The sequence below is a fragment of the Panicum hallii genome, chromosome 6 (genome assembly GCF_002211085.1).
Source record: "Panicum hallii strain FIL2 chromosome 6, PHallii_v3.1, whole genome shotgun sequence".
Lineage (NCBI taxonomy): Eukaryota > Viridiplantae > Streptophyta > Magnoliopsida > Poales > Poaceae > Panicum > Panicum hallii.
In genome coordinates this window covers 34,700,946-34,771,542 of record NC_038047.1, presented here as the reverse complement: position 1 = coordinate 34,771,542, position 70,597 = coordinate 34,700,946, and the positions used below count along the sequence as shown (strand labels likewise).

The following is a 70,597-nucleotide window of genomic DNA, read 5'->3' as shown; positions in this document are numbered from 1 at the left end:
TTTGGGGCCTCGAGCTTCACGGGCAAGTACATCATACACGAGGCCCTCAAGTTCCTCTCCAGGTCGTGCTTTCCTTCACGGGGCCCTTCGGCCTCCACGGCCACGCCGTCGCGGCAGCCTAAGCGGCGCGAGTGCTGACTGCCTCGACATCTCCGGGGAGCCTGAGTTCATGGAGCGCGTCGAGGCCGAGCAGGGGCGGGGGCGGTGGCGGGGTGGACGCGCTCGGCCGGGGCGGGGGGATGGATGGGGTCTGCAGAGGGGAGAGGAACCAGATCCTCTCTTGAAGTACACCAGAGGGACGTCGAGCTCGCTGGAACGTCGGATTGTAAATCAACGACGCGCATGTTCAACAGATCAAATCCATGATCCCACGGTCCACTGAACAGCCCAGGATGCCTGCACACGAGCGGACAGAGGGGAAGGCGCGCGTTCGCAGAAACGGCGTGGGGCCAACGGAAAAGGGTGAGAGAACTAGAAAAAGGGCGTGAAAGACTTGATCGCCGGAGGGGACGAGCTGCTCTTCAATCTTGTAAGTCTTTGTTTGTCTTTCTCATACCATCATCAGCATGAATATCTCCCGAAATTTATAGAACTCTATCATCAGATTGTTCTGAACTTGATCAAGTTGTTCCTTTGACAGCATGCTGGAATTTCAGATTGACAAAAAAAAAACAATTGACAAGAACAATCATCATATTCTCCACATATCAAGCTCAAATTGACACACACACATTCAGTATTGAGCCACAATTTCAGTCCTCGATTCAACATTGTCACAACATTGTATGCTACTATCTGAAGCTCGGCTTCTCAACTAGCTTGTGCTGCCGGCTTCTTAACTTGCTTTTGCTCATCTGTTGTCCTCCACCAAAAGGTTGTACGCAGTAACTGTCCTTCCTCATACGACGGTGTGAGCTTGACAGCACCGGCCGTGGCGATGCTGCACCTGGTGGCGAACCTCAGCCGCAGCCGTCCCCAGCCCCCCGGCGGAGGGGACTCATCTGAACAACTCCACCATGGCGGATGGCTGGACAGGGCCGAGGCAATGGAGACGACCAAGGTAGGAAGAGCGAGGTGCTGCATTTGAATGGCGACGAGCGAGCCGCGATAGCCGGTGGCGCGGTGGGCGGCGGCGAGATAGCCGACGGCTGCGGCATCTTTTTTTTTTTCCCGCTAAACGAAAGCGTCTGCTCGTGCGCGGGCAACCTGGGTTGTTTAATAGCTGATGTTGGGCTGTTTATTGGGCCTAGGATCATGGATTTGGTCGGTTGAACATGCGCGCCGTCGATTTACAATCTGACGTTCTAGCGAGCTCGACGTCCCTCTTGTATACTTCAAGGTATGTTAGAGGATCCGGTTCCGAGGGGAGGGGATTGGGACGCGTGCGACGGGGAAGGGAAAGTGGGAGGCGTGATTGACGGGCGGGATCGAGCGGGTAAGGAAAATATCGGGTGAACAAAAAGCGCTAAAATGGCAGAATTATTTTGCTGCATACAGTTTTTTCATGTACCAGAAAACTTTCTAACAGTTTGGAACTGGTCAGGTGGGATTCATGTGAGGAGTATATGGATATTTTTTTAGAAGTGTTTTTATATTTTTAGTTATTTTGGTTCTCTATAGTATATAGAAAATAGAAGATAGATAGAATAGATAGATAAAATACATGTAACAGGTGAAGATGGATCACCATCCAATTTTAACCAAGCTGGATGGTAAATACACACAGTACCAATTAAGGACGGAAATGGATCGGAAACGAATGGAATCGGATTCGGATAGCATTTTTTACCATATTTTAACTCGAATACGGATACTAATTCGGATATTCTCAAATACAAATGCAAAACGGATACCCCGAATTCGGATATTTACTCGATATATAGAATAATATTTAGCTATTTTCTTTATTGATAGTTTTAGAATATAAAATTATTATATATGTACAAACTAAAGTATGATAATATAACAAAGATAGCCAGCTAAAAATAGCTTATTTATCAACAAAAATATTTTAATAAATGAATATATAAAAAATAAAACTAGAAATAAAAATATATTATTAATAAATATATAAATATTTTTAATTAATATATAATAGAAAAATATAAAAGTAATTTCACCCATAAATAGATAAAACAAGAATATGTACGGGTAAACTTAATCTTCTTATAATTTTATTTAAAAATTAATAACATTGGTTAAAAAAATAAATACAATTTTTTAAATAGTTCTACTGAAAACGGATACGGATAGTGGATAGTGCTGGATATTGTCGAATACGGATGTGAAATTGGATAGAGAAAAATAATAAAAATCGGATTAGAATGTATCCACCTTATTACCACATTAAATTCGAATACGAATACGGATATCTATATTAATATTTAAACGGATACGAATATTAGATATTTTAAATATCGGTATTCAAATCTGCATCCCTGCCAATTGCACGCCACCCGGAAATCGAGAGCACCGTCCAGACTCGAGATCTACCCTGCCGTACAACTGCAACACGCGCCACAAAGTCAACCCATCAACCCAGAAAAGAAACGATTTTAAAAAACAGAAAAGAAACGGCAAATTTTTACGGAAGCGTCGAAAAAGAAAAAGTTCAGGGGAAAACTTGTCCTCGTCCCTAACCCCGCGTTGGCGTCGCGTGGCCTCCTTCCGTTACTCCCCGTCGGCCCGTCCCACTCCTACCACCTCTCTCAGATCTCCCCCCTCCCTCCCCTCCCGCCACCGCCCCCAAACCCTACCCCTCGGCCCCGCCGGATCCGCCCCGACCCGGGACCCCGCGGCACGAGGGAGGAGGAGGAGGAGCGGTGGCGCCCGCGGTGGTGGCGATGCGGAACTCCATCGCGACCTACCGGGAGAGCCTCTCCCGGCTCGCCGTCGAGGTCGACGACGCCGCGGCCGACGAGGTCCCCGCGCCGTCGCCCCCCGCGGCGATGGGAGGGGACCTCTCCGCCACGCCGCCGTCGTCGGGGAGGCGCCGCCGGTACTCCCGCCCCGGGCCTGGCACCGGCCCCGGCTCCGACCCCGCCGACCCCGACGAGGTAACCCCCTTTCCACGTGGCAAAATTTCCCTTGCGAATTGGTTGGAGCGGAGGCTCCGGTGCGCCGTGCCTCTTAGCGGGATCCGAAGCTCTACCTTTGGCAGTCGATGCTTTGAATCCGTAGCCCACACGCGTAGCTGGGATATCGGAGAACTTGCATTATTATACTTACTACTCTTCTTGAAGAACAAATGAGTACTGCATTTGAGTGCTCATGTCTGGGTTTAATGGGGCTGGTCGTTAGTAGAGAGTAGGACTTGGATTGGTGAAGGTTAAATTAGCCTTTGTGTAAGGTAATATTGATTGATCGGGCAATTGATATGGTTCGGGTCAGGGTGCATAAGTATACGGCTATAGCTACCAATACCTTCTCTCTAAGTTGGTGCAATGCAGATATCTTAGTTTTCTAGGGTTACTTAGCGCAGAAATGTCGCGAATCATGTTAAGCCAGGTGGTTGTTCTAGTAGATTGTTAAAACCAGTGTGATTTAAACGCCTTGCTAGGATAATGTGCTGTAAAAAATGGGGTGGTTAGTGGTGATCATTTCACAGGACATATTGCACAGAATCCATCCCTGGGGACTGGCGTACTATGTATGTGCTGATAGCCATTTTTGTTTATTGGCTGTCGTTACTACTGAGTATCCAGTTCTTTCCAAATATTGAAGTGCAAAGCAAGCTTTTGTTTGGAATGTTACATGAGGTTCTACTATACATGAAAGCAGATCGTCTGGTTCCACTTCTGCATGATACATTCGAAAACAGTGTAATAGTTACAGTTTGAAACTTCAAATCCATGTAATTTCATTTCCATTGCAGATTTCTAAACTCAGGGAGGAGATACAAAAGCTTCAAGCTTCAGAGGCTGAAATAAAGGCATTATCATTCAATTATGCTGCAATGTTGAAGGAAAAAGAGGTATACCTATTTAAAGGTCTATCTGTTTTTCCCTTTTCTGCATATCTGCTTGCCAGACTATTTTTAATAGGCACATTGTTTTTCAAAATCAAAATCATTTTTAACTAGTTTAACACATCATAAAAAGGTAATGTATCATTATCTGATGTCATTAGAAACATAAGCAACTTTATTGATTTTATGGGGCTTACAAGCTTTCTCACATCTGGTGTGTATGTTTTTGTAGGAACAACTGGGAAAACTTCGTGAAGAAAATGGGTCTCTTAAAAGAAATTTGGAGAGCTGTAAGGCAGTTTCAGCCAATTCTAATGTAATTCAGTGTTTTATTCACTTTTATAGAGTTACTATTTATCATTCATTATGCTATATGCCACTATGATGCATTCTTCAAATCTCACAGGGTACTTTGGAAAGATCACCCAGAGCTCAAAGGAATGCAGTTCAGGAAAATTCATTGAACGTCACCAAGCAGAATGGATATGGTGGTGGTTCTTCACATGGTATCCAGCCAAATGGGCTGCATTCGGTGACAGGGAATCATAAGGTAGTTATAAGTTATAAGCAGTTTCATTGCACTTTATGTTATTTTGTAACTTAATAGATTGTGTTGTCTTCACACCCTGATCCTATTTGGAAGTTGTTGACAATATTCCTTTTCTCCTACATATATGTGTTAAAAAGAACAACTTTCATCTTAAAGATGTTGCTTATTACATTGAGACGAACCCTGTTTTTAATGTTGAATAACTGCTACTGCACTTAATTGACATCAAATAATGCTACAGGGAAATGTGTTGGAGGAAGAGAGAGCATCCTTTGCTATCAAGCAGGCTAGTCTAGAAAATGAAATCAAACAATTGAAACAACAACTCAGCAATAAGTCCAAGAAAGAAACTGAAATAGAAAGGAGGCTAGAAGGTATGTTTGAACAAGGTCCAATTTGTTCTATTTTTAAACAGTCAGTAGCCAATATTAAAATTTACATAGCTTTATTCACATAAATCTTCTGTTTCTGCATTTTAGATGAAAACAAGCTGAATGGATTTCTCCAGCAAGAACTAAATGAACTCAAGATCAACAAAGAGAGGGTAAGTTTGTTTTCTTTGCAAGTAGATGCATATGTATCTTGATCCACAGTCAGCAGTATACAAGTTTAGTCTCCATGGATATGATCCTTCTTTTATATACTTTTATAGATATCGACTAGCATGGAGGAGCTGCATAAGGAACTTAATGAGAAGAAATCAGAGTTGAGACGCGTGCAAGATGAGTTGAGCAGAAGGGACAAGGAGCATGTATCAGATGCATCTCTTCAGAGCCTAAGGAATATGTTAATGGCTCTTCAGAAGGAGAATTCCGATCTAAAGGTCTTAATAGTTTGTACATCGGCTTCAGACCTCTGATGTTGCTATACTAATTCTGCAAATGCAATGATCCTATGGCAAAGATTTTGACAACAAAGAAGTTTCCTTCTGCAGATAGAGAGAGCCAGGCTTGAGGCAGATCTCAAGAGTATGAAGAGTACCTCACAAAAAACAGCCGGCAGTACATCTGATAACAAAATTCCTGACTCGGAAAAGGTACACTCTTGCTCTGAAGCTGTGCCTCGTATAAATTTGTATGGTAACAATATCTCTGGAAGATGCATGGGCCTCCTTTTATGTTCAAAGGCAACACTTTGTTATTTTGATTTTTTGGAAGTTGATGTCAATTGTGGAATCAAGGCCTTGATGCATATAAGCTTCTTGATTTCCTGAAATGAAATGTACTACAGATTTTGCTACTAAGAGTATTCCTAAAACTATCATTATCTTTTAGTTTGTACAATTCACAATGGATTACTTTTTAACTAAAGAGTTATGGACCAACAAACAATGTTTGTAGTGCATTGTACCTGTTATCCCACTAAATGTTGAAGAGAATGAAAGCACATTTCACTATGGATTACCTGTTCACTAATAGTTATTAGGCCAACACTACAGTGCTCTGTAGTGCACGGTACTGGCTATCCCACTAAATGATGAAGAGAATAAAAGTACTGATGTGCTTGTAGTTCTACTGTGAAGGTTAAGGAAGAAATGGATTTGTTGAAAAGAGAGTTACAGGATGCTTCTCGTGAGAGAGACAAAGCAGTGCAAGATTTGGCTCGGCTGAAGCAGCATTTGTTAGATAAGGTAACCACACATTCTTATCTTATAATTTGTTGAATTGTTTTTCCCTACTTGTGATGTAAGAGTGGTCCTTGCGTCATTCTACTTTCTAAACACAAGTTATATGCAATATCTTATGCAAATGTGATAAGCTATTTAGAGGAGCAAAATGATGTGCAAACTGAGGGACAAATCCTTATTCTTCATTAGGACCTTGAGGACCAAGAAAAGATGGATGAAGATAGTAAACTCATTGAAGAATTGCGGGTAATCTGTGAGCAGCAAAGGCTTCATATAGTGCAGTTAGAGAGGGCTTTAAAGGCTGAGATAGCAAAGCAGGAGGAGAACAAAAGGATCGTAAATGAAGAGCACCAGAGGTCAAATGAGCAGCTGGAAGAATTGAAGTATAAGCTTGCTACCTGTATGAGTGCACTCGAATCAAAAAATGTGGAGCTGCTAAATCTTCAGACTGCCCTTGGACAGTACTATGCTGAGAGTGAAGCCAAGGTGATTGAATTCTTAGAGTATTCGTTGTTTGGAAATTAATAATTTGCAAAGTTTCAGATTGGTTATGGTCTTTAATATGTATGTAGGAACGGCTTGGAGGTGATTTAGCTGTTGCGAGGGAAGAATTGTCTAAACTATCTGAGTCATTAAAGGTAAAAGCAGCGCATACTTTATAAATGCCTGGGCAAGCATTTATCAACTTCAGTACTTTGATTTTCCCTCTTATTTTATACTTCCTCCTTCCAAATTGTATGTCATTTTGGCTTTTCTAGATATATAGTATTTGTCGTGCACTTAGACATACACTATGTCTAGTTACGTAGTAAAAACTATGAATCTAGAAAAGCCAAAACGACCTATAATTTGGAACGGAGGGAGTATTAGATTCATGAATGACTAAATTTGGTGTGCCCACATACTTTGATGGTGCCTAATTGACATTGCTATGCCATATTCTTTTTATGCAGGTGGCAAATCAAACGATTGAGATTGCAAGAAGGGAGAAGGAAGATATGGCTACCAAACTTTCACAAGCAGAGAGGATGTTAGCAGATGGGAAGCGCTCCATGCAGAAGCTTGAGGATGACAACTCAAGATTGCGACGTGCGCTAGAACAAAGCATGACAACAGTGAATAGGATGTCATTAGATTCAGATAACTCCGTTGACAGGTTGGTAATGATTGCATTGTCTTCTTTAATGATTCTAGTGAATCCATATATGGATGACTGCTCGTTTGTAGCTATGTATATGCGTTCTTTGGGGTAGACAATTTTTCTCCGATACATGCTAAACTGTAAAGTTCAATACTTTTCTAAATGAGCATGGACAAACATTGGTACCCAAACCTTTATAAGAAAATTAGATATCTGAAGTGGAAAAATTGGGCTAACAAAGTTTTCTTTTTCTCCCCCCCATCTTTTCTCCTTTTTCAAAAAATAATTGATGGATGTAACCAGAGTAATTGACTGCTGGTTAATCTATGACCATACTATGCCATCTGCAATTGTACATTCCAATTTTTAATCTTCCTCTCCTGTACCGTAGTTCTCTGATTAGCAAGATATTCTGTGGACATAGATTTTTTTTTTCTTCCTGCACTTTCATTGGACATCATTAAACGCTATGTGTTATATGCAACAGATACAGTTAACAAAATTTTGCTTGCAGGCGCATTGTGATTAAACTGCTAGTCACCTACTTCCAGCGGAATCACAGCAAAGAGGTGCATGGCTTATCCAAATCAATTAGTGTCTTGTACTTTCAATTAAAGTACATTATCGAATAATATCCTAATGTTGGATATTGGCAGGTTCTGGACCTCATGGTTCGCATGCTTGGCTTCTCTGAGGAAGACAAGCAAAGGATTGGCTTTGCACAAAATAGTGCCGGTAAGGGTGTTGTCCGTGGTGTTTTGGGTCTCCCAGGACGCCTGGTTGGAGGAATTGTTGGTGGTGGTTCATCTGGCAAATCTGCTCAAGCATCTCAGGATAGCCAGGTGGGATCTATATGTCCAATGCCTTGGTTTGTTCTTTCATAATACCATGTGTTTCACTTCCGAAGCTCAGCAGATATTGAGAACCAATAAGCTGGATCTTTGCATTATGTTACCATCCGTTGGTTGATATTGGTATCCTCGTGCCATTATGTGCAGTCATTCGCAGACCTATGGGTGGACTTCCTGCTCAAGGAGACAGAAGAAAGGGAGAAACGGGAAGCCTCAGAAGCTGCAAAGCAGTTGCAGGACGAGAGCCAAACTGCAACTAGTACAAGTAGTTCGTCAGGCGGCCAACAAGGATCACAGCACCCCTCAAACGTGGCACCTGGCCCTTCCACAACCACAAGGCCACATGTGTTTGGTCGTCCAGACTCTGAATTCTCAACAGTTCCACTCGCATCATCGTCATACTCATCTGTGCCGACTCAATTTTCAAGACCACCTCAAAGATGATTGCAATCAAGTGTACACTGTACAGTATGGGATTCCTTTTTGTTCTGGGGTGGTCCTGCATCCAAAGGTTAAGCTATTCGTTTCATTCGTTGACAATGCGAAGATGATAATAGTTGATTGAAAAGTTACTTTTTTTTTTCCCTCCTTGGGCATGTAGAAAAGGCAATATGTAAATGGAATCCTAGACTCGCACCCTACACTAGGGATGGAGATAAAATTAGAATTGTCCATTATACCATGTACGATCTGAGAATTGGAACCCTGTGTACCGGTGTTGTACTGCTATGAATATGAGAAAAAGTTTTGCATCCCAACTGATTGATTGGTATTGGACTTGTGCAGTGCAGTATTGTGATGCGTTATGTTGAAGCGAAAGGGAGCCGTGCCTGAAACCCTGGTTAGTGGTTACCCTTTTCCCGGACGATTAGGGTTGTAAATTCTGCAGAAAGATCGAAAATCCGAGCACAAAACATCCTAAGGGGAAAAACGGGGAAAAGACGAACATGGCTTCATATAACAATAAGTTAAGAAACCTTGACGTTGCAAACAAACCTAGTCGTTGTAGTATAGTGGTGAGTATTCCCGCCTGTCACGCGGGCGACCCGGGTTCGATCCCCGGCAACGGCGGCATATTTTGTTTTTTTTACTCTTTTTCATGCTGTGCTTGCCATTCGTGTTGCTTCAAATCCTGGATCTCTAATGTCAAGTTCCTGCCTTCTTTCTATTGCAGAAATCATCCTCCGCTGGCTGCTGCCATTATCTGGCAATTCTCACATTTACGAGCAGCCCTATAATCGCGTACAGCTCCATACCCTGGATCCGACTTGTAACTTGTTTAAGAATTGGCATCCCAATCTGAATTTGTTGCATGGTTTGTTTCAATTGCTTCACTGTCATGCAGAAGTACGGAGCTGCAGCTGACTTGGGTGTAGTAGTGCAGCCAACGGCCGTGCATGCCCCATAACCTTTTCCTTAATCTTGCGTTGTATTTTCTTTTTGAAATTTGTTTTGTCTCTCGTTGAGCTTTCATACACAGTGGTATGCACCGATGTACGTCTCCTCTTATGATCTTGTTTGTGACTGCAGCTCCTCAATATATTCTAGTTCAGTAAGCTCTGGAATTTTGCAGAGACAAGGAAACCGGAACAGTACTTCAACCATTGCTTTCTGATGGCAGCCTGTGCTAGATCATCTTGAGTGGTCCAACCAGTTGCTGTTTGCTCTAACACAAGCAAAATCACAATTAGTCACAAATTCTTGAGTAAGTTCCTGCTACTCAAATAATTGAACTTAGCAACAAACAAAATCACTACTACAGAATCGGCCATTGTAAACACCCAATCATAGCCGGTTTGAACCGAACCGGTAGTGACAAACTTTTATCGCCGGTTCCAAAGTAGGTGGTCGGTTCGTAATAGGATCCGGCGATGATAGGTTCGTAATACAAAATTAATGCTTCCGAAACAGATGCTCATGTTTGTTGAAATGCTGCAACAAAGAAAATATATACAGTAATTACTGAAGTTGATCGACAATATGCCCTAGTAGCATTATAATCTCTATCTCTCTATAACTTGTAGATTTTAAATAGTTGTAAAATGGAAGCAAACGCCAATGCCATATGCCTGTGCGGCTGTGCAGATCGATCTGCTATCCGATGCCGTCATCAGTTGTGCCCTCTGCGTTCAGTTGTTTCAGTATGTTGGGCAGGCTACCTTTCCAATTACACCAATGAATGCCTACGTTAACTATAGAGCAGAGTTATTATAAACCTTAATTAGGATTTATGATCTGCATGTGTTACAAGATGACTTCTCTATATATGCATGTAGCAACAAAGCATATCACGAACAGCTAGCTGGCTCTAAAGAGCCATCCTTTGGTATCATGTTGACTTTATACATTCTGCGAAGAGCATAATGTGATGAGCCACCCACCACCATGTGTACGCAAGATGCAGAGATTGGCCAAATCTGGCATATTGAAACATGCTTTTCTGTATTCTTCAATTAATATTAAGTGATTGTTCAGAGGAATTGTGCAGTTACACTACATCATGCTATACAATTACAGAAAGATATCGTCTATGATGTATTAATCTATGACTTATTATATGAAATTGCAAAGGCCAGGAAATAGATTATCAAACAGTAATCTCCGGATTGCTCGGGAAAAAAGAAGAGTAACCTCTGGTAAATTGAAAATTATCCTCGTCACCCCCTCATGATTTGGAAGGAGTTTTTACTGTGTTCATCTATATTTTATTTAGATCCGGTGTTCCGTTTCATTTTTTTATAGAAAAAACTCAATTTGTGTCGAAAATAAAAGCAAATTCACGTACAAACTTAATTCTATGCTCACGGATAAGTCAATGCTGTTACTGTCGGTACATACATACAAGGGTACCTCCTACTAGTGTGTTCAGCCCGAGGGGCACGAGGTTATCCGTAACCTCGCACTAAGCTTTTGGGTGACAGAGTGTACGGCCCGAGCCTGATAACTGGGGGCATGGTCTCTGGACCTCCCCCTACGCATTAGCAGGTCCGGCGCCTCCACGTGCCCGCAAGGACGAAGTGCTCAGGAACAGCTACCACGGGCCCGGACCACCGCAGGATGGTCTTGGGCCCCCACGTGCGGAAGCCGGACCTCCTAGGGGGGCCTGAGCGCCTGGGCCAGCCAGGGGGCCCGGACCTCCCATCCCACCGGGGAGGAAGTCAGGTGCCGCCACGTGCCCCTGAGGAAGCGGCCGCTAAACCAGTACCACCACGTGTCCGGTGGATTCCAGCCTTCTGCGAGAAGCTAGCCCAACTATCGCATTAAATGCGGGTGGTTGGAGTGCGTGTGCCTGAGACAGGGCATGGGCTGCCCTCTGACACGTTGGGCAGGTATGGATGACATCACGGTAAGCCCGCCAGTTACTGAGGCAGCGCATCGCGTCACAGCGCCGCTTGCGTGGGCGAGGGACGTATGGTCGCATCACAGCACCGCGCGCGTGGGCGAAGGGTTATTATGACCTACTATAGGAAGGCCACAGCGTGCGCTGCTACAGTGCGCAATTGCTACAGCATGGCGGGTCAGTATAGCCCCTTCGCCTGTCAGTGGGAGTTGACTCTACAGCGACAGCACGACTCCCTCTACGCATATCAGTGGCAGCAGACCCTATGCTAGCAAGACGGCACAAGACCATATCCAGATGGAGGATACGCACGGAGGCTGATGAGGAAGATCTCTGGATCTGAGGCATTTAAGGCTCCAATATGTACATTATTTAATATGTCGCCGGGTCCATCTGTCGGGACCCCGCTCAGTGTACACTCTCCCCTTGAGCCTATAAAAGGGAGAGCGCGCACGTTGGAACACACAAGTTCACAACCACACAAGTCTTCACAAACTCTTAAGCAATACAACACATAGTGAACGTAGGGTTTTATGTTCCGGCGGCCTGAACCACTCTAAACCCTCATGTGCTTCTCGTGTTCGTACGCCTCTAGATCAAGCATTCCTTGACTTGCCCCAAACTCATCCTAAACTAGGATTAGGTAGGTGCACTCTGCCACCTGGCTATAGAAATCCTCCAACATTTGGCGTGCCAGGTAGGGGGAGGTTTGGTTAGCGCTTGATCAAGGCTCAAGACCACAATGCCACGGGTAGTCGAGCACCATGACCACCCGATGTGGGAGGAAGTGGCGTCATCTGTGCCGTATGCCTCTCACTGTCCACCATCGAGGGTTGTGGCGCGCGTTGCCCTAACACAGCCCACACCAAACGGGCCGTTGGTGGCGGCCAGGGAGCTGCTCCACAACCTGCCGGATGCGGCGGCCTCGCCTGACGTGCTGAGGTAATGGCATGACGACGTCGACCGCCTCCTCAACTTGGCGCAGGTCACCCCAAGCTCAGCGGGGGGTCTGCATCCAGGCAGCGTCGCCGAACTGGGCGAAGGGGGTCAGTCTAGCACCTCGAAGCTAGCGGTCCCAGCGGCACTCCATCCGTGGGGTCCGCCAAGGATTGTGTGCACCATTGAGGGTCCCAAAGACCTCGAGGAGCCGCATCCAAATTCTCAATGGGGTCCCGATGCATGGATCTCCGAGATTCGGGACTACCTGAAAGACAACAACCTTCCTGAAGACCATGTATCCGCTGAGCGCATAGTGCGATTGGCTAAGCGATACGCGGTGGTAGAAGGGGATCTCTACCGCCATGGCGCCAATGGCATCCTCATGCGGTGCATCACCCAGGAAGAGGGCTGCGACTTGCTCGCAGAGATCCATGGAGGTGAGTGCGGAAGTCATTCTTCATCCCACACGCTGGTCGATAAGGCCTTCCGGCATGGCTTTTACTGGCCGACAGTGCTCCAGGATGCAGCTGAGCTGGTAAAGTCCTGCAAAGCATGCCAGTTCCATGCAAAGTAGATACACACTCCGGCTCAGGCTCTGCAAATGATTCCACCCTCTTGGCCTTTCGCTGTATGGGGGTTGGATATCTTGGGACCTTCCCCAGGGCTGTCGGTGGATACCGGTATCTGTACGTTGCCATTGACAAGTTCACCAAGTGGCCGGAAGCTACCCCTATGGTCAACATCACCTAGGCATCTGCTATTGCGTTCCTCAAGTCAATCGTGTGCCGGTTCGGAGTCCTGAACTGAATCATCACCGATAATGGGACCCAGTTCAAGAGCTGGCACTTTCAAGAATATTGTGAGGACATCGACATCCAGCTCTGCTTCGCTTCTGTGGCACACCCCAGAAGCAATGGCCAAGTAGAGCGGGCTAATGTTGAGATACTCAGGGGGCTCAAGGTTCGCACCTACAACGATCTTGAAAAGCATGGTGCAAAATGGGTTGACCAGCTTCCGAGTGTACTATGGGGGAACCGGACCACACCCAGCCGAGCAACCGGGGAGACCCCTTTCTTCCTGGTCTACGTGGCCGAAGCATGCCTTCCCCCGGAGATCACTATGGGCTCGCTACGAGTCCAAGCCTTCGATGAGGAATTGCAGGAGCGGTAGCGCCGTCAAGATGTAGACCTCATCGACGAGCGAAGATGGCGAGCAGCGGTTTGAAATGCATGGTATAACCAAGCGCTCCAGCGTTACCATCAACGGTTCGTGCATAGTAGGGAGCTCTAGGTCGGGGACCTAGTCCTGCGGCGAATCCTAAACCGAGAGGGGCTCCACAAGCTCTCCCCCAGCTGGGAGGGCCCCTTCAAGGTGTCAAAGGTGTGCCGACCCGGTTCAGTTCGCTTAGCTACGGAGGAGGGTGTGCAAATACCCAACCCATGGAACATTAAGCACCTCCGTAAGTTTTATCCTTAGGGGCTTAGTTGAGAATAAATTTTTTCTCTTATAATAAGGTAGCACCTCCGTGCGGACCAGGGCGGTGGAGGTCCACCCTTGTAAACCCGGCCCCTGGCATTCATCACACATTCTATTTGTACCAATTTACCAAGAAAAAATTTATTCTCAGTCTATCTTTGAGGTTAATGCAATTCAGTTCTTTTTCTTGCCTCCCGCTTACCCTAACCCCCATGTGGTCCCTTATTCCTGTGCCGTGCTTGAGGCCCGAATTGAGTTGCTGGGTTGTGTATCCGCCCAGGATCCCTCCCTCACAGGAAGGAGGGGTCCGGTCTTCTGGGGACCAGCTTCAGGGAAGCGTACTATCCTCGGGGGAGGCCCGGAGTCGTGTAGCCGCTTAGGCTGGTTCTGTACCCTAAGTCTACACACTCTACCTCCCTAGGATAAGTGCCGTAGTACCTAGAACTGCGGATCCGGAAGTCCGGATCCCTTCAATCCTAAAGGCTGGGTCCTGGCACTTTGATTCACTAAGCCTAGTTTTACATCTCAAAGGACTCTTGCCAGTGAGATCCAAGACCCCGTGTGAATGTTGCTAAGTGCCGATCCTAAATCATGTGCAGGTCTAAACCTCATTTTCGGGGTAGCTAGCCCCAATACCTTGCGACTATCTCCCAGGGGGCCAAGGGACCTCGGGGCTAGGGGGCACATGACAGAAGGAGAACAAGCAAATGAAAAACAGCCAAGTTTTTATATTGTATATCATACATAGAATATTACATTACTTATAATGTGTACAAAAACAATTTGTATTACATATCGTACACAAAATTTTACATAACTTACAATATGTACAAAAACAACAAAAACTACTCTAGTCCTTCGGCAGTCCGGAGGGGCCTTCTCCTTCTATAGGTCCGGCTCCACGTTGCGCTCGAAGCGGGAGGCCATGATCTCCACTGCCTCTTGTACTCCCTCCCGGGTGGCGGCCTCCACTTCCTGTACGGGGCCCTCCAGGATTGGAGTTAAGGAGATGGCGGAGTCGTGGCTCCGGAAGCAGGTCAGGAAGTGGTCTACCACCATCCGCACAAGCTCCCGCCCTTCGGTCTCGAGGCGCGCAACTAGAGTGGATTCCAGCTGTTGCAAACGCTCGACGGCGGAGTCCAGTGCCGGAAGAACGGAGCCGATCGAAGAAGGGGCCTCTGCAACCTGGATGAGACTTAGCCCAAGGGGTTCCAGGGCGGTGCTTGCTTCACTGATCCACTTCGTGATCTGCTCGACCCCAGTGCGCTGCTCTGCCAGGAGCCCCTAAACCTCAGCCTCGCGGCGCTTGAGGGCCTCGAGCCGTTGGGAGAGGGATCGGCTCTCCTCCTCCTGGCGCAGGCGTCGGTCCTCGAGGGCTTGGGTCCGGGGCTGCAGGTCTGACCGGAGGGCAGAGACGCGGGCCTCCTTTTCCTTGACGGCTGCCTCCCGGAGGGACATGTCTTGCTCCCAGTGGTTGAGGGCGGCCTGCTCATCATCGATCGTCTTTGCCATAGCCTTGGCAGTGTCGATGGTACGATGAGCCACCCACTCCTTCAGCTCCACCTCCTTCTCCTTCCGGGCCGCCGCCTTGTCCCGAGAGACGACCGCAATCTCCTGGTCAATGACCCTGCCCATCTTCTTGCGGAAGACCTCGCGCTCTTGCTCGAGCCGGGCTCGCTCCTCGGCTGCGCGGGAGGACACCGCCTAGATGCGGTTCCTCAGATGGCGCTCCCAGTCTGAGAGCCGGAGACTCTTCGCCTTGAGCTTCTCCCACTCACGCCGGAAGCCCGCTTCCACCTCCTCCATCGCCCGCTGGGCCTTGACCAGGAGGCGAGGAAGAGGGACCTCCACCGGGCTCACAAGGAGGCGCCTCCCATGCACCACCTCCGGCTCATCCCCCTGCGCGGGCTGGGGCTCGGAGCTGGGGGCGCCTGCAACTTCTGCTGCAGCTGCCCCCACAGTTGCCGCCTCCACTGGCGTCTCCACCGTGACCTCCTCCGCAGCCGGCTTTGCAGAGGGTGCCCCTGCCGTGGCTCCCGCTGCGGCCGCCGGTGCAGCCTCTCCGGTCATCGTGGCTGGAGGGGTCGCCTCCATTTGTGGTGCGGCCTCAGCCACCGGAGCTCCGGCCCAGACCTCCGCGGCCGTGGGCAGGGCTGGAGGTGCAGTCGGCGATGCTGCCAGCCCCCCAGCGGTGGTGTAAGAAGCCTGCTGGGGGCCGGACCTCCCGACCGAGGAGTCGCCGGAGGAAGCAGAAGTTGAGGCAGGGCAAATAGTCCTGGCAAGCATCATCAAATTTAGGATTCAATAAATAAAAAATAAATAAAGAGAGAGGACAAGGGGAGTTAACCACTCACGTGGAGCTCCGCACCACCCATCCTGCCTAGAAGACTGGGATTGCCTCCTGCCTGAGGCTGGCGCCCCGGGCGACCGGCGGGGCTGCTCCACCGTAGGCATCTCCGGTGGCGGTGGGGCTTGCTCCTGCCGCAGGGGCGGTGGCGGTGGTGGTGCCTGGCGCTACTATGGAGGCTGAGGCGGCAGCGGCGATGGTCGCTGCTGTGGTGGAAACTGTCGCGGCTCCTCAGGCCTCCCCTACGGCTGCTGCTGGCGATGGGGCGGCGGCAGCGGAGCCCGGGAGCCACTCTGCCCCCCCGACTCCGATGTCCTCTGGTGTGGTCCAACCCAAGAGGCGGCGCACCAAGTCGAGCTACTTCTGACGCTGGAAGCAGCGAGGATGGTTAAGAGGAGACATGGTGGAGATTGCTGCAAATCCGAGGGCAAGGATCGTGCGGAAGCAGGAAAGGAAGAAAGCACCGGGCAAAGAGAGCAAATCGCAAAAGTGCGAGAGAAGACGAAAGGGCGCTGCAGCGTCTGGAGAAGGCAAGTGCTAAAAGGAAGCTAATCCCTGCGGCACATGCCTTTAAATAAGGTTGTTCCCCCTTTGAACTCCATGGCGACCAAGGGGAATCCGAAGAGTCGTTCGCACCAAGCGCCCGTCTCTCACCCCCTATGACGGGTGAGCCCGAGCCCGCCAGTCAAAGGCGTGGTCGCTGGAGGCGGGAGGAAAAGGTGGAATCTGAACCGCTGGTACAGCGGGACGTGCGCGAATAAGACGGAAGCTGAACCGTCAGGCGCGCTGAACGCGGGTAGTGGATGACGCCTCGGAGATCTCGCCGGAAGGGGAAAGTCCTTCTTGCCCCTTCGCAATAGGAGCAAGTAGTCCATCCAGCGCAACACAAGATTATGGCCCCACCTGCGGGTTCGTACCTCACCCGAGGTGGGCTCGGGGGCCTCTGTCGGTACATACAGATAGGGTACCTCCTACTAGTGTGTCCAGCTCGAGAGGCGTGAGGTTATCCGTAACCTCGCACTAAGCTTCTGGGCGGCAGGGCGTACGGCCTGGGCCTGATAACTGGGGGCACGGTCTCTGGACCTCCCCCCACGCACTAGCAGGTCCGGTGCCTCCACATGCCCGTAAGGACGAAGTGCTCAAAAACAGCTACCACGGGCCCGGACCACCGCGGGATGGTCTTGGCCCCCACGTGCGGAAGCCGGACCCCCCAGGGGGGCCTGAGTGCCTGGGCCAGCCAGGGGGTCCGAACCTCCCATCCCACCGGGGAGGAGGTCCGGTGCCGCCACCTGCCCCTGAGGAAGCGGCCGCTAAACCAGCACCGCCACGTGTCCGGTGGATTCTAGCCTTCTGCGAGAAGCCATCCCAACTACCACATTAAATGCGGGTGGTTGGGGTGCGCGTGCCTGGGACAGGGCATGGGCTGCCTTCTGACATGTTGGGCAGGTATGGGTGACATCACGGTAAGCCCGCCAGTTACCAAGGTGGCGCGTCACGTCATAGCGCCGCGTGCATGGGCGAGGGAGGTATGGTCACATCACAGCGCCGCGCGTGTGGGTGAAGGGTTATTATGACCTGCTACAGGAAGGCCACAGCGTGCGCTGCTACAGTGCGCAAAGGCTACAGCACGGCGGGTCAGTATAGCCCCTTCGCCTGTTAGCGGGAGCTGACTCTACAACGACAGCATGACTCCCTCTACGTATGTCAGTGGCAGCAGACCCTATGCTAGCAAGACGACACAAGACCATATCCAGATAGAGGATATGCATGGAGGCTGATGAGGAAGATCTCCGAATCTGAGGCATTTAAGGCTCCAATGTGTATGTTATTTAATATGTCGCCGGATCCACCTGTCGGGACCCAGCTCAGTGTACGCGCTCCCCTTGAGCCTATAAAAGGGAGAGCGCGCACGTTGGAACACACAAGTTTCACTAACACACAAGTTCACAAACACACAAGTCTTCACAAACTCTTAAGCAATACAACACACAATGGACGTAGGATTTTACGCTTCGGCAGCCTGAATCACTCTAAACCCTCGTGTGCTTCTCGTGTTCATACGCCTCTAGATCAAGCATTCCTTGACTTGCCCCAAACTCATCCTAAACTAGGATTAGGCGGGTGCACTCCGCCACCCGGCTCGAGAAATCCTCCGATAGTTACAATTTGTTATCACCAATCTGTTGGTGATATGCCCAAGAGGCAATCATGCATGGGCCGGATATTGATCCGAGGAGGATTAGAATTCTAATGGGCTTCCAGCATGAAGATCCATTAAATGGGGTCTATATAATGAGGGGTGGGGCCTTGGGTGGCGAACACTCTTGCACCACAAACCCAACTGCAGTCGCCCCTCTTCTCCATGCAACCCTAGCCGAGCACGCGGTGCTAGTACACCAGTAACCGCGTTCCCGCCCCTTACGTGTGGACTTCGAGGAGGCGCTGCTGCGTTGCTGTGGTGCTAATTGGCGGTATAAGGAGGAGGAGCTGCGAGCCGTGATTTGCTTCCTATTCACTGACGCGTGACTACGTTGGGGTGAGTTACCCCAACTCTACTTTTGTTGCACTGCATGTCTAGTGATAATGATCCATGATCATCCGCTTACATGAGATCCTTGTTGAACGCGGTAGCTAGCGTAGCATCCCCGTTTAGGGTGAACACATAGCTAGCGTATCAGAGCGATCATATTTAGCCTTTGGTCTGGATGCGCATATACAGATACGTTTTGTTTAGGGTTTTGCAATATGTTCATATTTGCTGTATAGATTGATGCATGGTGTGAGATCGGTACGAGTTGATAGCATCACGATGACTGTAGATTGGTTTGTGTTCTTTCTCTACTGTGTGCACGACATACCCGTACCAGCTGAAATAACCATCTAGGCTAACTGTGCAAACAAGAAGAGATTGAACCAACGTATCTAAGTCATGTGTTGCGGTCTTCTTCGATGTACCTGTCGCGATGGTCAATGTGATTGATCTAGTGGAAAATAAGGGACATTATGAATGACCCTGAATCGGCTTGATTGGATCAATCCAATAAGATTTTCATAGAGATTCTATAGATATGATCTATGATTTCCCGAAGAGCTTTCAGGGCGCTTCATACCCCTACGGTATAATACATTATGGGCCTAACTCGTTTTTTCATGGTATGATGTGAATGGTATGACCTCAATATCATGTGATGATATGTGTGTAACAAGTTGTGTGACCTGCGAGTCACAAGTTGAAACAACCAGGTTGAGATTGTCCCATTATTGTATAACGGCCTGCGTGTCGACATGTGATGCGTGATCCCCTCATGTAATTTACTTTAGTGCTATTAGATGTAATAGCTTAGTATTTGTCCTTGGAGGCTTCAAGCATGATGGCGAGGATGATCACCACAAGACAGGAAGGATGGCAATGAAGGTCACCATGGAGCCACAGCGATGGAGCCCATTGTGATGCAAAAGGCCATACTATTCATAATATAATATGATTATATGCCTGTGATGTTTATTTACCTGTCATACCTGTCATACTATTCTCTCATATCTTTCATATGGTCGATATGGTTTTAATCATGATAGAATAGCTTCCCTTATTAAATTTGAGAACTTTGATATCCTTTTTCAATAGCTGCACCTATTAAAATTTTAATCGTTGTGTGGTAGGTTTACCAAAGTAGAGTACCATCAGCTATCATCATGAATAGGGTGGGTGTCGGACATTCACTAGCAATAGTATTGGTTTACTCAATAAAGCTATCAAAATGGTTTTGGGCTTTAGGATATGGAGTTGGAGCCGGGGCATTGGATGCTACCCAACAAACAAGAGTCATGTAGAGATATGATTAGCAATTTGTTGTTTACCTATATCACTAACTTTCTAGCAATGAAGCCAAAGCTCACTAGGATTTTAGTGAATATGGATCTTGGTCCCCTATATGTCGTTAGAGGGAAGATAATGTTAATATAGTGGGAGTCTTTTATTAAATTTGTTAATAGAAGCATTGCATAAAACTTACTGCTAAAATCTTGCCCTTATTTTAATGTTGTAGATCATGTCTGCCAGTAACACTTCCACTTTCAATTTGCGAACTATTCTAGTGAAAGAAAAGTTAAATGGAATGAACTTTATTGATTGGTACCGCAACCTGAGAAGTATTCTAAGGCAAGACAAAAAGGAGTATGTTCTTGAGCAACAATACCCTGATGACCTCCTCGATGGTGCAACTGTAGTCCCCATAGCTTATGAGAAGCACTGCAATGATTCACTCAATGTCAGCTGTCTCATGCTTGCCACCATGTCCCCTGATCTGCAAAAGCAGTATCAGCATGCCGATGCTCACTCCATGATTGAGAGGCTGCATGGAATGTTTGAGAACCAAGCTAGGACTGGGAGGTACAACATCTCAAAGTCATTGTTTGCATGCAAGCTGGCAGAGGGTAGCCCGGTCAGTCCTCATGTGATCAAAATGATTGGTTACATTGAGACTTTGGAGAAACTTGGTTTTGAACTCAAGCCTGACCTGGCTATTGATGCCATTCTCCAATCGCTCCCAGCAAGCTATGAGCCTTTTATCATAAACTTTCAGATGAATGGTATGGAGGAAACATTGGCTGAATTGCATGGGATACTAAAAATAGCAGAGGAGAGCATTAAGAAAAACCTCATTCATGTGATGGTGGTTCAGAAGAAGAACAAAACGAGGAAGCATGGGACGCCTCCTAAAGGCAAAGCTAAAGGAAAGATTCTTAATGAGCCCTCAAGCTCTAAGCAAAAGCCAAAGGTCAAATCTAGCCCTACTCCTAATGATGAATGCTTCCATTGCTATGCCAAGAGGCATTGGTCAAGAAACCGCAAGAAATACTTTAAGGATCTGAAGAAGAAGAAGGGAAGTGAGACTTCCGCCTTAGGTATTAATGTTATAAATATTATAGAAATTAATATTGCTATATCTTCTAGTGAATCATTGGTATTTGATACTGGGTCGGTGATTCACATTTGCAAATCGTTGCAGGGACTTCAAAGGACTAGAAAATTTGCAAGGGGCGAGTTGGATGTTCATGTCGGCAATGGAGCAAAGGTTGCGGTCATGGCGGTCGGCACTTATCACTTGTCGTTATCCTCTGGATTAGTTTTGGAATTAAATAATTATTATTGCATTCCTGCTTTGAGTAAGAACATTATTTCTTCTTCATGTTTCGAAGAAGTTGATGGTTATGAGATTGTAATAAAGAACAAGCGTTGTTCAATTTATTATAATGATATACTTTATGCTCATTGTCCATTGGTGAATGGATTGTACATTCTTGATCTTGAGGTAAGCCTGTTTATAACATTAATGCAAAAAAGGCTTCGACCGAATGATTTGAATCCCACTATTATTTGGCATTGTCGCTTAGGTCATATAAATGAGAAGTGCATAGAAAAACTCCATAATGATGGTTTATTGAGCTCATTTGATTTTGAATCATTTGATACATGCGAGTCTTGTTTACTTGGGAAGATGACTAAAATGCCCTTCACTGGTCAAAGTGAGAGGGTAAGTGACTTGTTGGGACTTGTACATACCGATGTATGTGGACCAATGAGCTCAGTAGCCAGAGGTGGTTTTTAGTACTTCATCGCTTTTACTGGTGACTTTAGTAGATACGGATACATCTACTTAATGAGGCACAAGTTTGAATTGTTTGAAAAGTTCAAAGAATTTCAGAATGAAGTACAAAATCAATTGGGCAAGACAATTAAATTTCTGCGATCTGATCGTGGGGGTGAATATCTGACCCACGAATTCGGTGATCATCTGAAACAATGTGGAATTGTTCCACAATTGACTCCACCTGGAACGCCTCAATGGAATGGGGTCTCAGAATGGAGGAACCAAACCTTGTTAGACATGGTTAGGTCGATGATGAGCCAAACTGATCTTCCATTGTGGTGTTGGGGTTATGCTCTACAACTGCTGCGTTTACACTAAACAGGGTTCCAACTAAGTCTATGGAAAAGACTCCATATGAGATCTGGACTGAGGAACATCCCGGATTATCTTTCCTCAAAGTTTGGAGATGTGAGGCTTATGTCAAACGTTTGATGTCTGATAAGCTCACCCCAAAATCAGACAAGTGTTTCTTTGTGGGGTATCCGAGGGAAGCCAAAGGATACTATTTTTACAATCAAGCGGAAGGCAAAGTGTTTGTGGCCCGCAATGGTGTCTTCTTGGAGAAAGAGTTTCTCTCAAAGTTTGGGGATGTGAGGCTTATGTCAAATGTTTGATGTCCGATAAGCTTACCCCAAAACCAGACAAGTGTTTCTTTGTGGGGTATCCGAGGGAAACCAAAGGATATTATTTTTACAATCAAGCGGAAGGCAAAGTGTTTGTGGCCCGCAATGGTGTCTTCTTGGAGAAAGAGTTTCTCTCAAAAGGAGTTAGTGGGAGCAAGGTGCAACTTGAAGAAATTCAGGAAGTACTTGAAACGGTTTTAGCCCCCAATGAACCTTCACGGGATGAACAAGGAGTTGTAGAACCCATTGTCGAAGAACCAGCCTCTCGAAGGTCTATAAGGGCACGTCGCGCACCTGAAAAGTTCACGCTCCTAACCACAGGGTAGCGCGACGTATTGTTATTGGATAATGATGAGCCTAAGACCTATACGTAAGCAATAATGGGACCAGACTCTGAGAAATAGCTTGGAGCCATGAAATCCAAAATAAAATCCATGCACAGAAATCAAGTTTGGAACTTGGTTGATCCCATTGTCGGTGTGAGACTGGTGGAGTGCAAGTGGATTTTTAAGAAAAAGATAGATATGGATGGAAATGTTCATATCCATAAAGCGCGATTGGTGGTGAAAGGGTTTAAACAAATTCAAGGTGTTGACTATGATGAAACATTTTTTCCTATCGCAACGCTAAAGTCTATTCGGATTCTTCTAGCTATTGCCACATTTTATGACTATGAGATATGGCAAATGGATGTCAAAACGGCTTTCTTGAACGGAAACCTTAGTGAGGATGTATATATGATACAGTCTAAAGGTTTTGTCGATCCTAAAAATGCTAGAAAAATGTGCAAGTTTCAAAAGTCCATTTATGGGTTAAAGCAAGCATCTCGGAGTTGGAATATTCATTTTGATAAAGTAGTCAAAGGGTTTGACTTCATCAAGAATGAGGAAGAGCCTTGTGTTTATAAACAGGCTAATGGGAGCGCGATTGTATTTCTGATCCTTTATGTGGATAACATATTATTGATCAAAAATGACATTCCAATGTTGGAAGCCACTAAATCTTTACTAGAAAAAAAGTTTCTCAAGGAAGAATTTAGTTGAGGCTGCATATATTTTGGGCATTAAGATCTATAGAGATAGATCAAAAGGCTAATTGGATTAAGCCAATATACATATATTGACAAGGTATTAAAAAGGTTCAATACGCAGGATTCAAAGAAGGGTTTTCTGCCAATGTCACATGGTGTCAGTCTCTGCAAGAGTCAGTGTCCCTCAACACCTAGCAAGTGAAGATGAGTGCGATTCCATATGCTTCAGCTATTGGGTCCATCACGTATGTCATGCTTTGTACATATCCTGATATAGCCTCTGCTCTAAGTGTTGCAAGTAGATACCAGTCAAACCCAGGAGAGGCTCACTGGGTCGCAGCCAAGAATATCCCAAAGTACTTTAGAAGAACAAGGATAAGTTCCTAGTCTATGGAGGTGAGGAGGAGCTCGTTGTAAATGGTTACACCGATGCTAGCTTCCAAAGTGACAAGGACAACTTTAGATCTCAATCTGGTTTTGTGTTCTGCCTCAATGGAGGGGCAGTGAGCTGGAAAAGTTCCAAACAAGAAACTGTAGCAGATTCCACGACGGAGGCCGAGTACATAGCAGCTTCAGAAGCTGCGAAGGAGGCTGTTTGGATCAGAAAGTTTGTTCCTGAGTTGGGTATTGTTCCTAGTGCGTCCAATCCAATGGACCTGTGTTGTGATAGTAGCGGTGCCATTGTACAAGCTAAGGAGCCTAGATCATACCAAAAGTTCAAATACGTACTGCGGCGCTATCACCTTATCCGTGAGATAATCGATAAAGGTGTGAAGATTTGCAAGGTGCACACGGATTTAAACATTGCTGATCCGTTGACGAAGACCCTCTCACAACAGAAGAATGAGGCGCATATGAGTTCCATGGGTATTAGATGTTTGCATGGTTGACTCTAGTGTGAGTGGGAGATTATTGTAATCATTTCTAAGTTTATTTTTTATTCAATAAAGTGTTATTTGTTCTTTGAGTGACAATTATTTACATTGATTAACAAGTGCATGACTTGTTTGTGAAACTCTCTTATTATTATATTTTTGTTCTAAATGATCCCTAGTTTTGCCGTTATGAGGAATAATAATGGTTTATAAACTAGCATATGTATTGATTGATAATCATGTTTCACAGATCATAGATACGGAGATATTAAATCAATAATGTGGACACGTGCTAGGGAACATGGTGTTGGATTGACCCCACCTCGGGATACTGTGGAGGTAGTTGTCTTAAAATATACCATCAGTTGGTCTCGAGTGGTATACCTGCTGAATCCTTTGACCTGAGATCACCATTATTTCTCACTGTGCATAGTACTTTGGGTCTACCAAACACCACTTCGTAACTGGGTGGCTATAAAAGTAGTCTTTGAGTGTATTATGAAACATGGAATGGGATGTGAACGGATCAAGATGGAATTTTCCCTTCCTAAACAACAGGAGAGATATCTTTGGGCCCCTCGATGCGGTTGGATTAAGAAAGTGTGTGGCCGTGCCGAAGTGATTAAAGAGATAATCACAAAGTGACTAAAGAGTTAGTCATAAATTGTAATCCACTGCAAGATGGAGTTAAATGGTCGAGCTATGGTTGAGCTATCACAAGGGTGGCACGACACTCGCCTTGAGCTTGACTGGTATTTTAAGACAAAGAGATTAGTGAATGTGTATATTCAAAGGTTTTTGCCGATGTGATGTTTATGTGTGCGTGGGAGTTAGCATGCCCTGCTAGGTGCCTCTGCTGATTAGTGGTGCAAGAATGGTTCTTGCAGTACAACTACTCATATATAAACTTTACGGGTCACACACTTAACAAGTTGGAATGAAAACTTGCCTTTATGATTGTCTCTAGTGCGAGTGGGAGATTGTTGGTGATATGCCCAAGAGGCAATCATGTGTGGACCGAATATTGATTCGAGGAGGATTAGAACCCTAATGGGCTTCTAGCGTAAAGGACCATTAAGTGGGGTCTATAAATGAGGGGCGGGGCCGTGGGCGGCGAACACTCTTGCGCCACAAACCCTAGCTGCAGTCGCCCCTCTTCTCCACGTAACCCTAGCTGAGCGCGCGGTGCTAGCACACCGGTGATCGGCATTCTTGCCCTATATGTGTGGACTTCAAGGAGGCACTGCTGCATTGCTGTGGTGTTGATCGGCGGGACAAGAAGGAGGAGCTGCGAATTTGCTTCCTCTTCACCGACGCGCGACTATGTTGGGGCGAGCTACCCCAACTCTCTTTCTGCTGCGTTGCGCATCTAATAGTAATGATCCATAATCATCCGCTTACACGAGATTCTTGTTAAGCGCGGTAGCTAGCGTTCCCGTTTCCTATCACAAACATCACCGACGACGCCATACGCTGCATCCTATACGCCATCGTATGTCCTTTCCCAAAACCTGCAAGCCCATCTCTTTCTCCACCAAGCCAATGCTACACATGTTGGGAAAGAAAGGAAACGATGGTGTCATGCGAAATCTGCATGAGCAGAGCTAGCCCACCGATGCCTTGTTAGCTTCACATGCAGATGCATGGAAGATGAAGTGATCAAGCTCGCCCAGCACCAGGGAATATGCAGTGACGTAATCTCGCCACCATCATTTTCTTACACATGCTAATAAACTTAAAACTTTTAGTAGCATGCATATCAAAAGGATCCATTGCTTGGCCTAACTTCCATTGGCAGATCGGTGCAAGTGCAAGAGCATGGGCCTAGCCTAACTGTGTGAGAACGAGGATCGGATCAGCCGTTCAGCTAGGCAAAATCAATGGTGGACACGTGCTACACTCTTTGCTTTGCTATAGCTCTTGCAGAAGCAGAACACACGGCTTGTTAGTATCGATCTCTTCTCACAGTATAAATACGCTGCCCTGGCCATAGCAATTCGCAACACACGTCTGAAGAAGAACTCAGAGAGCTAGGACACGTACACACATACAATCGGTGGCAGGATCATCAAGCTTGTACACATGGCAAGCATGGCGGTGAAGATGTGGGTGTTAATGGCACTGATGATGATGTGCGCTGGTGTAGGGCTTGGTGCTCCTGATGGTGGGGCTGCCGCCGGCGATGGCCTCGGCAGCCTGAGCTCGCCAAACTACAACGACGCGTTGGCCAAGGCCATCATGTTCTTCGAGGGGCAGCGGTCGGGGCGGCTGCCGGCGAACCAGAGGGTCAAGTGGCGCGGGGACTCGGCGCTCAACGACGGCCAAGCCGAAAACGTATGACGAGTTTACTTCTGATCATACGTATAATAAGTTGGAACATTTTGGAAGGAACACTGCATTTCTGAATGCACGCACAACACGATAAAACTAACCTGTTTACGTGCAGCATTGTTTCCCATAATTAAACTAAGCTCATCGTTTTTAATTTGCTGCTTGTTTGTTCAGGTGAACTTGACGGGCGGCTACTACGACGCCGGCGACAACGTCAAGTTCGGCTTCCCGATGGCGTTCAGCGTCACCCTGCTGAGCTGGAGCGCCATCGAGTACCGCGACGAGGTGGCGGCGGCGGGTCAGCTCCGCTACCTCCGGTCGGCGATTCAGTGGGGCGCCGACTTCCTCCTCCGTGCCCACACCTCTCCGACCACCCTCTACACTCAGGTTGGCGACGGCAACGCCGACCACCAGTGCTGGGAGCGGCCGGAGGACATGGACACGCCGAGGACGCTGTACAAGATCACCAGGAGCTCGCCCGGGTCCGAGGCCGCCGGCGAGGCCGCGGCGGCGCTCGCCGCCGCGTACCTGGTGTTCAGGGACGACAGGGACAAGACCTTCGCCACGCAGCTCCTCGCCGCGTCCAGATCCGTACGTCGCGTCTCCTCTTCTCCATGCATGCACGATATCATCCGTCGTAGCATCGAAGCATCTGGATTTTTGCTGCACGATTTATTGTTTCGTCTGATTTTGCCATACACATAACATAACGAAAGTAAAAAAAAGTTTTGCACAGCCGATCGAGCAAAATTTTAGATGTCATAATCCAAAAGTCCATGCAGAAAATTCTTCAAAATTCGACCAAATCCAGTAACCCTGCAAGGCTGCAGTCCAGTAAAAATAATCGACCATTTCTTTTTTTCATTTGGTCTGTGTTTTTCCCGATTCAGCTCACTTTGAAACTGATAAACCTTCTTCTCTATTTCTACGATTTCAAAATCTAGTTCATGTTATAAAAAATGGTTCAATCTTAAAAAGCTCAAGTTTCTTTTATTTTTTTCTGTGGATATTAACTGTTTTAACTCTTGTATGAACACCAACGTATCAGCTCTTCGACTTCGCCAACAACTACAGGGGATCCTTCCAGTCCTCCTGCCCGTTCTACTGCTCCTACTCTGGTTTTCAGGTGATTGACCATCTGATTATTAATTACTATTATGTACACTGTGAATTATGAACACACATCATCTATATGAACAGCAGTAGATGTTCGTTCTACCTACTGATCAACGGTGAAATTTTTGTCACATGCCAGGATGAGCTCCTCTGGGCCTCGGCATGGCTCTACCGGGCGACAAGGGACAGGAAATACCTCGACTTCCTGCAGAACAACCAGGGCGGCAGTTCAAACATGTTCAGCTGGGACAACAAGTATTCTGGAGCTCAGATGCTTGCAACACAGGTCAGTCATCACATTCCCAAACCCCAATCGATCATCCAGTAGCTTCAAATGTCGAGCTGACAGGCGCACCAAGTCAACGTCTCTTTTCAGGAGTACTTGGCTGGAAGGACAGAGCTGGTAGGCTACAAGAGGGGCCTGGACTCCTTTGTCTGCGCCGTGATGCCCAACAGCGGCAACACACAAATACGCACAACTCCTGGTATGGGTCAAGTTTTTTGATCTGATAGGCTGAAACTCTCATTCTTAACAGGTGATCGCAAGCATTTGTTCCAGAAAAGATTTTCTCACCCTGTTTGTGACCGCAGGAGGGCTTCTGTTTACAAGCGATTCAGTCAATATGCAGTACACTGCGACAGCAACCCTGCTGTTGTTCATCTACTCGAAGACGCTGAGTTCTTCGGGCTCCGGCACAGTCCAGTGCAGCGGAGCAAGTTTCTCTCCAGATCAGATCAGTTCATTTGCAGCATCACAGGTAGCAACACTAGTAGTTCCCACATGTTTTCACGATTTTGCCGGATTGTACTGTACAACATCTGACACGCTTGCGGTATTCAGGTGGATTACATCCTGGGGGATAATCCAATGGGCATGTCCTACATGGTTGGCTTCAGCTCTAAGTTCCCAAAGCGCATTCATCACCGCGGCTCATCGATCCCGTCGATCAAGGTTCTGCCAAGGAAGGTAACTTGCAATGAGGGGTTCTCATCATGGCTCCCGACAAGCGACCCGAACCCGAACGTCCATGTCGGTGCCATTGTTGGCGGACCTGATGGGAATGACCAGTTCCCTGATAACAGGGGGGATTCCACACACTCCGAGCCAGCAACATACATCAACGCAGCATTTGTGGGTGCCTGTGCTGCTGCTCTGGGGCAGAACTATGTGCAGGGGCATGTGGACGACATCGCGTCAGTGATATCATCTAACTAGAGCAGAAAGATACACAACACATGTAAGGACAGGTTCTGGTAAAGATCCAAGCATGAAATCCTCTTGTAACATCTACACTACTTACAGTCTACCCCTGCTCATTATCACCCTGTATGGCATGATAGGAAGTACGAAATGAATACAATGATAACTTTACAGTACTAAACTGTATGTATCTGCTGATTCAAATATCATTCAGAAAAATCCACAATGAAAATCAGAGAAAGTATACCACCTTTACCACCAATCTTGTTTCAATTTGATGGAAAACTGTTTTATCTACAATGGTGTGCTATAGTATTCCAGCAAGCAATGACAAAATGAAACAAAAACAAATTCTATTGTCTTTACACTGCCATTTGTATAGTAGCGTGTCGCTAGGTTTCTGTTTCTCCCCCTTCCCAATTGTTGGTCAAAATGGGCCATTAAGCTTGTCGATCCAGGAACCAGCCAAAGATGCCCAATTCACAGCAGTACCAACGAGGAGCTCCCAGAACCAAAGATCCACAGCGAGAACTGAAGAAAAGATGAGCAGAGCAAGTGTCTCGTATCTATTCAAAGGCCAGCCTGAAGCCTCAGCCATTGTCTTCAAGAATGGGAGGGATTTGCTGTCTAGCTCTCGGCTCCTTATTGACCATGCTGTAACCCACTGCACGTCTGCTGGGACCATATTGAGCTCTTCTCGAAGACGTCTTCCCAGGTCTGGCATATGCCCACCACCATAAAGAACTGCTATTCTCTTGTACCCACGGTTTATTGCTTCCTTTATCTTCTCAGTGGCAACTCTGTTCCTCTCCCCAATGATAACGGATTTTTCCTCAACAGGTGACGTCACAGCTGTGAATCTTTAATAAAACCAAAAAAAAATTAGTTCATACTCCACTTACACTTTATTTGCCTGACTAGTTTCAGAGTACTCACTCAGATGTCAGTTGTTTTGCCAAGAAAATCTTCAGTGCGGCTCCAACATCTAGCCTAGACAATGCCTCCAGCTCAGGAAATCCATCTTGGTTCTCCACCGGCAAACAAAGCCCAGTGATGACTAGTAGTCCAACAAGTGGCATTGGTAGCACACGTGAGGCCCAGAGTAATTTTGATCTCCAAAAGTCAAGACCATCTGGCATGTTAGTTGGCTGCACCAAGGCTTTGGTCGATTTCAGTGTCATGTCTACTGCAAATGTGAGAATACTTTCACCTCTTTCACTCTGAAAGACAGAAAGAAATGCAATTATAATATTCTCTAATGAAAATGGCCAGTGAAATACAAGTAGAAAACTGTACACATAAGTTTGCAAATCAGGGGAACATGCATGCTGAACGATTCTTATTCCATACTTAGTATGATGAGCGAAACAGTAATGAGCTAGTTACCATGCAACAATAGTTTTGTAACTAGTTTGGTGAGCAAACATTTCAAGCAGCAAAACAATAATGACATGACTAGATAAAACTGTTACCTGAAGCTGCTTGAATGTTTCATAGTCAAGGTCAGCATGTTGCCATTTCTCATTGCCATAATCAAGACAGTCTAGTTGATAATCCAGTGAAAGGATCCGAGCCATTTGCTTCTGTATGAAGCCAAGAATACTGAATCCTCTACGTGAAGATTTCATCTTCTTAGCAGCCATTGGACCCTTCGGATGGTTCAAATTATCCCGACTCGTGACCATTTCATACAGGACACAATCATAACCTTCAAGCTCTTGCTGCAGCCTATCAAAGTATCTGAAGAAAAAAAAGGATATCAGCAAATTCAATTGGTTGCTAGATGCTGATGTATGGAAACAGATGCAGGGACATTTGATTAAATGAATGTCAACATGACAGTAAAAATAATGCTTAACATGAAACAGAGCCAAAGAGCATACTCTTTGTCGGCAATGTGAACTGTAGAAACCAAATCAACCTGCGGAATAAGAGTTCACAATTGATCAGAAACCAGGGAACGCTCATAAAATATTTCAGCACATCTTGTCAACTCACAATGTTTTGCATCTACCGTATTCTTTTGGAGCCAGAATTCTTGTATAGGAAAATGGGAATAAACAAACTTACAGAAATGCTGGACTAATAGCACCCATTTCATTTCACCTAATTGCAATTCAGTTGAATTAAGAGGGAAAACATAGTAAATGTATGTTTTTAGTAAACTATACTACTTTAGACGGTGAAGTTGATCAAGCTGAAACTTTGAGTGAGAAAAGTATAATTCAGATGCAAAAGAAGAAAACACCAGCAGGGCATTCTGTGCAGTTTGGTTTATTTCGTATCGACATATCCAATTCCCCTCACCCCTCCACGCAAGCAAGCAGGCAGAAAGAGCATGACAGCAGACTCACGTGCAGGAAGGGGTGGAGGAGCGACCACGGGAACCGCTTCTCGAAGCGCACAACGGCCGTCTGCAGCTCCCCGCCGGCCACTCCTGCCCTTCCCCCGGTACCGCCGCCGCCAAGCTCGGGGCGGCGGTATCGTAGGTAGTCGGTGATGGAGCCGCTGGTGGCGAACCGCTCCGTCCCTCCTTCCCGCGCCCCCGCGCCCGGCCTTGAAGCCGCCGCCGCGGCGACGATGACGACGCGGGAGCGCCGGCGGCGCGCGCGGGAGGAGGGGAGCGCGGCTGCGAGCGAGGTGGAGGGCGCCGCCGCCGTGGAGAGCATCGCCGGCGAGGGTTAGCGTTTCTTGGGGGCGTGAGAGAGGGAGGGGGGGGGGGGGTCAGGGAGGGGTGAAGCGGCGGTGGAGAGGAAGCGAGAGTGAAGCCTCGACGGTGGCTCGGGCTCCTCCGGGAAGATGGGGTGGGTTCCCTTCCCCACGCAGCCGGCGGGTGGGTGGAGTCACTGACACGTGGGCCCGGCGGCGCTCTGGCATCTCTCCGTTCGTTGGATCTTTTTCCCTCTGAGAGCAGGGTGTGGTTGGTTGGCGCGAGGCCACGACTGACGGAGAAGAGGAGAGGGGACGGTGGTTTTGTGCTGCTGACGGTGATCGGGCAGCGTGGCAGTGCATAAATCAGACATGAACAAAATTTTACTGCGTCAGACTTTGCACGGGCAATGACGACAGATACTCTGATGATGTCTATCTGTCAACTGCACGTAATGAATTCATATTCCTAATACCAAAGATATTTTCCATTAATGATCCTAATACTAAAAGCTCTGAAGAGTGGATTTATGGTGCATCCTAGTCCTATGAGGCATGGTGATACGCACTTCGATTTAAGAACCACTTACTGGAAATTTGCCACATTAAAACAAGTAAACATCTTCATCTCCGATAGCCATGATTAAAAGTTTGTTGTCCGGTGTCAGGAGAAATGTAATTGATAGATTCAGGTTTGTTCCTAGTAGTATACATCGCTCGGTCGTAGTTGCCATCTTGGATGACAACAGGGTGGGTGCTATGTTTGCAGTTTTTGCAAAGGGATACCACTTCTGCTGTTATCTACTAAGATAATATTATTTAAAAATAATTGTACCATTTTATGTTACTTATCTCTTCTCCTTTAAAGCAAGTTAATTACCTAAGATTCTATGGTCTGTTGGGTGGAGAGTGTTTTTTTTTTCGGCCTAATTGGTTGGAAAAGCTCCTGCTTTTTTCTAGAGTAATAGATAATTCAAGTTTCTAAAAATTGTACACCTACTTGTCCTTTAAGTAAAGACAGAAAAACTGCACAAGTTAACTTGGTTGTAGGTCCTGATTAAATACAAATACATTTTCAATCACTTACAAAAATTACGGTGAGTTTTTTCAGTTATTGTAGTATCACACATATATACACATGTGCCATCTTTTTCTCTGTAATCAAATGCAAAAAATAATAGCCAAGTAAGCATATGCATATATACACATTCTGCACACTCTTACAGATGAATACACTCTTGCACAAGTATGTCGTATGGATCCTATTGACAGATGAATACACCCAATGCAGACAGATCCAGGACCAGCAGGAACAGAGCACCCGGACATTGATCATCAATCAAGCTGTAGGACCCACCAAGTCTGAATGAACAGCACCCTAGATTGCCGCAGGAAAAACTCAGCAGAACCCAATCTCTAGTCTGCACGCACAAAATCTGCCAATTCAGACTTCATAATACTCTACTTGCATGTACATGTTTCTATCCTTCACAAGGAGGCAGTACAGTCTAATTCACCACACCTCTTATTTGCAAGCTGCAAACATACACAATAGGCTGCACATTTTTGCAGAAATCAAAGTGTCTTTGGCAGATCATATGCTTTCTTGAGGAACTTTGTAGCTGCCTCTTCATTTCGATAGCATAATACACGCAATATCGTGTTGGGGTTATCTGGGCTCCAATGGGGAGGCACCGGAGGCATGGGGAACCTAGATTTCGTTGTACATTCATATGATTCAGAAATTGTCTTCTTGAATCGCGCAATGAGGGTCTCAGTATCTGTCCGTAGGAGTGGCAGAATGCTCTTCACCTCTGAGGAAGCCTTGGCAACTAATTCCTCTGGCAGGCCATCACTGTATGTTAAATACAAGCCTCGGAGGGCTCTGAAGTCGTCCTCTATTATCTGATAGTCCTGACAACAGAAAGCACGTGTCGGTCCACCAGCTAGAAGCACCAACAAAAAGGCATCAAAAGAGGCTTTCATCAATGCAGTTATCAGACGGTTTCGCACTTTGCTATGCACTGTGGAAGATACAAGCCTAAGGATAGGACCTAGCTCTTTTAACAAAGGCAGTATCCTGTTTGATGCAGGGCTACCAACATAGAGAGTATCCATAAGAACATGACTCAGATCGTTGAATATCACCATATATGCAGTTGTCTCACACAGCTGTCGGATTCCTTCTTGACAAGCTGCCTGGGATAACTCAAAGTTGATGTTCAGCCCACCAGCGACATCAGGCTGAGCAGCATTTCGCAAGCATGCTTTTGTCTTCATATGCAGGTTTTCTAACTCATTTTGGATGAAATGGAGGGTATTTATTCGAAAACATAGACCAGGAAGACTAGAGGCTTCATTTCCAGTTGTTGATCCAACTTGTGATCCTTGCTTCACAGGAAACTGTTGTTTTTCATTTTTCTTGAATAATTTGGAACCAACATCACACCTTGTTAGATGAGGTAGCTGAGGAAATACTGTGCTCTGTGTTCCTGTAAATTAATTCAAAATGAAGTCACCAACATTATTATGCGCTAGAACTGTCTTCACAATATACTTACCACAGCCATATTTCACTTTAGAGACATAATAATGAAGACATTTATCAAGTCCAGCTGTCAGATCAGAAAGCAGAGTAGTGTGCATTGGTATAGACAACTCAAAAAATGCATCAAAAGTCTCCTCAATTAATTGCAGCATCTCCACAGAAGAGGGAGCAAAACTGTCCCTGTTATTATCCTTTGGGTTCCAAGTCTGCATAGCAATTCACAAAATTAATAAGACATTCTATAAATTTCTGAAGTTTCTATCTAAAATGTTACATAAATATTTTGAAATATCGCAGGCTCTTTTAATATGTTTTTCATCAGTCTTTGAGGGGCTTGCTGAGAATGGATGAAGCATGAATGCCCAAAATAGCAGATCACTTGAGTCAGGAATCAAGGGCTCATGTATTAAACTTCAAATGTGTAGTAACTAGTGCCTCATATTCATCATTAGACTTGGAGTTATTGTTGATAAAAATCAATGCAACAAATCAACATGCCGAAGCATGCAACAGTAACAACAATGTAAAATGCAGTTTCTACTTTCCATATACAGTGAAGTCTTAGAATTAAATAGAATATCGTCACCTCCTGCTCTAACTTCTGGTCAGTGCATCCTTTAAGTTTGTCTACTTGTTCTTTTATCCATGCTTTCACCAGATTAGCCATTACAGTTCCAGCTTCATAAGGTGGCATTTGTTTTACCAATGACTTGCCTCCATCAGCAATGTCCATAGAATCTTCAATAGCAATATGAATTAGATCCTTTTCTAACTTGTCAGCTGCCTTAAGCACTTGAGCTGCATCTGGTGTGAGCTCGGTAAGCCCAGCAGTAAATTGTTTCAGCTCATTTTCGAAGCAAGCATGAAGGGTTGCAACCGCAACACCAGCAGGAAGGGGGTGCCATTTCTTCAATATTGGACTGTATACATTCTTCTCCTTAATAGCAAGGTCACTTGTTTTCTTTGCCAGAATTGACAGGGCAGGCCTACGGTTCCTTGATGACAGCTTTGAAGCTCCCTCTTCCATTGTCTGTATGAATCAACACTACACAAAGAATAAGCACTGGTACAAGTGTTGAAAGTTAATTATATTAATCAAGCAGTTCATAATACTGTCATAAATAGGTGCACGTAAGTTGAAAGAAGCAATTTTCAGACAGTTTTCAGCAGTACTCGGTGTCTAAGGTTGCAGCCATGCTTTACAGAATCTGGCAACATTTTGTGGCATATGACAGAAATTTGTCAAAATGGAAAAAAATAGGAAAGATGTTTGAACTTCAAATTATCCATACTTAAATAGTGAAACAACTGAGCAAAAACAGTTCATCCTGTTTGAAACTTACTTGAGCAAAAGCAGAGCGAAGTGATGAGCGTATATAAGTTTCAATCCTGCTGCGCACAACATCAATATCTCCCTTCACTCCACCATGGTATTCATAAGATATATCTTGAGTTTCAACAAGAATCTTTGCAGTTGAGATTCCTATTGAAACAATATATTGCAGGGAATAAATATTACCAGTATTGAAAGTTTCATGGTACACAAGCAGCCTTTTCTCTGTCCAGCCCATTATCGAGCTTAAAGAGGAGCCCAATACATCACAATAATCTGGGTCTTTTGTTATTTTAGCATCTTTTGCAACTTCAACTAATAGATTCTCCGTAGCACAAAGCAAATCATTATTTGCTTGGCCCAACATGACAAAATGGTTGAACAATGCCCAGGTAAAGTAAAGGTTGTGGAGCATTTGATTGACTCCAAAAATAGGCCAAGTTTTCTTTAACAGCTCCATTGTTTCATCAATCTCTTGTACTACAGAGCCTTCCTGAACATCAAAGCAAGCTTCTAGCAGCATCTTGTAGATATGAAGATTCAGTGGGAAGCCATCTGCCCAGTGACACTCATCAGAAGTTTCATCAAGGGATCTACATGCAAGGGACATGACAGCAGTGCGCAGCCTTATCATGGACTCAGAGTTCCTCCCAGTTTCAAGTTTCCCATCATATGCTTCATGTAGTATTTGCCGCATTCTTTTTGCAGAAATGCTTGATTTCTTTAAAGGAACAATAGGGTGGACAAGCAAACCAGCCTCGAGAAGCTTGAAATTCCTAGTTTGCCAAGCCTCATACTCGAGAGGGTCCAGGAAATCTGATGCTTTACACTTCTGCAGGAACTCTAAGGGCCAAACCATAGATTCTGCATGTCTGCCAAGCTGTTTCAAGGGAGAAAAAGGGTGAAAATGAACTTAAACTGTACCTCTATGTATACACAACAGAAATATGGTTCAGTAAATTCTAGATAATTAAGTGCAGGACTCTGAAAGCAATAGTGACCCATCAATGACGACTCTCAGGTAATTTACTTTCCTAGAATGGTTGCTGAAGCTTGGCGATTTCTAGAAATATCCATAATCTAAAATGAGAGAAAAGGAAAAAGGAAGGATGCAGTACAAATTTGGCATGTCTAAAAGGAAACCTATATTCCACACCTGTCATCTAAAGATAGTGCTAAAATCCACAACCAAAATAGAAGCTCAGGTTAACAAACAAAACTTGGAAGCGCAACTAGTGCACATATAACAACATATTAACCCAAAGTCATCATCACACATTGCCTAACAATTCAAGAATTGCAGAGCAAGCAACTACTATTACTAGAATGCTTGGTAATACAAGCCAGGAAGACCACCCAAAGGACTACTTGGGCACCTAAGTACACAATAACTGGACTTACTCACTGACTAGGAGTAACATAATAAGAAAATCTACGCATCGAGGTGCAATAGATCACCAAGAAAAGAGAGACTACGATTATTTCCAATATTTATAAGCTGAATGGACACCCCTGGCTGGCATGGTATATTTGTATACTATATCTTTCTTTGCCAACTTAGCTCTGCATTGCTGAATCACACATGCCCTAATATGATGATTGATAGGACAAACATATACTTCTCACTATTGAATCACACAAGTTCAAGTACAGAAAGGACAGATCAAGATAATTAAGCAAACGTTCAAGGACAGCATATAACGCAAGTACAAATTAACTATGTAATGGAGGCCAGGGCGGCATTACAAAAGTCGCACAGAGTCATCAGAAAAAAAATACAGACACGCCATTACAGGCTACAGCAGACAAATGCTGAACAGTGAACAGAATCTCCCCCCTTTTCCAGTTCCAGGAAGGGGATTAGGGGAAAACAGAGCATTTGCCTCGATTGAGGTTGCAACCTCAAGCACAAACAAAATAATCAAATATCCAAGCCAAGAACCAGTGATCCCAACTTCCCAAGAACACCAAATCGGTACTTGAAACCACTGGCCTGACACACTACCAACCGCACGGAACTACCCCGAACCAGCCGACACGGCAACAACCAAGAAAAAAAAATGCAACATTTGATGAAGCAACTAAGCTGCATTGTCGCTTTCAAGAAGCCGAGATCCTAACCTGTCCGGCGGCGACGCGGAGCAGCGCCCGGCGGATCCTCGCGTCGGTCGGCTCCGTGACACCCATCCGCGCCCGCACCAGCTCCAGCACCGCCGCCGTCCCGCCGTTGGAGGACGGCGAGGACCCGAGCCCGAAGGCCCCCTTCATCTTGGCAGCCGCCGTCACGGACTGAGGAATGTAGGTGAGGGGCTTGGCGCCGGTGGCCCGGGAGGCGGCGACGAGCAGCTCGTAGGCGGTGGCGCGGAGGTCGGCGGCGGAGAGGGCCACGCCGAGGTCGGGGAGCGGTGACGGCAGCGGCGGAGCTGTGGTGGCGGCCGCGGGATCCCTGGAACGGGAGGAATCGCGGAAGAGGCGCGCCATTGCTGCTGCTTTTTTCTGCGATTTCTTTCCTTCTTCTCAGAGCAGTTTTGGCGCGAGTTTCATTTAGCGCGGCTTTGCTTTGTTTGGGGATGATAACCTCTTTTGATTTGTCAGCTTAACTGACAAAAGCAACACCAGCTCACCTAACAAATTTTCTTATTCTTTTCTTTTCTGTTTCATGCAATTGTCATCATCTTAAGTTATTATGAACATTTTATGATTTCTGATTGGGACTCAAGCCATTTTTTTGGGTGGAAAGTATAGTTTGGTGAAATATTATGGGTGAGCTGTGAGCAGAAGGGGCCAGACGGAAAGGTGGTTGCCGGCGGTTTTTGATGGACCAAGCCGACATATCACACACACATGATGCTCCTCTCAAGTTTCAGTGCAAGCGACAGAAACATGATGCCATTTCGTTTCAGAACTCAGCTCCGCAGATTCATCTGCAAAGCTTCACGTCTTTGTTGTCCGGAAGGTGGATGGAGCTAGTGACTCAAATTGGATCTGCATGTAGAAATAGATTATGTACAATCGGTCATGTACTGACCCATATATAAGAAAGTGCATCGGCAGCATTTGAGGTCAAGCCGTTTAACAATTTTTACATGGTATTAGAGCCTACTTCTCCATAGATCATCTAGTCGCTAAACTAGTTATTTTTTCTCGCTGACGCCAATGGGCAATGGCTTCATCGAGTTCGGCTTCAATTTCGTGTTCCATCCTGGTTGCAGAAAAGCTTACTCGGGAGAATTTTCTGGTGTGGCGAGCCCAGGTATTACCTGGTGTCCGTGGTGCTCGACTCGTTGGTCTTCTAGATGGAACCTTCGTCGTGCCTGCGCTGACAATTGAAGTTCAGAAAGCTGACTGTACAAAAGAAGAGGTTGAAAATCCGGCATATGTTCAATGGATTTCGCTGGATCAACAAGTGTTGTCCTATCTTCTTTCATCCATGACCAAGAAAATCCTGGTTCAAGCTGACTCCCTGGAGCATGCTTCGGAGGTGTGGAAGGCTGTAACAGAGATGTTTTCGTCGCAATCGAAGTCTTGCATCTTGCAGCTTCGGTCTCAGCTTTCAAGGGAAAAGAAGGGTGACAGTTCTGCAGCCGCATAATACTCCAGGATGAAGAGTATTGCAGATGAGATGGCTGCCGCCAGCGAGAACTTGACGATGATATATCATCAGTCATATTCTCAATTGTAAAACCCTATAAAAAAATAAAAAATATAAAAGTAAGAAAACTATCCCGGCCCACCCCTCCTTTCTCTCCCTTCCTCTCCCCTTTCTGGCCCAGCCCAATCCATCTCCCGCCTCCCTCCCTCTTTTCTCCCTCCTTCACTCGGCCCAATCCCGTCGCTCGGCCCAGCATCAATTCCGGCCTACCTCGGCCCGATCCGCTCCCACTCTCCTCTCTCCCTCTCGCTGACAGGCGGGTCCCACCCGTCAAACACTCCTTCCACCTCCCGCTGGTCCGCCTCCCCCCTCCCCACCTCACGCTAGTCCCCTCCCCACCTCTCGCCTTCACTCCTCCTCTTTCACTGCACCCGCCCCCTTCAATGCTCGTGATGAGCCCCACCATCGCTCCCCACCTTGCGCCTCCTCCTCTCCCGCCGGTAACCGCCACCGCCATCATGGCCATGATGGCTGGCCACCACCAACGCCGCCCCTTCCCCTGCCGGCCGCTCCGCTCCCTCCCTCAGCCTATAAAAGCAGCTGAGCCTCGCCGTGCCTCCACACCTCCCCCCTCTCGCTCTCTCGCTCTCGCTCTCCCTCACGCTCGCCCGCGCCATCGTCATTCTGGAGCGCCACCGCCGCCGTCGATCTTCTCCACCACCGCTTGATGAGGACATCTCTCCTTTGCATACAATGCAAGGACCGATCACTAGGGCACGTGCGCGACAGTTGGATCTCCAGGTACGTTCTAACATTTTCAATTGTTTTTCAGAACTTACGCTTGGTTCCATGCATGTTTTAATAATTAGGAACAACGGAGAGGACCAGCAAGGACTTGGAGAAGGCTAAGGAGTCAAGAAGGAGGAGCTAGGACGTCCACACTAAGGAGGAGTCCAGGTCCAACTCAACTTCGACTCCACCTTGGATTCTAGAACCTAACTTCACCAAAATTTACACCCAGGCCATATACGGAGTCGGATTTGGACGTTCTATATATGGTTGGAACGAGAATTTCATAAGGCTTCCAATGGCACTGGTCACACCTCAAAATTCCTTCTGAGTCGACGGGAATCATTGAAACAAATGGACGTCCACAGTCTGCCAGGGTGCTGCGTCACCATCTTTTGGGTTGCTGGCCCGTGTATCGTGTTGGAGCCCGTTAGGGTTGCGTCCAGGTGGACTTGCATGCCCCTAACTCCTTTTTATTCAATAGCCATCGCCACTTTAGGGTTTGGGTTTTGTCTAGATTCAATCTGTCATCAAACAGTGTCGCCGTTCATCGGTTTGTGAGACCCCATCTCAAAATCCAGTTTGTTAGATTGCATCTCCTGTTCTTGCTTGTGTTCTTGATTGCGCTTGCAAGGATAAGCCTTCATGGCGAGGTCATCCGTGTGACATGGGTGATAGCCAACGGAGCAATGGTGTAATGATTGTGAGATTCTGTTCGTTCGGAGCCTTGGATGATCAACGTCGAGTTCTCCACCAATCAAGTTTACCGTACATCTCGGAAGATCGGGACTCATCCTCCTATCACTGCTCTCCCTCGACGACAATCTGCCGCCAGAGCTTCGCGTGGTGGTGGGTGTCGCCAACCCTTCCTCCCTTTCTCTCATGCCATTCTGCCGCCACAATTGCTCGCCAGAACAACCGAGCCGCGTGCCGCCGTGGCACGCACCTCTCGGTTTCTACACAGCCGTCCCAAGCCCCTCATCGACTTCGCCATGCTCCCCACTCTCTTTTCAGCTTTTCCCTGTGCAAAACCGAGTCCCGGAGCACTGGTTTCGGTGAACTCCGGCGACTTCACCGCCGCCCACAACTGCGAGCCTTGCCATCGGCTGCATAGTGCCGTCGCTAACCCCCCCTGCCACCGTCGGATCAGAATCCAACGGTCCAGATCCAATCCAACTTGGGACAACCGAGTCAGCCCTGGTGCTTTTGCAAAAGAGACCCTGCAGTTTTCAAAAATCAAGCCGCAGTCCACCCTAGTTCAAAAGTATTTACAAAACAGTCCTTTCTTTTCTAGTTTTGTACCCGCCATCCTATCCTTTCTGTTTTTCTAGTCTAGCCCTTGTGTTTTAAATTTTATTAGGTTTTAGCCCCTGGTTTCTTCAGACCTAGCCCCTGGAAGTTCAAATTTCTCACAAATAAGTCCCTGGAACCTTGTTTTAGCCATATCTTCTTCGTTTCAACTCTGTTTTAAGTGATTCTTGCGCTCACGCGATCCTTGCAGCATGCTCTATATCTCTATCACCTTATCTTTCAATGTTTGTACTGTTTGTTGTTCTATCTCTTATTTTGTGTGTGTTTTTGCTTGCGTGATCGTGTAGACGACGTGAGGTTCGACGAAGAGAACTAGCAGTTTGATGAGGAAGGCAAGTGGATTTTCCCTCTACATATTCTTTTTTATCCCAATAATAGCATGATAATACACTTCGCTTTATTTGTCAAATTGCACAAACTTGATGAGATACCTATTAAGGATTGACCTATTCTTTCACCTGAAGCTTCCCCTCATCAGAGGTGACTAAATGTGATACAAATATCAGTCCCAGGAGGCTGATAACACATTTATTACATCGGATGGTTCATTACCATACAAAATGTCTATCGGATGGTGCATTACCATACATTACTTGTGGATAAAGCGACACCATGCCGTAACTCGTCCAATACCATGGACACAGCTATTCGAATAGATTTTTCACTCTGCAGAGGTTGTACACTTTATCCACAAGTAGGGTACCGCACTACGAACACCTTAGTGTCGCTACGGATCCTAACAAAGCCATTACCCACCTTAGCTGAACCTAACTAGCCAACACGGAAGCAACCATGGGGTTAATAACCTATCAACAAAGTCATAACCGGGACATAACTCACATAGACCGTATTCCCTCTCATGATCTCCCGTTGCTCACCAGCTCTCCTTTTGGCTAGCAGAACAACTAGTGGGGTTTAAGCTAAGCCGTTGCCCACACAAAGGTTGAGTAGTTGTACGATAAGTGGGTTAGGCAAGATGACGCCTCAGTTCATCCTTACATTGACAAGACAGACATCTCCCAACCATGCTCAACCACAAAGGTACAAGCTCACCAGTGGCATTTCACACAGGAAACACCATCCATCTCATCAGGTTATATCTTTTTTTTATTTTCCCGAAATCCCATTTTATCTTTTAAAACACTCTCACATTTATTTTTGATAAAGCGCGTTGTGGTCATGATTAAAATATAATAAAGGGAATAAAAGGTCCTAAGCATCTCTAGCAGTAGTTAACGTCCAACAGAGCAAATCCTATATAGACATTAACCTAGGTCATCAAGGAATAGTCATAGCAATCAAGGGGTGGCTATCCAACCATGTCTTGCAATAAAACAAAGCATTTTATAAAACGAGCCAATAGGTTATGTTTATAAAACTGGGATAGATATGTATCAAAGGATGGGATTGGACTTGCCATCCTCAAAGCCTTCCGGAAGCTCCTCCTCGAGGTACGGGTCTTTGGGTTCTGGCTCATGGTACTGCTCCTCCTCGGTCACACCGTCGGCTACGACACACAAACAATCACACAATAAAAACAAAGTTCGCCAATGAGCATAAAAAAAGAGAGAGAAATAGAGAGCTTCGATTAAAAAAATAGAGAAGACTATTATATTTGTCGGATGTGAATCCTAAGACTTGGAGAAAATATTTGGAGATGATGTGTGGTGGAGTTTGGAGTCGATTCGGGACAAAGTTTCACATGAACTGATGAGTTAAAGGTCATTTAGAGAGTAGTTTAAAAGGATGAGGACCTATTTGTAACGAAATAAAAAGATAGAAGGAGCTCTGATTAAATATTTGAGAGAGGGAGGTGGAGGGCTGCGGACTGCATGAGAAGGAAAAGTGGAGGGGGTTATGCACAAGTCTGCCTTTCTGCCTTTCTTCTTCCTCGAGACAGAACAGGAGGGGGGAGGGGAATGGTAGGATGGGGGGGGGGGCAGCCAGGCCATGGGCGCCGGCCCCCTGGGAGGAGGGGAAAACGGAGAGGAGGCCGAGGGGGTCCGATTCCGGCCCTCACTTGGTGCAAAGACGGTCTATGAAGGGCCGTCCATGGAGATGGGTGGTGGCCGGCAATGGTGAGCGGCGGCGGCGAGCTGCAGCGCGAGGTAGAGGAGGGGAGGTGCTGAGGTGGCGTGGGCGGAGTGAGGGGCGGCTCGGGGGCTGATTTATAGGCCGAGAGGGAGAGGGGAGATGGCTGGCATGGGAGGGTTACGGGCAGTATATGAACCTCGCCATTAATGGCGGCCGGGATGCTCGGGGACAAGGCGCAAGCCACGAGGGCGAGGGGATGGGACGGAGACGGACTGGTGCAGCAGCGAGTCGCACGCCGGCTTGGCTTGGCGTGATGCGGGCGGCGCGATGCGAGCACGCGTGCACAGCTAGCAACGGGGGCAGCGGCGAGTCGTGAGCTGGCCCACGCGTGCGCGCAAGGAGCGGGGTACAGCTCGAGCAGGCAGCACGCATGTGCTCATTTAAATAATAAAATAAAATTTTCACTCAGTAGCTCAACAATTTAAATAAGCAAGCGGGAGAATTAGAAGAGAGAAATAAAATGGATTTGAACAAAATATGAGAAAAGAAAAGAGGGGACACGCGTGCAGCACCGACGATCATGGACGGGCAGGCGCACGCGGCTGACCGTGACACGATGGTGATGCGACGGGACGGCGGGGCCGGTGGAAAAGGAAAAGGGACGGGCGGCTCTGCGGAAAAAGAGGAAGAGACTGCGCAGAAAATCGGGAGGTGGGCTTCGGAAGCTCGAGGGGCGGAAAAGGTTTAAAAGATTTTTAAGTGAGTGATTGGTAATGCAATTTAAATAAAATAAAAACACGGGCGTTACAAACCTACCCCACTTAAAATGAATCTCGTCCTCGAGATTTGGCTAGCTCCTAAATAGATGAGGAAACTCTTTCTTCAGGGCATCTTCACGTTCCCATGTAGCTTCTTCCACTCCTTGTCTGCTCCACTAAACTCTGCAAATCCGTACTTCGAAGTTTCTTGTCCTTTTTGTGACAGTGTCCAAAATCTTGACAGGTGCTTCCTAGTACCGCAGATCTGTCTGTAAAGCTATTTCTTCTTCCAGCACACGCTCTTTCTCGGGTTCTCTCATACATCTTCTCAGTTGGGATACATGGAACACTGGGTGTATGTTAGCCATTCCTTCTGGTAGCTCTAGACGGTATGCTACGGCTCCAATTTTCTTCTGTACTCAGTACGGTCCAATGTACCGAGGGGCTAGTTTCCTATGTACCTGAAATCTTCGAGTCCCTCGAATAGGTGAAACCTTGAGATAGACGAAGTCTCCTGGATTGAAGCTTACTTCTTGTCTCTTCTTGTCTGAGTAACTCTTCTATCGAGATTGGGCGGCCTTCAGTTTTTCTCTAATTTTGGCCACTCTTTCTTCCGCTTCCTTTATGAGTGTGGATCCAACTAGGGCACGCTCTCCGACTTTTGACCACATCAGGGGTGTTCTGCACTTTCTCCCATAGAGAGCTTCAAATGGTGACATTCCCAAACTTGCTTGATAACCGTTGTTGTACGAAAACTCAGCATAGGGTAAACTTGTTCCCAATCCTTGCCATAAGTAAGGAAACATACTCTTAGCATATCTTCTATAATCTGGTTCACCCTTTCTGTTTGATCATCAATCTGCGGGTTAAAAGCCGAACTGAAATCCAACTTGGTGCCCATGGCCTTATGCAAACTTTTCCAAAATCTAGAGGTGAATTGGGTTCCTCTATCCGAAACAATTCTGCTAGGCACACCATGCAGCTTCACTATGTTGTCCACATAGAGCCGGGCTAGCTTTTTGTGGCAGAACCAACCTGAACTATACCGGCTCAAGTACGCGAGTCCTCTCCCGAGGGCTCCAACATGCTTCAAACGGTATAATCCCTTGGCCTGTCGGGTAACGTCCCGATAAACCACCGATACACAGGATCAAATAAGGTTACCTCATACGAAGGTGAGTCCAGAGATACAGTCACCATCATATTTTACATCACAGGAAATTACAACACATGAGTTTCTTAAAGCAGTACTAAGTTCTAAACTTAGAAAAGTTGTTACAAACTGTTAAGGCTATGGTTGTTGGCAGCGAAAAACATACGCGATGATTTAGAGCACGTCGTCAAGACGGATGTCATGCTAAGCCCTGGCACGACATCACTTGAGATCACCAATGTTGGCCGGGGACGGATCCCATTCTGCGGACCAACCATCAGGAAGAGCACCGGGCCATGACAGGGAAAGAGAAGGGTCTTCAAAGACTTTACCTGAAAAAATGTAACTAGCAAGACTGAGTATACTAATACTCAGCAAGGCTTACCCGTTTCATGGTATACTTAGCCATGTAACTAGACTTATGAAGGCTCATAAAGGTTCTGGGTTGAATTTCAGCTGAAAAGCAATAAAGAGTAGATCCTTAATTTCAACTTTTAGCTTTCAGGTTCTAGTTGGTTATCCATTCTAAATATGCACCTATGAGTACTCAAGCATGGTAAAACCTTTAACCACACATCATCTTTGATAACCATAATATTACTCTTGTTACTCTATGTGGTAAAGGGATCAAGCAGTCTCAATCTTCGTGAGAAGCGGACGATTCTGAATCGAATTCAACCTTGCAAGGTAAACCTAACTCACACGCTTGGAACACCAAAGGGTCGTTCCGAAGCAACCGTTGCCTTTCATTCCGACTCGTGGATCAGAGCCACCCCAAGCGACTGCAGGACCATACGCACTTCCAAAGTGCAGGACGTACGTCTGTAGCGCGACTACAAAACCCGTACTCCTGGTTGCCCTTGCAACACGTATTCCCACACGTCGAACTTAAGTAACCAGAAGAAGCAAGACGAGTGGTGGGAGGTATGTCCACTCCTCGGGCCGATTGGTTACTAGGCTTACCGCTTACCATATTTCGCGGCATGTGGTTAGTACTTTCAAACGCTTAACCACCGCTACCACACACTACGACCTTATCAAAGTTCAACAACACAGACGGGGTATCATCTCAACTATGATACCTCACAAAACTCCCGTCCGTCATCCTTATAGTGATAACAGGAATGTAAACATTACAACTCCTATATCGCGCGAGTGACAGGGAATCACCCGACTTCTACCGGTCCTATTAGCATAGCAGCTAGTCGGACTCAAGTGCTAACATTCAATACATTGGTTCCTAGGGAAATGCAACTAGGATTTCAAGCAATTCCTAAGAACTTAATGCATAGAATATGTAAATAGATATAGATTGCAGCGTAAATAAAATAGTGGGTTATGTCCGGGGCTTGCCTTTACTGGTGGGGCTGAAGTCAGAAATGTCAATATCTTCCGAACTTTGGTTCGGGGCTTCAGTTAATCCCTTGGTGACATTAACTCGGTCTTCAGGAACATCCTCTGCAGACTCCTAGGAGATCTTGTAGGTACTATTTGCAGAAGTAGTCGTATCTACATGCAATGCAACATTACATTCAAGGTGTGCACATAAAACTATCTTACTTCACAATACAGTTGCAATTCAACAATCATGTAACATACTACTCACATATCAACCAGAAAGATTTGAACTAAACTTAGATAGAGCTTTAAGAGGACATCTAATTAGGATCAGCTACTTGTTGAGGGTTACAACAGAGCCGATTGGAAACAACGAGGGTTTAGCTGATTGATGAGCTTTGGTCGTGCCCAACAGAGGCAAGTCTATTGTGCTACCTTACTGATCTAGGGTTATGTACTTTGGTCTGGGTAGCCGATTGATAGGTACACCAGTTTGGATCGGCCGATAGCAAGAACCCTAAGATTGTGTGTGCACCTCAGATTGCTCGGCTATGGGGCAGCCGATGTAGGACAGAACAACAGAATTGTATCAGCAGCAGCCGATACTAGAAAGGTAACAACCGTATCAGCTAACCAGCCAATGGTAGAAGCATCGACTGACAGCTGTTACACAGGAACATCATACACTCAAGGAAACGGATGCTTAACGACTGAATTGATAGCCGACACTGAAGCATAGCTGTAGAGATGTATGAGCTAAGCAGCAGATACACACGAACTAACAGGGATCCTTATACGAAAAGGACCTTAAAGAAACGGCAATCAAGACAAGGACAATGTCTTAAGGGCAGAGATACGAGCACTCGGGTGATAGGATTAACTAACTGTCACACATCTCTATTTAAAACATACATCCTATGATTACTTTTCAGCTATATCACATGCATATAACACAAGGTACAATAAAGCACTCATTCCCTAATATTTAACCTAGACCACAAATCAAAGACTTCAATTCAAGATCACAACATAAACTTCTAGATTTTGACCTAAAGGTTCAAACAAAACTGATTTTGTATTTTTATGAACTTCTTACGAAAATCTATGAGATGTAGAAGTTCACTGATTTGAAATAAAGAAAGTTCTGGAAATCTTACAGAAAACACCCTAGAACTTTTTAAATTAAAGTAATTAAGTCCCTGGTCGGGGAAAACAGAGAACGGAAAGATAACGACGATATTCCGGCAAAGGAGTCACCGGCATTAAGAAGATTCAGTGAATCAGGGCAAACCTTGGGGTAGCCTTGGTTGTGGAGAAGAATGGATGGAAAGTGAAGTCTCATGGTGAATAGGATTGGCGACGAGAAGTACTCGACGGTGATGAGATTCCGTGGGTGACGAAGAAGTTTGCCAGGAAGGTTTGCCGTGGGTGGAAGATGGCCGAGGGAGTAGTCTCCGTGGTGATTCGTGGTGATAGCGGTTGAGCAATCCACAAGGGGTAAGAACTGTTGGATGTCGTGGACCATGGGACGAGACGATAGAGCCGGATTGGTTCGCTATGCCCACTTCTCTGCGAACCTCAGGGTTTTCTTGCTTACGGTTTGAACTTCCTCTGCTCACGCATGTGTGCCACTGAAACACGGCCGGCACACCCGCGCAGCTGCTCCTTCCGAATTCGCCGCGCTATAACCGCCGCCTTCGCTTCGCCGCTTCTCCTTCCGGCTCGCCTCGCCAAAAGCGTAGCCGCATCACTATCTGTGGCCTCCGCCGCCCCACGCCGAGCACTCGACGTGGTCAAACCCTGGAAGGAAACCCTGGACGCCATGCTGTTTGCAGGCAAGCTGTTGCCGAACCCGCCTCTGTTGTTCCTCTGCTCCCTTGCGTGTGCTTCTGCTGTACGCACGTCTGCTCCTCTCTACTCCTCTTCCTCCTCATCTGCTGGACCCGCGTTCGCCTCGGCCTTGTCGCGCCGCACCTGCGCACCGTTGCTCTGCACACCGTCGCAACATCCGCCCGACGGCGTCTTGCACCCTTGATGCCTCGCCCAGTAGCAGGACCCTCGCGTTCTTCAGCACCGCGCGCATCGGCATTTCGTCGAACACCTGAGCTGCATCCTCGATACGGTCATCGCGTTCCCGCATCTTGCGCAACAGCTTTCCACTGCAACTCCTCCTGCACGTGCCGTTGCTCGGCACGTCGCACTCCAGCACTGCCTGCTCGTGCCCATGGGCCCGCTCTGCTCCGGCCGCCCAACACCTGCCCACACCGCCAACTCCCGCGTGCCACCGCGCGCACGCTCGCACCACCCGCTCGGCGCCGCCCACGTTCCGCTCCTGCACCGCCCGCGAACCGCTCCAGTCCTGCGCTTGCCCGCTCACGCGTGCCGCCTCGGCGCTCCGTTCCACCCCGCGCGCGCCTGTGCCTGCCACCAGCCCAGCGCCTGCGCTCACGCGCCTGCTCCCGCTTTCGCCCGGCTCACGCACGCCATCAGCCGCGAGTCGCAGCTGCCCCAGCGCGCCTGCTCAACGCTGTTGGTCCTGGGCGCCCGCACCGCGCCTGCTGCTCGGGCCGCTCGCCTGCGCCAGTGCCTGCTGCCGGGTGCCCACGCTAGTGCCTGCGAGCCGCAGCCCTGAGCCGCGCGCGCTCGCACGCCGGCCAGCGCCGAGCCGCCGCGCTCCACCTGCGCCCGGCCCGCACTGCCGCACCCGCGTTCACCTCCACGCCGCGCGCCTCCTCCCCCGCTTGCGCTGCCGCCTGGAGCCGGCCCGAACGCCCTGTACCAGTGGAGGGAAGAGAGAGGGAGGGAAAAAGAGGGATTTTGATAGAGCTGCTGGCGGTGGGGGAAAGAAAAAGAAGGGAGACGCCAGGATAAGGAAGAGGAGAGAAGAAGGACATATGACTTTCCCAAGGGCTTATACGCAATTTCAGAAAACTGCAGAGACTTGTTTGTAAAGCAAAATTTTCCATTGATTTAAAACCCTAATGAAGAAATGCCCAAAACGAAAGTTGGAGAGTTTTTCAAACTCTACAACATTGCTTCAGGCTCGTCATAATGGTTGGATAGACATGTCATGATGACTTGCACTTTTTACACTTTAGCCCTAAGTAATTTTGAAAGTTACTTTTGTAAATCAAATACTTGCATAAAAGGACTTGTACTTTTATAAAATTACATAAACACCCTTATTTTTACCATTTTACCCAAACTTTTACACAATTCAACACATGCATTTCTAATGCAACTTTTTGGATAAAGATATATTTTTAGAAGATATAAAATAAGAAAAACATATTTGCAAAACTATCCTCCACTCATTTTGAGATTACCTCCCATCCAAATACATTTTGCAAAAATAACCCTAGGTTTTTCTGTAATTACAAAATACCCTTTTTACTTGCACTTTAAATTTTCAAAAGCTTCACATAAACACACATGAGATTTATACTAACAAACACATATTTCACACTAAAAAAATATATGTCTAGCATTGCAAGTACACGAACTGTCACACTTTTCTCCACCATAATTGGTCCGTACGGGTAGGAAGTGAGCGACTTTTGTGAGCCGATCCACTATCACCCATATGGAGTCATGTCCTTTCTGTGTCTTGGGTAAACCCACTACAAAATCCGTCCCTACCTCATCCCATTTCCAAACCGGGATGGGTAAAGGTTGCAGCAATCCTGCTGGCTTCTAATGTTCGGCCTTGATTCTTTGACAAGTATCACAATGAGCGATGAACCGTGCAATGTCCACTTTCATTCCACTCCACCAATACTTTTGTCTTATATCCACATACATCTTGGTGGATCCTGGGTGGATGGAATATGCCGAGTTGTGGGCCTCATCCATAATAGTCTGCCGGAAGTCTCCTTCCTTGGGTACGCAAATTCTATCTTTGTACCATAAGGTTCCTTTGTCATCCACTCTAAAATCCGGTGCCTTGTTTTCTCCAGTATGCATACGGATTTTCATCAAGTCCTTATCTGAACCATGGGCCTTTCTGATCTTATCCTCCAGAGTGGGTTGAATACTTGCGACTGGAACCATGGGGGGCAATGTGCACATTTAATCGTGCCATTTCTTCTTGTAGGTGGGCATCCTTAGGTCCATAAGATTTTTGGCTTAAGGCATCTGCTACCACGTTTGCTTTACCAGGGTGGTAATGAATTTCCACATTATAATCCTTAACTAGTTCTAACCACCTTCTTTGCCTTAAGTTCAAATCTGGCTGGGTGAAGATGTACTTCAAGCTCTTATGGTCTGCGTAGATCTCACACTTATTCCCAATCAGATAGTTTCTCCAAATCTTGAGGGCATGCACTACGGCTGCAAACTCCAAATCATGGGTTGGGTAATTCTGCTCATGAGGCTTGAGTTGTCGGGAAGCATATGCCACTACTTTACCATCTTGCATAAGGACACATCCTAATCCTTGACGGGATGCATTACAATAACTGACAAAGTCCCGTTGAATATCCGGCAAGGTTAATACCAGGACGGTTGTCAGTCTTCTCTTTAACTCCTGGAAGCTTCTCTCACATGACTCGGTCCAGGTGAACTTCTTCTCTTTCTTGAGTAGTTCTGTCATGGGTCGGGCTATCTTGGAGAATCCTTCAATAAATCTCCGGTAATATCCGGCTAAACCGAGAAAGCTCCTGATTTCACTAACATTGGTTGATTGCTGCCAATTGGAGACTGCTTCGACTTTTTCGGGGTCCACTGCTACTCCTTCTGCAGTCAAGATATGACCAAGGAATGCTACTTTCTGAAGCCAAAATTCACACTTGCTGAACTTGGCGTAGAGCTTGTGCGCTCTCATCTTTTCCAAAACCACTCGTAGGTGCTGCTCATGTTCTTCGACACTCTTAGAGTAAATAAGTATGTCGTCAATGAAAACTACGACAAACTTATCTAACTCTTCCATGAACACCTTATTCATGAGGTTCATGAAATAAGTAGGTGCATTGGTGAGTCCAAAGGACATCACCGTAAACTCATATTGCCCATAGCGGGTGACGAAGGCCGTCTTTGTAATGTCACTTTCCTTAATTTTGAGCTGATGATATCCTAACCCACTTGGCTTTCTCCTCCCTGCTGGCTTACTTCCTGATCTTCCTGATCTTCATGGCCGGGGGCTTGTCCTTGCACACCCTGCTGCCTCTCCACACTTGGAGTGGTACGTGCCTGACTTTGGGAGGTCCTGGTGTTACACCTGGGGGCCATCTGTGGATTGGGTAAGACTTTTATGAGACTTAGATTGGAATTAAGTGATGTTTAAGTTATTTATTTTCATATTTTTGAAAAGGCAGAATCCACCTCCTGCCGACAAGCACACAGACTAACAAGCATCAAGCACAAACAATTTTATTTATTAAGCTGGGGTACAACACTTGGGAGGGTACAGCCAAAACACGCACTACACGATCGGGTACAAAGGGTACAATAGATGGGAGGGGCACAACCCTAAGCTTGGGGTCGGGACAGCTTCATTCCTGGGGGCATCTCTGAGGCATGCTACTCGCGGGGTGAGCCATCTTCCGGGGCGGAGTGCACTTCCAGTGGGATGAGTAGCTCTTCCTCGTCGTCCTCGAGGATCCCATTTTCTCGGGGCTGTTCGACAGCTCCTTCTTCTGCGGCTGCAGCTGACCTTTCAGCACCTTCGGGTGGAGCTTGCGGGGTCCCAAAAAGTCCTCCCCATCCTATGATGGGTGTTCCAATTAGGACTTGGGTCTCCCCGATTGCGGGACGGGCGTTCCACTCCTGGTCCATTCTTGCATACGCCGATCCTGGATCTGCCTAAGGTTCTCATGAGCGACGGCTTCGCTACTTATAGCGGTCGTGGTTCTTGCTTCATCTTGAGCCACCCGGATTTGGTGCATCGTCACTGCAAGCTCTGCTTGCTCGGCCCGGTGGGTTTGCTCCCTTAGGAATCGGGCTTGCTCGTCGAAGAGCTTGTCCAAGGAGACGAGGTAGGCGACCACATGGTACAAAAGGTCTTCTCGATGGCGGCGCCATTCCAAGTTCCTTATGCGGGCCTGCCAGACTTGCGTCCTGATGGCCGGGGGAAAAAACCTCATCGGTGTGGGAATGAGGTGTTCCTCGAAGATCCGGCACAGGTAGCGGAGAGCCTTTCTGATGGCCAAGGGATAGGCATCCTGATGTTGAAATCCTATGGCAGTCACTCGCCACGGCTCGATGTCGTGGTAGCGGGTGCTTCTGGCGATGGAAAGAACCACCCTACAGCGAAGAGTGCCGAGGTGTTCGTACTCTCTGCTATAGTACCTTGGGCGCTCAGTAACACCGAGGCGCTCCAGGGAGTTGATCAAAAGGCGGGGGAAACCAGGCACTTCTTGGCAAACACCCTAGATCCAACCATTCTCAGCCATTTGAAAACAAAGATAGAGTGAACAAGCCTTGCACACATGGTAGGGTACAAAAAGGATAGACGGTATTTATTTTTCAACAGGGTCGGGTACATCTCCCAAGGATACATTATTACTAGGATGATAGCTCTAGCTTAGGTACTCTACTCTTCCCAAGGGGATTCTTCCTCGATCCGGTTAGGGCACTTCTTTGGTGGAAGACATTACTCCAATACCTCATCTTCGGTCTGAGTGCCCTTATCCCAATGGGTTTCTTCGGGTTCTCCTTCCAGTAATCTAGCTTCTCTTCTGCGTGCCTCGATACGTTCCCTTTCTCGAGCATTGCTTCACCATATGTCTTGGAGAGAGGTTAGGGAACTCTCATCTTGTGCCTCAGCTTCTATTGTTCTCCTCCATTGTGTTTCCAACTCTTGTTCTACCTTTTCTGCCCTGCGGATTTGGTGCTTCAGTTGTTTTGCCTATTCGCGGTAAAGTCAGTCTAGGCCGGTGAGGTAAATGGATAGGTGGGAAACCGTATCTTCTAGTTCTTCTTCCCTTCCCAATCCTCTCATCCGGGCAATCCATGAGCGTTCTCTTCCTCCAGCAGGTGGGAAAAATCCCAGAGGAGTTTGCTGAAGATGATGCTTATAGACCACGCGTAGGCATCGCTGGGCTTTTCAGGCAGCCTTTTGGTAGGTGTCTGGGAACCCAAAGCCGGTGGTGGAGATGAACCAGGCATCCACGTCGGGGTAGAGTGTGCTTTTTCCCACGAAGATCATCAGGTCACACCGAAGGGTGCCTCTGAAGTTGTACTCCCGGTAGGTGTACTCCAGTGGGTCCACAACTCCGACGCGTTCCAGGCTGAGTAGCATTAACTTAGGAAGGCCAGACTCTACGGGGCAGATTCTGTCACTCCATCCATTGTCAGCCATCTGGAACCAGACAAGGGCCAAAGGTAAGTGCCATGTGGAAAGGTGAGTTAAGTGGGAAAAGATCTAGTGGGAAACGGATTAGAAAATATCCTCAGTCCTAAGGGTCACGTCCTACGGCCAACCTACAGCTCTGATACCACCTGAAGCATCCCCTCATCAGAGGTGACTAAATGTGATACAAATATCAGTCCTAGGAGGCTGATAACATATTTATTACATCGGATGGTTCATTACCGTACAAACCATCGAGGTAGCGGGCACTGAAGTGCCACTATCACGAGGGACAACATAAGGACTAAAAGTCAAACTAAAGTACCAACGACATCTAAGATAACATCAGAGTCATGCGCCATGGTAAGCTTCCTGTGGAGACCCTGAACCACAGGCAAGGTTGGGTGCAGGACGGCAACCTACTCGACGTCTTCAGGAACGAAGTTCGGATGATCCTCTATAAAAACTAAGCAAGAGTGAGTACATCCGTACTCAACAATTCTGACCACACCCACGGAGGGGGATAATAAAGGTCATGCATAGGATATATCAAGGATAAGGCTAGGGTTCATTTGTGATAAAGCAAGGTTTTACACATGCAAGGGTTCATTTAATAAAAGAGTTTTCTCAAAATATTTCTGTAGTAATCGAATAATAAGTGGGGTTGATCCTACACAAAGGATCTAAGTTTTAATGCTACCGCACTCCACATCCATAGTAGCTCACGGCACAACTGCCGGACACTTTCAAAACCACTCACGCCACAAAACCAACCATCCCAAAATGTCTATTGAAGTGACCATGCCGTAACTCGTCCAATACCGTGGACACAGCTATTTGAATAGATTTTACACTCTGCAGAGGTTGTATACTTTACCCACAAGTAGGGTACCGCACTACGAACACCTTAGTTTCGCTGCGGATCCAAACAAAGCCATTACCCACCTTAGTTGAACCTAACTAGCCAACACAGAAGCAACCATGGGGTTAATGACCTATCAACAAAGTCATAACCGGGACATAACTCACACAGATTGTATTCCCTCTCCATGATCTCCCGTTGCTCACCAGCTCTCCTTTTGGCTAGCTAACAACTAGTGGGGTTTAAGCTAAGCCGTTGCCCACACAACGGTCGAGTGGTTGTACGATAAGTGGGTTAGGCAAGATGACACCTCAGTTCATCCTTACATTGACAAGACGGACATCTCCCAACCATGCTCAACCATAAAGGTAGAAGCTCACCAGTGGCATTTCACACAGGAAACACCGTCCATCTCATCAGGTTATATCTTTCTTTTATTTTTCCGAAATCCCATTTTATCTTTTAAAACACTCACACCTTTATTTTCGATAAAGCGCGTTGTGGTCATGATTAAAATATAATAAAGGGAATAAAAGGTCCTAAGCATCTCTAGCAGTAGTTAACGTCCAACGGAGCAAATCCTATATAGAAATTAACCTAGGTCATCAAGGAATAATCATAGCAATCAAGGGGTGGCTATCCAACCGACTAAACAACCCATTTGACGCGCTTCGGATCAATGTCCCCAGAAGCAAGGAGTATGCCGCCACAAAAAAGAAGCGGCTTTTCCCACGGCTATCTTGCAATAAAACAAAGCATTTTATAAAACGGGCCAATAGGTTATGTTTATAAAACTGGGATAAATATGCATCAAAGGATGGGATTGGACTTGCCGTCCTCAAAGCCTTCTGGAAGCTCCTTCTCAAGGTACGGGTCTTCGGGCTCCGGCTCGCGGTAATGCTCCTCCTCGGTCACACCGTCAGCTACGACACACAAACAATCACACAATAAAAACAAAGTTCGCCGATGAGCTTAAAAAAAGAGAGAGACATAGAGAGCTTCGATTAAACAAATAGAGAAGACTATTATATTTGTCGGATGTGGATCCTGAGACTTGGAGAAAATATTTGGAGATGATGCGTGGTGGAGTTTGGAGTCGATTCGGAATAAAATTTCGCATGAACTGATGAGTTAAAGGTCATTTAGGAGTAGTTTAAAAGGATGATGACCTATTTGTAACGAAATAAAGAGATAGAAGGAGCTCTGATTAAATATTTGAGAGAGGGAGGTGGAGGGCTGCGGACTGCATAAGAAGGAAAAGTGGAGGGGGTTCTGCACAAGTGTGCCTTTCTGCCTTTCTTCTTCCTCGAGATAGAATAGGAGGGGGGAGGGGAATGGTAGGATGGGGGGGGGGCAGCCAGGCCATGGGCGCCGGCCCCCTGGTGCATGGCGACGCCTGGGGAGGCGGGGAAAACGGAGAGGAGGCCAAGGGGGTCCGATTCCGGCCCTCACTTTGTGTGGAGACAGTCTACGGAGGGCTGTCCACGGAGATGGGTGGTGGCCGGCAATGGTGAGTGGTGGCGGCGAGCTGCAGGGCAAGGTAGAGGAGGGGAGGTGCTGGGGCGGCATGGGCGGAGTGAGGGGCGCCTCGGGGGCTGATTTCTAGGCCGAGAGGGAGAGGGGAGATGGCCGGCATGGGAGGGTCATGGGCAGTACAGGAACCTCGCCATTTATGGCGGCCGGGATGCTCGGGGACAAGGCGCGAGCTGTGAGGGCGAGGGGATGGGACGGAGACGGACCGGCGCAGCAGGGGGTCGCACGCCAGCTTGACGTGCACGGGCAGCAAGCACATAGTGGCACAGCGAGCAGCAGCGGCCGCGGCGTGACGCGGGCGGCGCGATGCGAGCGCGCGTGCATAGCCAGCAACGGGGGCAGCGGCGAGTCATGCGCTGGCCCGCGCGTGCGCGCAAGGAGCGGGGTACAGCTTGAGCAGGCAGCACGCATGTGCTCATTTAAATAATAAAATAAAATTTTCACTCAGTAGCTCAACAATTTAAATAAGCAAAGATATGAAGTTTAAATTGTGGCGTTACTCAACAATTTAAATAAGCAAGCGGGAGAATTAGAAGAGAGAAATAAAATGGATTTGAACAAAATATGAGAAAAGAAAAGAGGGGACACGCGCGCAGCACCGACGATCACGGCCGGGCAGGCGCACGCGGCCGACCGCGACACGATGGTGATGCGACGGGACGGCGGGGCTGGTGGAAAAGGAAAAGGGACGGGCGGCTCCGTGGAAAAAGAGAAAGAGACTGCGCGATGTCGGGACGGCGGAAAATTGGGAGGTGGGCTTCGGGAGCTCGAGCGGCGGAAAAGGTTTTAAAGATTTTTAAGTGAGTGATTGGTAATGCAATTTAAATAAGATAAAAACACGGGCCTTACATCACCCAAGCCTTGAACCTTGGGTTTATGTCTTTGGGTTCGATAGAAATGGTTAATTGCTTAACTTTGGGAATGGTGTTATCATAAACTTTTGAGAATGATAATCTTGATTTATTCTATTGTTATACCTGGATAATTTGCAAGATCACTTTGTTAAATGGAACATGGAGAACCACCCAAGAAAAACTGTACAACCACAATATCACATGGCTCTGACCTTAGCTGATTAATTAGGCATGTAGTTAACTGGTAGTCTTACCGAAAGGGCAAGGAGGGGGTTGGTGATTGGGGTATAGCCCGGTCCTCTTGGGGTGGCAGCCTTTGCTAGGGTGCTGGCCATTAGGGAGGGTTATGTTTCATGCCGCTACCGAAACTCTAGCGGGCTATCTAGTTTTCTATATGTCTTTGTAAAGGCTTCATAGTGAACCCCTCGTCACTCATCTCGGAAGTGTTTAAGGGCTTTGCAAACCCGGGCAACTCAAGGGAACACAATTTGTGGTGAAAGTGTACAACCTCTATAGAGTGAAAACTGATATATCAGCCGTGCTCACGGTTGTGAGCGGCTTTACCGTCGTATGATAATTGAACTTAAAGAATGAACTAAATTGTGGTTCTATGGCTTTGGAATAATGTTGTTTACTTTATGCTTAAGTGGGTTGGTATAAACTTATACTTAGATAAATAGGCGCTCGCTAATAAAATATGACCAATTAAAATGCTAACCGCTATAATCCTTTTAGCCTCTCTTGCTGGCCTTACATTCTTCCCCCACTTGTTGAGTACCAACCATAAGAGTACTCACCCTTGCCTAACTGTTGTTCAGAAGAAACCGTGGAAGTGGAACACTACAACGACTTCGAGGGGATCTAGGCATGTGTTCACTAGTCAATCGCCTGTGGAAGAAGCTTCATTGCAGATCTCGTTTAGGATCGGTGAAACACTTAAGACCTTCGTGTCTATTTTATTTGAAGTCTAATAATTTTATTTACTCTATCTTGTTTACTTATTGAATATTGTCTTTGATATATTTCACTTATAACATCTATCATATGTGTGTGAACTTGGTCCTGGCGCACATATGAGATGCATTTGGTTTCTTTCTGAAATCGGGTGTGACAGAAGTCGTATCAAAGCCATGTTGACTGTAGGATACTAGCCTAGATAGAAAAGGTCAAAATTAAGGACTTATTTTCTGGTAAACCATGTCAGCTTCCAAAAATGTCTTAATTTTATCATAAAATCTTACTTATTTTTTCTTTTGTCAGTATCTCGATTTTAAAACTTGTTTTTGTTTTTTCTATGTCAGATGGCCAGGACCAAGTAGACTGCTCGCAAGCGCACCGAAGGCCATCAGGTTCGCATTACCCCTGCTCAGCCAGCCCCTCCAGCTCCCGCTCTAGCTCAGCCCGTGGAGGAGGTTGAGGAAGACCCGGAGGAGATATACTTCTTCGTGGAGATTGAGGATGGCCGCATCGTGGCGGTCGACTCGGAGGGAAATTGAGGACTCTGACACCATCACCAGCCCCTGCCTCACCCACACCAGCAGCAGACGCACCGCTCTCACCACCAGTTGCTTTTGCTCCTGATGCTCCAGCACCTGCCACCGCTGGTGGAGATGACTCTGGGGATGACAGCAGCGATGACAACGATGACGATGAGGAGCAACCCGCAGATGATGGCAAAAACAACAACAACAACAATGGTGGGAACTAGGCTGATGCTCCTAGCATGGCGGGTGCCATGTGCGAGATTATCTCCTGAGTGGACTAGCATGGCCCCTTCCCCACCTTGCTCCAGGACATTCTGCTACAGCTGGGCAACACCTTGAGGCCCCTCTCATCACCAACCACGTCTCCAAGCCTGGCCGCGATGACTACTACGTCACCCGGGTCCATATCCGGGAACGCTTGGGGATCGCTAGACGCATGAGGACCATCTCAGCGCACGACTCCACCGGACCTATGCCACCTACGCTGCCGCCATCAGCAATATTTCTAGGAGAGCCCTATGGTCCCTCTGCCACACTCACTGCCTGGAGCTGAGCTTCACCGACTACTGCCACCTTCCTCTGCGTACCAGTGGCACAAAGGAGACTGTGGTGGTGATGGGTGAAGACGGGGAAGACCGCATGTGACACCCTAGGTGTCAAACTTGAAACACACTAGGAAAGAGTGTGTAATGTATGTATTGAATTGTGTGAAATTGAGTGAATGTGTGGAAATAAGGACCTAGGTGTAATCTTTCAAAAATAAGAGTCCTTTTATGCAAAATATGTGAATTACAAATGTAATCTTCCATTTTTACTAACGGTCAAAGTGTAAGAGTGTTAGTCATCATTGCATTACAGAAAACTTGCAAATAAGTCCAAAAATACATGAAATTTACCCTAATAAGGACAAAAACTTTATAAAGTTTGAATCAAGTCCAAGGTTTTAAAATAAATCTCTATCTTTTGAATTTTTGAATTTGAACCCTAAATAGAAGTTGTAGGGTTTGAAAAGTTCTACAACTTTTATTTTGATCATTTTCTTCCTCTGCTCCCCTCTGCCGCGCAGCAGCGCCGCCACTGGCCGCCGTGCCGCGCCGCCCGAGGCCCCCGGCTGCCTCTCCTTGCCTCCACGCGTCGCCCTCGAGCTCGCCCACCACCTCACCTTCTTCCCGCTGGCCTCCCCCGAGCACGCCACACCGCTGCCCGAGCCGCCAGCAGCTGCTGGCCGTCGCAGGCCGCCACCGCTCACCGCTGCTGCAGCTCTGCTGGCGCCATCTTCTGCTCTGGTAGCTCCCACGCGTCGCCTTCAAGCCGGCCGCCGCCCTAGCTCTTCTCCTCTGGCCTTCTCCTGCGCGCTCCACGTTGCCCCGCCTCTGCCTGAGCTCTGCCCGGCCGCCACCTCACCGCCGTCGTGGCTAACGCCCGTGCGTGCCTCTCCCACCCTTCTTTACTAGTCTAAGATGTTCAGTAGCTTCCTCTCCCTCCATTTCGCTCTCTCGTGCACTCGTATTTCACACCGAGCTTCGAATCCACCGTTGCTGCTCAAGTTCTTCTCCGGCGAGCTCCCTGTCCACCGTGGGTAGACCCTCACAGCCCCTCCCGATCCACGACAACCCCTCTCGTAGCTTCACCTCAACCCTATGAAGCTCACCGCCCTTCATTCGACTACTTTTGAGCTTCAATTTGGCCTCCCCAATGCTCGCCGGTGTTCTTTTTCTCCACCGTCGTCACAGTCACCGTCGGTCACCTCCTTCCCATAGCTGTTAGCCTCAATTGAATGCAGCAGGGCATCACCTGTGGCTCACCGATGCTTGTGCGCAGGACCTTCGCCGACGTTGATCACCGGAGCATCACCGTCACCGTTGACCTCTCCACCGCCGCCTCAGTTTGTCGTGGGAACCTACCTTCCCGACTACCTCAATCCTCGCCGTGGTGCTCAATCGAACCGCCTTGCTCCCCTCTTGCTTCTCCCCAACCTCTGGACCACCGCTGATGAACCCCCTCGCCGGAACACCGCCGCCATAGTCGAGCTCCATCACCGCCGCTTCGGGTCACCGTCGTTCCACCCCCTCCAGCCGACCCCGACCATCACATCACCCCCAGCTACACCCGCGCTCACCCCCTGACCCTCCCTGGCCGGTTCACCCTCGCCGCCAGCGACCACCGTCACCGGAATTTGGCCGGCAAGTCTCGGCTCTCTTCCCCGACGAGCTAGGGACTTGATTGCATCGATTTAAATCTTTCTAAGGATCTGACTGCAAGATTTCAATCCCTCCCTTCCAATTCAAATCAGTGATCTTTAGAAATTTGTAGAAATTCATAGGAAATTCAAAAAAAATCAAACCAGTTTTGTTTGAATCTTTGAAGTAAACTCTACAACTTTTGTTAATAGAGTTTAGTTTGACACTAAATGCTTTCACAGTTATTTTAAAGTTTAGCAAAAGGGTATCTTGTATATAACTTTTGCATGCTAGCTTTATTTCATATGATTTTTGGTATGCAACCTGTTTAGGGTGTAAGTGAACTTGTATGCAAATTTCACCTTCAGTACTACACTTTAACTTGAACTTATTTAAATTTTGTGCAAATCAAGTTTGAAAAGAAATCAATTTATTCAAAGTATGATGCTGATGCTTTCTTGCTTAGATCTTTTTACCATGTGTAGTTCTGATATTAAGTAACTTATAATAAATTTTCAAGCATTTAAGAGCACTGTTTTGTCTAAGGTTTGGATTTAGACTTGAAAATTAAATGTAATTCAAATACCTTAATTTCTGTCTTCAAGAATTTATGAAAGATTTACAGTAAGATCATTTAATAGAGGTAAACACACTTATCAAAATTTAAGACCAGAACCTTTATAGATGTCAAATTAAAAATTAAACTTATTATCCTAAGTTTAATTTACAAGAAGTAGATTAGAATTCTTAGAATTCAGATCCTTGTTTTGTGATGCTTTGACCTGGAATTGTTGGATTGCAACTTTATCGTGAAGTAAAGTTCTTAAATCAACAACCATTGCTTCAAATCACTGCATATCATGTAGATTCGACTACACTCGCCGACAGAACTTATGAATTGATTCCGGAACCCGAGCAGGGCATTTCGGAAGATCAAGTGAACATCGCTGAGGAATTAACTGAAGCCCCAAACTAAAGTTCGGAAGTTATTAACATCCCCGACCCCAGCCCCACCCAAGAAGGCAAGCCCCGGACATAAACCGCTATTTTTACAACACTACAATTTATATATATCCATGTATATCTAGTTGTGCATTTAAGTTTCTAGGAATTCTATTGAAACCTTAGTTGCATATTCCTAGAAACCTATGTATTGAACACTAGCACCTAAGTCCGACTAGCTGCTGAGCTAATAGGACCGGTAGAAGTCGAGTGATTCCCTGTCACTCGCGAGCTCATAGGAGTTGCAATGTTTACATTCCTGCAACCACTATAAGGATGACGGATGGGGTTGTGATTATGATTCATGACTTTGGCAAAAACCCCGTCTGTGTTGATGAAAATTTGATAAGGTTGCAGTGTGTGGTAGCAGTGGTTAAGTGTTTCAAAGTACTAGCCACATGCCACGAAATATGGTAAGCGGTAAGCCTAGTAACCGATCGGCCCGAGGAGTGGACATACCCCCACCACTCGTAATTTGGTTTTTCACACGCACCGACGTGCGGGAGTACATTCTGCACAGCAGACAGGAGTACGATCATGTAGTCGCGCTACAGACGTACGTCCTGCACATTGGATGTGCATATGGTCCTACAGTCGCTTGTGGTGGCATTGATCCACGAGTCGGAATGAAAGGCAAACGGTTGCTTCGAAACGATCGTTGGATGTTCCAAGCGTGTGAGTTAGGTTTACCCTTGCAAGGTTTTGAAATTCGATTCAGAATTGTCCGTTTCTCGCGGAGATTGAGACTGCTTGATCCCTTTGCCACATAGAGTAATAAGAGCAACCTTATGATGATCTAAGATGATGTTTGTTTAAAAAGTTCTACCATGCTTAAGTAGTTATAGCTGCTTACCTAGAATGAATAATCAACTAGAACCTGAAAGCTAAAAGTTGAAATTAAGGATTTACTCTTTGTTATTTTTCAGCTGAAAACTATACCTAGAACCATTACAAGCCTTCATAGTCTAGTTACATGGCTAAGTATACCATGAAACGGGTAAGCCTTGTTGAGTATTAGAATACTCAGCCTTGCAATGTGACTTTTGTTTTCAGGTAATCCCCCTGAGGACTCAGCTCTATCTGTACCCTGGCCCTATGCCCTTTCTGATGGTTGGTCCGTGGAGTGGGATCCGTCCCCGGCCAACACAGGTCCCTCCGAGTGATGTTGAGCTTGGGCTTAGCTCAATATCCGTTACGCGACGTCTAGTAGTGTCGTATTTTATTTTCCGCTGCAGATACTCTAACTTTAAACAGTTTTGTATAAATTCATACTAGTTAGGTCTTACTACTATCTATGTTTGAATACTAAGATAATATTATGCCTGTGATGTAAAACTGTCGGTGATTGTATCTCTGGACTCACCTTCGAGCGAGGTACCTTGTTTTGATCCTGAGTTAGGTGGTTTTATCAGGACTTTACCCGACAGACCACGGGGTTGCACCGTTTGAAGTGCGGTTGAGTACTTACTGCCTCCCGAGAAAGGATCAGCGCACTTGAGCCGGTGTAATTCAGGTTGGTTCTGCCACACCGCATCAACATCCTTGCCCGAGTTACTGCAGCGCTCAACACCAACCTCGAGGGCGCCACTGCTGAGTTGGCCAGGGCCCAAGAGATGCTGCTGGGGGCCTAAGCCAGGATTGCACAGCTTGAGGCCTAGCTTGCCGAAGAGGAGCCACTGCCCGCTCAGGATGATGAGCCCCCTGCTCCTGCTGTTTCACCACTGTGCAAGAGGATTCGCTACGGCGCACCAGGCTCCATCACCGGTCTTATAGACTAGGCTCTTAGGCTGGTTTCTTTTAAAGTTTGTCTTGATAGAACCGTTCCTACGAGGATGTGTGGTGTAATAATGTTTGCTTTGTGGACAAGTGTTTGCTTTGTTTTGTTTGAGTTGTTTTGAGGAGTTTTCAATAATTAATTAAAGTCAGCTTAAGTTAAAATGTTGGCTCTCTTCTGCTTTACCCATCCATATCAGTACATCGCTCTTATCCAAGGCTCCTTTCCCTAACAATCAGATGGTAAACACCAGGTCAGGTGGAGGTCAAGACATTCCAAGTCAAAGACGAGCCCACATCATTAGTCTGTAGAACCAAGCACCACACCCACCACCCAATTCAACAATGGAGAAGTTTCTTGCAGCCCAGATGCAACTGTTCCAGAACCTCACCGCCACTGTCCAATACATGCAAGCACAGTTGAACCAGCAACCACCCCATGCTACCCAGGCACCCAGAGACAAAACATAGGGAGTTCATGAGCCACCATCCCCCAACTTACTCTCACTCAGTGGATCCCCTAGATGCTAATGACTGGTGAAGGTCATCAGTAAGAAGCTGGATATTACATAGTGCATCGACCGTGAAAGGGTTATGTATGCTATAGGATGTTTGAAAGGATCGGCAGCTGACTGGTGGGATGCCTACACTGCTGCACATGCCAACGCTGACGCCATCACCTAGGAAGAATTCAAGACTAACTTCCGCTAACACCACATCCTAGCTGGTGTGATGAAGCTCAAATAGAAGGAGTTGTTGGCTCTGAAGCAAGGCAACATGACAGTTAGCGAGTACCAGGACAAGTTCACTCAGTTGTCCCATTACGTGCCAAATGATGTGGACACTAATGCGAAGAGACATGATCGTTTCCTGGAAATTCTGATAGGGCCATTCAACTATCAGTTGTAGATGTCAGACCCGGGGCCACGGGACTGTGTATGTAACGTAGTTTAAATAGGCTTAAGAGATAAAGTCCATTTTATCTCTTATTTATCTCATTTATCTTTTATTTATCCCGTATGAATAAGAGATAAAGCTAGTCAGTACAGAGGGAATCTACTTGAGATTTGTTCTGGTACGATTCCTTGGCTAGTATCGGTTAGGATTCTTGTAACCCTGATCTCCCGGATATATAAGGGGGGGCAGGGACTCATTCAAAACACAACATCTACACCCAAGGCAATACAAACCACCATACAGGATGTAGGGTATTACGCACCTCACGGCCCAAACCTGTCTAAGTATTATGTTCCTTGCACCTTCGAGTTCCTGATCTCGGTGTCTCCTCACCTAAACTTACCACCTTGGGCATATCCCTCGGTGGGCAGCCGGTTAAACACCGATAGCTGGTGCGCCAGGTAGGGGAGCACATTGAAGATCCACCGACGAACTCGATGGCATCTTTCCAGTTCACCAGGTCAGTTCCCTCTCAGGGCATGACATTTGTTTTTGGCTCATGGGTTTGCATCGTAGATGGTGCAGGCGGTTTCCGTCGATTCCTTGTTGACATGAAGCCAAAAACTTCCATGGCGAGTTCTCGCAACAACCTTGACAAGTTCGTTGATGACCTCGATGACTTGTCAATCCATGCATCTGCTGCGAGAACCAAGGTGGAGTCTGCTTCCAGTACGGCTTCATTCGGTGCTGCGGCAACTTTCCTTGGGTTGGACTCTTTCCAATCTAAGGATTCGCGTAGCCGATCATGACTCGGACCGCGCGATTCAGCCACTGATCACCAGGAGGCTGACATCTCTGAGTCCCTCTCTGCATTGGAGAAGGACTTAGATTCTCTGCTCCAACTTGGAGGACCTAGAGCCACCGCACATCGGGGGGCTTCGGGTTGTATTGGTGCCAGTGATCTGATGATCACTTCCACCCCGGTGGGGCGTTTCTCGCATTGGAAGGGCATGAAACCCTCTGATCTACTCGAGGTTGAGGATCGACTTGTTGCCCACCTCGAGCCTTTGCCTTTTTAGGAGGGCAGGCCGTTAGCCACCGTGGTGGAGGAGTTGACTGAATTAGTTGACAAAGGCTCTGAGGAGCTCATCTCCCGCGAGGTGCTGATGGCAGAAGAAGGCGAGGACGATGGCGATTTGCCCATCGATGAGCTTGATGCGGTCTCCGAAGACGAGGCCACAGCCAACGCCGGCGAGGAGAATGATGCCGATCATGAGGCGCGGAGGACCCGGAACAGAGCTTGTGCAGCTCACCGAAGGAGGGTCAATGAGCGTATACGATCCATGCATCGTGAACTCGACGCTGAATTCGCTGCCGTTAGTGAGCGGGGCTTCAGGACTCCGGTGGCCAACATCACCAGGGTTACGGCCATACTTGAGCCCAGTAACGATCCAAACGTGCGTCAGGCACATCATTACGCGTAGAGGGCCTGGATTCAACTTGATCAGTAGAATCCGACGTCTACCCTCAGGGAGGAGCACATCGGTGAAAGCCGAAGCCAGGGCCACAGCCGAACGGCAGGCGGTCATCCTCAACCTCCGCGTAGCAACAACAACGACGCTCGCAGGAGTCAGGCTCCTGGCGGGAGGCAGCAGCCACTTTTAGGAGGAAATCCGCGACAGGCCAATCATCGACCTCCTCCAGAAGATCTGCGCCAGCACATCAATGAAGGCCGCGATGCGTGGTCCGTGATTGTTTCCAGGTGCAAAGTACGCGAAGAAGTCGAGATGGAAGGTACTGACTGCAGCGATCGTTTCCCGGCTTTCTCCGCACAATTCAGCAGCTACAAGTATCCTGAGGACTTCAAACCGATCGTCATCACCAAGAATGATGGTAAGCAAGCTCCTCAGCAATGGCTACGCTGTTATTCCACTGCCATTGAAGTAGTAGGAGGCTCCAACATCACCAAGGTCGTCTACTTCCCAATGGCTTTGGACCCCGCGCCGCTCACGTGGTTGGAGAGCCTCAGCAACAACTCGATCGATTCCTGGGAGCGGCTCAAAAAGGTCTTCATTGACAACTTCCAGGGGGCGATCGCTCGTGCAGGTACTCGTCACGATCTTGCTCAGTGCAAACAGGAACATAACGAGCTCCTACGATCCTACACACGCCATTTCTTCGATGTCCGCGCCACCATCGCGAACATCTCGGAGGAGGACATCATCGATTGTTTCTACAACGGCATCACCGATCCAAGCATCTACAGAGACTTCGGGTGGAACAGGCCGAAAACTATTGCAGGACTGCATGATATGATGCATGATTGGTCTGAACAGAAGGAGAAGATGTGGGAGCGGTTCCCGAGGTGCCAAGATGGCAATCTGAGGCGTCCTCACGACAACCGCAACGACAAAAGCCAGCGGGACTATTCGGGTCCACCCCGAAAGTGCAAGCCAGATGATCTCATCGTGGCTGTGGATCATCCCTCGCGAGGCAAGAAGTCGACGACGCAGGAGGAGTTCGAGAAGCTCCTGCAGAAGAAATGCCCATGGCATCCAGGTGCCAATCATGCGGCAATTGATTGTTACCACCTCAGGAGGACTTTCAGCAATTCCGACGGGGGCAAGAAGAACAAGAAGCCCATGGACAAAGAACCCGAAGATGATGACCAAGGGGGCCAAGGGCGCAACCCGAAGTTCCAGGACGCTTTGAAGATCGTGAACGTCATCTTCGGCGGGGATAGAGACTTCAGTTCCAGGCGGGAACAAAAGCTGCTTCTCCGGGAGATCATGTCCATCATGCCGGCGGCACTATGACCACTCCGCTAATCGAAGGTGCCCATCTTGTTCTCCCGTGATGATCAGTGGACAAGCTTTCCGGAGCCCGGTAAGTTCACCCTGGTTCTGGACCCGGTGGTGGCAGAAGTCAGGCTTACTAAGGTGCTCATCGATGGTGGGAGTGGCCTCAACCTCATCTTCGCCAGCACTTTGAGGAAAATGGGTCTGGACTTCATGGACATGCTGGCTCCAAGCAAGTCTCCTTTCTACGGCATCTTCCCAGGTAATGCGGCGCACCCACTTGGCATGATGGTTCTTCCAGTCACTTTCGGCACGAGGGAGAATTATCGCACTGAGTTCATTAAATTCAAAGTTGCTAACTTTGAATCTTCTTATCATGCTATACTGGGTCGCCCGGTAGTTGCCAAATTCATGGCAGTGCCGTATTATGTCTATCTACTTCTTAAGATGCTAGGACAAAGTGGGGTACTCACTCTCCGAGGCAACTTGAAGAAGTCGTACGACTGCAACCAGGAGGCGATCCAGTATGCCTCGACTATGCGTGTGCCAGATGCTTCAAGAGAAGTACTCATGGCTGCGCAGCAGCTTTCCCAAGCCAGGTTGGAGATCCCTTCAAGAAAGGCCAGTAAGTCGAGCATCTAGTCGACTGATGACGTGGCCCTCAAGTCGATCCAGCTCCAGGAGGGTGACTCATCCAAGACCGCCGTTCTCGGCGCAGGATTGGGTGAGAAATAGGAACTCGTGCTCGTCAGTTTCCCTCGGGCTAACCGAGACATATTCGCGTGGAAACCAGCGGACATACCAGGGGTGCCCAGGGAACTGATCGAGCATAGTTTGAATGTACACCCACAGGCTGTGCCCAAAAAGCAGCGCCTGCGAAGGTTTGCTTATGATAAGCGTGAGGCAATCAAATGGGAAATAGCTAAACTCCTCGCGGCTGGATTCATTAAAGAAGTAATCCACCCAGAGTGGGTAGCTAATCCCATCCTTGTAAGGAAAAAGAATAATGAATGGAGAATGTGTGTTGACTACACTGATCTCAACAGGCATCGCCCAAAAGATCACTTTGGGCTACCGCGCATTGATCAAGTCATCGACTCGATGGCTGGTTGTGTTCTTCTTTGCTTCCTTGATTGTTATTTAGGATATCATCAGATTGCGCTCAAGGAGGAGGATCAAATCAAGACAGCGTTCATCACCCCGTATGGGATATATGCTTACAAAACTATGTCCTTTGGGTTAAAAAATGCAGGAGTAACCTATCAGCGTGAGATCCAGATGTGCTTCATCGATCAGCTGCATCGAAACGTTGAGGCCTACGTGGATGATGTGGTCATCAAGACTAGAAATCCCGACAGCCTGATTGCAGATTTGGAAGAAACGTTCAGTAGTCTACGCAGATTTTGGTGGAAGCTCAACCCAACCAAATGTGTTTTTGGAGTACCTTCAGGGAAATTGCTCAGGTTCATCATCATCAACCGGGGAATTGAAGCCAACCCTGTGAAGATTTTGGCCATCTCTGATATGGGGGCTCCAGCCACAATCAAGGATGTGCAGAAGCTAACAGGTTGCATGGCAGCCCTGAACAGGTTCATCTCCCGACTTTAGGAGAGAGGACTACCCTTCTTTAAGCTCCTGAAGTGCCAAGACAAGTTCCAATGGATGGAGGAGGCTGAGCGAGCCTTACAAGACCTGAAGCATCACCTCCAGTCCCCTCCGGTCCTTACAGCACCATTGCCGGGAGAAGATCTACTACTCTACATTGCGGCGACAACTCATGTTTTCAGTAGTGCTATTGTATTCGAACGAGGTGAAGAAGGCCATGCGTTTGGAGTGCAGAGGCCTGTCTACTTCATAGGTGAGGTACTCTCTGAATCTAAGGTACAGTACCCGGGCAGTTCAGAAACTCTTATATGCAATTCTGATTACTTCATGAAAATTGCGCTATTAGTTCGATGAGTACAAGATCACTGTGATTAGGATTTTCCGTTGGCGGATATTCTTCATAATCAAGACGCCACGGGGCGTATATCAAAGTGGGCAGTGGAATTGGGGGCTTTGTCAATCAACTTCAAGCCATGCACTGCAATCAAGTCTCAAGCTCTAGTCGATTTTATGGCTGAGTGGAGGGAGAATCAAATTCCAACTCCAGTCGACAAGCCAGAGCATTGGACCATATACTTCGATGGATCTCTCAAGCTCAACGGCGGCGGTGCTGGAGTCCTATTTATTTCTCCACGGGGCGAACAGTTGAAATATGTCCTCCAGATCCTTTGGGAGGTATCCAATAATGAAGCCGTGTATGAAGCACTCCTTCACGGGCTATGTTTGGCGATATCACTAGGCATCAAGCAACTTCTTGAATATGGTGATTCTCTTCTAGTTGTTCAGCAAGTCAACAAAGAGTGGGACTGCAACAAGGAGATGATGGACGCCTATGTACAGGAAGTGCGCAAGCTGGAAAATAAATTTTTCGGCCTGGAGGTTCATCATGTGTTACGGGAACACAATGTGGGCGCAGATATTTTGTCCAAGCTGGGGTCTACTTGTGCACAGTTTCCAGCGGGAGTCTTTGTTCAGGAGTTAAAGCAGCCATCCATCAAGTCTTCACCTCAAGTAACCACCGGTGCGGGTCCTCAACAACCCGATCAGGAGGTTATGATAACTGGTGAAGACTGGAGAGAGGCTTATATCGATTTCATCTGGGACCAAAGGCTACCAGCAGGGATGGACGCAAGGAGTGCAGGGGCAGCTCGTGTCATGCGCAGAAGCAAGGGTTTCATCTTAGTCGACAGCAAACTCTACCGGCGTGGTGCTCGATCAGGCGTTCTTATGAAGTGCGTCACGAAGGAAGACGGCTACGACATGCTGCCGGAGATACATGAGGGTGTTTGCGGCAACCATGCAGCCTCAAGAATGCTAGTGGGGAAAGCATATAGAGCTGGTTTTTGGTGGCCCACTGCAGTGTCTGATGCCAAGGATCTCGTGCGGAGGTGTCAAAACTGTCAATTCTTCGGTAAGCAGTCTCATGTCCCAGCCCACAGTCTCATCACCATACCGCCTTCTTGGCCGTTTGCTTGCTGGAGCCTGGATATGATTGGGCCCTTCACAATGGTGCCTGGCGGTTTCACCCATGTGTTGGTGGCTATCGACAAGTTTACCAAGTGGATCGAGTACAAGCCGATAGCCAAGCTCACAGCAGATTGAGTTGTTGATTTCATCTCCGACATCTTGCATCGCTTCAGCTTCCCGAATATCATCATCACGGACTTGGGATCAAACTTTACAGCCAACCAGTTCTGGGAGTTCCTTGAAAATACGTGCATCGAGATCAAATATATCTCTGTTGCACACCC

At 47.2% G+C, this 70,597-nt stretch overlaps 4 protein-coding genes and 1 non-coding gene across 6 annotated transcripts; 3 read left to right on the top strand and 2 right to left on the bottom strand.

Moving 5' to 3' along the window:
• Positions 1-2,711: 2,711 nt before the first annotated feature.
• LOC112897517 (golgin candidate 4) lies at positions 2,712-8,908 on the top strand. 2 transcript variants are annotated; one of them, XM_025965823.1, is made up of 15 exons: positions 2,712-3,056; positions 3,875-3,973; positions 4,200-4,283; positions 4,374-4,517; positions 4,759-4,891; positions 4,997-5,061; positions 5,170-5,340; positions 5,452-5,553; positions 6,040-6,147; positions 6,334-6,630; positions 6,717-6,782; positions 7,098-7,300; positions 7,800-7,854; positions 7,942-8,127; positions 8,284-8,908. In XM_025965823.1, exons 1-15 carry the CDS (start codon positions 2,844-2,846, stop codon positions 8,578-8,580), a joined length of 2,223 nt encoding a protein of 740 aa, XP_025821608.1. In that variant the 5' UTR covers positions 2,712-2,843; the 3' UTR covers positions 8,581-8,908. The 2 variants fall into 2 exon arrangements, with proteins under 2 accessions (XP_025821608.1, XP_025821610.1); XM_025965825.1 differs by having other exon boundaries at positions 3,014-3,056; positions 4,200-4,257.
• Positions 8,909-9,135: 227 nt separating this feature from the next.
• TRNAD-GUC lies at positions 9,136-9,207 on the top strand. The gene has a single exon. It is a non-coding gene; the product is annotated as a tRNA-Asp (tRNA).
• Positions 9,208-26,508: 17,301 nt separating this feature from the next.
• LOC112898235 (endoglucanase 20-like) lies at positions 26,509-29,080 on the top strand. The gene is made up of 7 exons (XM_025966600.1): positions 26,509-26,751; positions 26,923-27,339; positions 27,797-27,874; positions 28,004-28,150; positions 28,241-28,349; positions 28,456-28,622; positions 28,706-29,080. The coding sequence occupies exons 1-7, from the start codon at positions 26,509-26,511 to the stop codon at positions 29,078-29,080; spliced, it is 1,536 nt and encodes a 511-aa protein (XP_025822385.1).
• A 211-nt stretch (positions 29,081-29,291) lies between these two features.
• Positions 29,292-31,802, bottom strand: LOC112898494. Its single transcript, XM_025966829.1, has 5 exons — positions 31,420-31,802; positions 30,949-30,986; positions 30,538-30,805; positions 30,002-30,285; positions 29,292-29,925 (listed from the first exon to the last, which is right to left on the bottom strand). Exons 1-5 carry the CDS (start codon positions 31,732-31,734, stop codon positions 29,493-29,495), a joined length of 1,338 nt encoding a protein of 445 aa, XP_025822614.1. The 5' UTR covers positions 31,735-31,802; the 3' UTR covers positions 29,292-29,492.
• A 1,090-nt stretch (positions 31,803-32,892) lies between these two features.
• Positions 32,893-38,076, bottom strand: LOC112898234 (protein unc-13 homolog). Its single transcript, XM_025966599.1, has 5 exons — positions 37,717-38,076; positions 35,606-36,475; positions 34,849-35,292; positions 34,276-34,468; positions 32,893-34,206 (listed from the first exon to the last, which is right to left on the bottom strand). The coding sequence occupies exons 1-5, from the start codon at positions 38,074-38,076 to the stop codon at positions 33,290-33,292; spliced, it is 2,784 nt and encodes a 927-aa protein (XP_025822384.1). The 3' UTR covers positions 32,893-33,289.
• Between the last annotated feature and the right edge of the window lie 32,521 nt (positions 38,077-70,597).

Coding starts and splice junctions, on each gene's coding strand:
- LOC112897517 (XM_025965823.1), top strand. CDS start 2,844: ATGCGGAACTCCATCGCGACCTACCGGGAGAGCCTCTCCCGGCTCGCC. Junction 6,631..6,716: donor ATGCTGAGAGTGAAGCCAAG/GTGATTGAATTC, acceptor ATATGTATGTAG/GAACGGCTTGGAGGTGATTT. Junction 7,301..7,799: donor TCAGATAACTCCGTTGACAG/GTTGGTAATGAT, acceptor TTTTGCTTGCAG/GCGCATTGTGATTAAACTGC.
- LOC112898235 (XM_025966600.1), top strand. CDS start 26,509: ATGGCGGTGAAGATGTGGGTGTTAATGGCACTGATGATGATGTGCGCT. Junction 26,752..26,922: donor ACGACGGCCAAGCCGAAAAC/GTATGACGAGTT, acceptor TTGTTTGTTCAG/GTGAACTTGACGGGCGGCTA. Junction 28,151..28,240: donor CTCAGATGCTTGCAACACAG/GTCAGTCATCAC, acceptor GTCTCTTTTCAG/GAGTACTTGGCTGGAAGGAC.
- LOC112898494 (XM_025966829.1), bottom strand. CDS start 31,734: ATGCTCTCCACGGCGGCGGCGCCCTCCACCTCGCTCGCAGCCGCGCTC. Junction 30,987..31,419: donor TCCTCCACCCCTTCCTGCAC/GTGAGTCTGCTG, acceptor CTTATTCCGCAG/GTTGATTTGGTTTCTACAGT. Junction 29,926..30,001: donor GCAAAACAACTGACATCTGA/GTGAGTACTCTG, acceptor GTTTTATTAAAG/ATTCACAGCTGTGACGTCAC.
- LOC112898234 (XM_025966599.1), bottom strand. CDS start 38,076: ATGGCGCGCCTCTTCCGCGATTCCTCCCGTTCCAGGGATCCCGCGGCC. Junction 35,293..35,605: donor TTCGCTCTGCTTTTGCTCAA/GTAAGTTTCAAA, acceptor TGATTCATACAG/ACAATGGAAGAGGGAGCTTC. Junction 34,207..34,275: donor TAAAGTGAAATATGGCTGTG/GTAAGTATATTG, acceptor ATTAATTTACAG/GAACACAGAGCACAGTATTT.